Source organism: Pongo pygmaeus, chromosome 4 (assembly GCF_028885625.2).
Source record: "Pongo pygmaeus isolate AG05252 chromosome 4, NHGRI_mPonPyg2-v2.0_pri, whole genome shotgun sequence".
Taxonomy (NCBI): domain Eukaryota; kingdom Metazoa; phylum Chordata; class Mammalia; order Primates; family Hominidae; genus Pongo; species Pongo pygmaeus.
In genome coordinates this window covers 88940161-89012249 of record NC_072377.2, presented here as the reverse complement: position 1 = coordinate 89012249, position 72089 = coordinate 88940161, and the positions used below count along the sequence as shown (strand labels likewise).

At 34.8% G+C, this 72089-nt stretch overlaps 1 pseudogene; it reads left to right on the top strand.

Annotated features, from left to right (window-relative positions):
• The first annotated feature begins 15531 nt into the window (after positions 1–15531).
• Positions 15532–42575, top strand: LOC129036207 (large ribosomal subunit protein eL14-like; annotated as a pseudogene).
• The last annotated feature ends 29514 nt before the right edge of the window (positions 42576–72089 follow it).

The following is a 72089-nucleotide window of genomic DNA, read 5'->3' as shown; positions in this document are numbered from 1 at the left end:
ACATGTAGACATAAGGCAAGTACACAGTTCATGAACTGTGGCACCATGAAAATTTCATTCACATTATATACCATGTTTCAGTTAGAAGTGATTCAATTTCTGGTAATATAGCTTTGACCTATGCTGTACTTTTTCCTTACAGCTCTGCAATTTGAAGCATATTATATACAAAATGGTAGAAAAATGTTCAGTAATATCCTGCCATCTATAAATCATAAGTTTATATGTCCTTCAACTCTGTAACATTTATATTGTCCAACAGTATCTCTACATAGGTCATTATTTAGCTTTTAAATAACAGTTTGTAATCCCTCTTATAAGACTTCTTTAAGGAATTGAGGACAAAATACAAATAAAGACAAGCATGAATGTAATAAATATCACTAATTGTTTCAGGCAATATTTTAATACAAATGTTGCTTCTGATAAGTCCAAACGCCTCAACGTTAATTTTTAACTTCTGAACTCAAGAGAATGTATTTTTTTGAATGCATATTTTATGTGGTCACTGAAAAATTTCAAAAACTATAATACTTTAAAATAAATTAATCAGATATGCACGTCTTGCTTTATTTTAATACCATGGCAGAGAAATATAACAAAATTCTTTTTGATTATTGAGGTTGTTAGAATTCCCTGACAGCATATTTTAGTCATGTATTTGCTTTTGAGGGAGATAAAGCATCCCTTTAAAATTACAATGAGTAAATGAGAATTTCAGTGTAAAGTAGATGTGGTGATTCTTTATCTCATTTCACCTTGTTAGAGTTCATTAAATTATGTTGAAAGGCTGGTTTTTTGTTCAAATGCATACACAGACACATTATTTAAAGAGAGAAACTGTTTTTCTGATTTATAACCTTCACAACACATACCACAGTTCATTTCCTACAATACATCCTCCATAGATGCATGGTAAACAAGTAAATGTATGAGCAAACAAAGATATATATCACTGGTCCTACTTCTGACACAGATAATCTTGATTACTGTCGCTGCAGGAGAAACTAATTCCTCAAGAGCCATTTTCTTTCATAGCACATCCAAATGAAGAATGTTTTTAGTTGGCAAATATTATTTCTCTTATAAAATGTAAAGTAGGTTTTTAATCTAGCTATTTTTTATGTTTCAAAATACTTTCTTATTTACAGTCGCCAATTTAAATCCATAAATTCAGATATGCAAGAAATGTTTCTTTGATTTAATTTTGTATAACTAAACTCAAAAATTTTTCCTAGACTCCTCCACTGAGTGATAATTAATGTTAGCCAACACAAAGGATTTTGTCTCCTCCCTGAAGTAAACTGGAAAGAAAGATACTAGCCTCTCTGCTCTCAGGTTTAAAAAAACTTTTGGAAATTTTTACTTCCCTACAACAAACAAATATATGAAAGAGAAGCTACAAGACACAGCATTCTATCTGCCTATCTTTTTCTCAAGGACCCTGTGATGGTTAATACTGATTGTCAACTTGATTGGATTGAAAGATGCAAAGCATTGATCCCGGGTGTGTCTGTGAGGGTGTTGCCAAAGGAGATTAACATTTGAGTCAGTGGGCTGGGAAGGCAGACCCATCCTTAATCTTGGTGGGCACCATTTAATCAGCTGCCAGCATGGCTGGAATACAAAGCGGGCAGAAAAACGTGAAAAGACTAAACTGGCCTAGCCTCCCAGCCTACATCTTTCTCCCATGCTGGATACTTCCTTTCCTCAAACATTGGACTACAAGTTCTTCAGTGTTGGGACTCAGATTGTCTCCCCTTCCTCATCAGCTTGCAGATGCCCTATTGTAGGACCTTGTGATCGTGCAAGTTAATACTTAATAAACTCCCTGTCTCTCTAGCGAACCCTGACTGATATAGATTTTGGACCAAGATTGGTTCTAGAGGAACAGAATATTAAGAATGAAATTCTTTCATTGGTTTTGTGGTTTCTGGAGTTGGCTGTTTAATATGATTGACCCCAAAATGCTGAGGACTCTACTGCTAATACTATGGAGAACACTGATAGACTTTGGCATGAACTATTTAGAGAGTTATGCAAAATAAATGCATTTGACACTCCCGGTTTGCTGCTTGTGAGAGGCAAGGAGTTTAGTGACTCTATACATAATACCTTTGGCCATATGTGGAGAACCCAGGAACATAATGAAGTTGGTTGGTTGCTCTAAGTTCAGTGGATAAAATGATAAAAGAAAATGACAAACTCTGAGATTCTAACTCCTGGCTTCAGAAGCAGATACTGAGCTTCAAATCTGCTAAGATTGCCCTGAGTGAGAGTCTTATCTCCTGTAGAGAAAGAGCTGAAATTGTGGAAAAACTGACACAAGCTCTTATCATGCAAATGGCTGACCTGCAATGAAAGGTGCATGCACAGCCTCGCTAGGTGTCTACTGTTAAAGTGAGAGCATTGATTGGAAAAGAATGGGACCCTGAAACGTGGAATGGGGATGTGTGGGAGGACACTGATGGAGCTGAGGACACTGAGTTTGTAAACACCGATGAACCTTTTTTGCCAGAAGAAACATCTTCCCTATCCTCAGTAGTGGCAACATTCCCTCCCTGACCCATGTTGCCATCAGCCTTTCCGCCTTTGTCTGAGAAGATAAACCCTGCCTGAGGCAACAATGATGGCCTCCCTTGAGACAGTTGCCAGGCAAGATAATGTTGATTCTCCTCAGGTGCCGACCCCAACACCCCTATTTGCTTCTAGACCTATAACCAGACTAAAGTACTGGCGGGCCTCTTGAGGTGAGGTTGAGAATGTGATCCATGAGGAAGTATGTTACACTCAAAAAGAACTGCTTGAGTTTTCTAATTTATACAAGCAGAAATCTAGAGAAAAAGTATGAGAATGGATATTAAAGGTGTGGGATAATGGTGGAAAAAACATAGAGTTGCATCAGGCTGAATTTATTGATTTGGGCCCACTAAGTAGGGACTCTGCATTTAATGTTGCAGCTTGGGAGTTAAAAGAGGTTCTAATAGTTTATTTGCTTGGTTACCTGAGATATGGATTAAAAGATGGCTCACTGTGAGTGAGCTGGAAATGCCTGATCTCCCTTGGTTTACTGTAAAGGAAGGGATCCAAAGGCTTAGGGAGATTGGGATGGTGGAGTGGATTAGTCACTTTAGACCCACTCATCCTAGCTGGCAGTGTCCAGAAAATATACTCTTGACCAATGCCTTGTGAAATAGATTTGTGAGGGCAGCACCTCATCTTTGAAGAGCCTTGTAATTGCTCTTCGTGTATGTCAGATCTAACAGTGGGAACCACAGTCACTCAACTACAACATTTAAATACAATGAGAATAACTGGATCCTGAGGTGGCAGTGGCCAAGTGGTGCCACTCAACTGACAAAGGCAAGGTGGGCATAGCTACCATAATGGACAGCAGAAGCAAAGCAGCAATCAGAATAGTCTGAATCATGTAGAGCTCTGGCATTGGCTAATTAATCATGGTGTTCCTAGAAGTAAAATTAATAGGAAGGCTACTGCATTCCTACTTAATTTATATAAGCAGAAAACTTCTAAGTCAAATGGACAAAAAAGTGAATTTGAATTATAAATAGAGAATCAAGGCCCCTCAGTCAATTTCCAGACTTGGCCCTGTTTACAGACCCAGAACCCCTTGAATGAAGGAGAGGATGGTTCCCCGTGATGAAGGACCCCACTATACAGCTGACAATTTATGCTGTTAATGCTTCTCCCATCCTTCCCCAAGGAGATCTGGCCTTTTACCAGGGTGACTGTACCCTGGGGCAAGGGAAATAATCAGACATTTCAGGGACTACGGGATACTAGCTCTGAGCTGACATTGATTCCAGGGAACCCAAAATGTCATTGTGGTTCTCCAGTCAAAGTAGGGGCTTATGGAGGTGAGGTAATTAGTGGATTTTTAGCTACAGTTTGACTTAGTGGGTCCAGTGGGTGCCTGGTCTCATCCTGTGGTCATTTCCCCAGCGCCAGAATGCATAATTGGCATAGACATACTTGGCAGCTGGCAGAACCCCCACATTGGCTCCCTAACTGGTAATGTGAGGGCTATTATGGTGGCAAAGGCCAAATGGAAGCCATTAGAGCTGTCTCTGCTGAGGAAAACAGTAAATCCAAAACAATATCATATCCCTGGAGGGATTGTGAAGATTAGTGCCACCATCAAGGAATTGAAAGACACAAGGGTGGTGATTCCTACCATATCCACCGTCAACTCTCTCATTTGGCCTGTGCAGAAGACAGATGGATCTTAGAGAATGACAGTGGATTATCATAAGCTTAACCAAGTGGTGACTCCAATTGCAGCTGCTATACCAGATGTGCTTTCATTGATTGAGCAAATTAACACATCTTCTGGTACCTGGTAGTCAGCCACTGACTTGGCAAATGCCTTTTTCTCCATTCCTCTCCATAAGGTGCACCAGAAGCAATTTGCCTTCAACTGGCGCAGCCCAACAATATACTTTTACTGTCTTATCTCAGGGGTATATCAACCCTTCAACTTTGTGTCAAGTAATCCTATTCAGAGAGACCTTGATCACTTTTTGCTTTTGCAAGATATCACACTGGTCCATTACATTGGTAACATTATGCTGATTGGATCCATTGACTGAAAAGTAGCAAACACACTGAACTTATTGGTGAGACCTTTGCATGCCAGAAAATGATAAATAAATCCTAGTAAAATTCAGGGACTTTGTACCTCAGTAAAATTTCTAGGGATCCAGTAGTGTGGGGCCTGTCAATAAATTCCTTCTAAGGTGAAGTATAAGTTGCAGTATTTCCCCCGTCCCCCTACACCCAAGAAAGAGGCACAACACCTAGTGGGCCTATTTGGATTTTGGAGGCAACACATTCCTCATTTGGGTGTGTTACTCCTGCCCATTTATCAAGTGACCCGAAAGGCTGCCAGTTTTCAGTGGGGTCCAGAACAGGAGAAGACTCTGCGACAGGTCCAGGCTGCTGTGCAAGTTGCTTTGCCACTTGGGCCATATGATGCAGCAGATCCAAGGGTAATTGAGGTGTCAGTGGCAGATAGGGATGCTGTTTGTAGCCTTTGGCAGGCCCCCATAGGTGAATCAGAGTGAAGGCCTCTAGGATTTTGGAGAAAGATCCTGCCATCTTTTGCAGATAACTATTCTCCTTTTAAGAGACAGCTCTTGGCCTGTTACTGGGCTTCGGTGAAAACTGAACATTTGGCTATGGGTCATCAAGTCACCATGTGACCTGAACTGCGTATCGTGAACTGGGTGCTTTTCTGACCCATCTAGCCATAAAGTGGGACATGCATAGCAGCATTCCATCATCAAATGGAAGTGGTATATACCTTATCAGGCTCGAGCAGGTCCTGAAAGCATAAGTAAGTTACATGAGGAACTGGCTCAAATGCACATGGTCTCCACTCCTGCCTTCTCTCCCCTAGCCTGCATTCATGGCCTCATGGGGAGTTCCCTATAATCAGTTGACAGAGGAAGAGAAGATTAAGACCTGGCTCACAGATGGTTCTGCATGATATGCAGGCATTATCCAAAAGTGGACAGATGCGGCACTACAGCCCCTTTCTAGGTTAAAGGACAGCAGTGAAGGGAAATCTTCCCAGTGGGCAGAATTTCAAGCAGTGCACCTGGTTGTGCACTTTGCATGAAAGGAGAAATGGGCAGATGTGCGATTATATACTGACTCATGGGCTGTAGCTAATGGTTTTGCTGGATGGTGACGGACTTGGAAGAAGCATGATTCGAAAATTGGTGACAAAGAAATTTGGTGAAGAGATATGCAGATGGACTTCTCTGAGTGGTCAAAAACTGTGAAGATATTTGTATCTCCTGTGAATGCTCACCAACGAGTAACCTCGGCAGACAAGGGTTTTAATAATCAAGTGACAGGATGATCCGTTCTGTGGACACCACTCAGCCTCCTTCTGCAGCCACTTCTGCCATCGCCCAATGGGCCCATGAACAAAGTAACAGTGGTGGCAGGGATGGAGGATATGCATGGGCTAGGCACCATGGACTTCCACTCCCCAAGGCTGAACTGGCTATGGCCACTGCTGAGTGCCCAATTTGCCAGCAGCAGAGACCAACACTGAGCCCTCAGTATGGCACCATTCCTCAGGGTGATCAGCCACCTGCCACCAGGTGGGTTATATTGGACCTCTTCTATCATGGAAAGAGCAGAGGTTTGTCCTCACTGGAATAGACATTTACTCTGGAAATGGATTTGCCTATCCTGCACACAATGCTTCTGCCAAGTCTACCATCCACGGACTCGTGGAATGCCTTATCCACCATCATGGTATTCCACATAGCATTGCCTCTGACCAAGGCACTCACTTTACAGCTAAAGAAGTGCAGCAGTGGGCTCAAGCTCATGGAATTCACTGATCTTACCTTGTTCCCCATCATCCTGAAGCAGCTGGATTGACAGAATAATGGAATGGTCTTTTGAAGTCACAATTACTATGCCAACTAGGTGACAATCCTTTGCAGGGCTGGGGCAAAGCTTTCCAGAAGGCCATGTATGCTCTGAATAAGCATCTAATATATGGTACAGTTTCTCCCATAGCCAGGATTCACAGGTCCAGGAATCGAGGGGTGGAAGCAGAAGTGGTACCACTCACCATCACCCCTGGTGTTCCAATAGCAAAATTTTTGTTTCCTGTTCCTGTGACATTACATTCTGCTGGCCTAGCTAGAAGTCTTTGTTCCAGAGGGAGGAAAGCTGCCACCAGGAGACACAACAACTATTCCATTAAACTGGAAGTTAAGATTGCCACCTGGACACTTTGGGCTTCTACATTTAAGTCAATAGGCTAAGAAGGGAGTTACAGGGTTGGCTGGGGTGATTGACCCGGACTATCAAATTGAAATCGGTCTACTACTCCACAATGGAGGTAAGGAAGAGTATGCATGGAATACAGGAGATCCATGAGGGCATCTTTTAGTATTACCATGCTCTGTGATTGAGGTCAATGGGAAACTACAACAGCTCAATCCAGGCAGGACTACAAATGGCCCAGACCCTTCAGGAATTAATGTTTGGGTCACTCCATCAGAATAAAAAAAAAAAAAAAGGAAAGAAAAAGAAAGGAAGAAAGAAAGAAAAAAAAAAACAACATGACCTGCTGATGTGCTTGGTGAAGGCAAAGGGAATATAGAATGGGTAGTAGAGGTAGGTAGTCATCGATACCAGCTACAACCACATGACCAGCTGCAGAAACAAGGATTGTAATTGTCATGAGTGTTTCCTTCTTCTTTTGTTAAAAACATGTATGTATGCATTTTTTTGTGAAAAACATTCATGTATACCCTTGTACTAAAAAAAAAAAATCTTCATTTTATTTCCTTTTTCCTTTATCATGTGACATAAGACTTATTGACTTCCTATCAGCATTTAAGTATTGTTAACTTTATGTAATAGTATTTGGATTAGGGATTGTTGTATTACAGTTGTACAAAGGATAGTTGTATTATGTTAGGTGTAATTATGACCTTGTTATTGTCTTTGTTTGAAGATTATGTATGATCTCAGGAGATGTATATGCATTCAAGTTGACAAGGGGTGGACTTGTGATAGTTAATATTGTCAGCTTGATTGAATTTAAAGATGCAGAGTGTTGATTCTGGGTGTATCTGTGAGGGTGTTGCCAAAGGAGATTTACATTTGAGTCAGTGGCCTGGGAAAGGCAGACCCACCCTTAATCTGGGTAGGCACCATCTAATCAGCTGAAATATAAAGCAGGCAGAAAAAAACATGAAAAGAGAGACCGGCCTAGCATCTCAGCCTACATCTTTCTGCCATGCTGGATGCTTCCTACCCTTGAACAACAGTTTCCAAGTTCTTCAGTTTTGGGAGTGAGACTGTTTCTCCTTGCTCCTCAGCTTGCAGACGGCCTATTGTGAGACCTCGTAGTCATGTGAGTTAATACTTAATAAACTCTCCTTCTAATATATATAAACTCCCCTTCTATTATTTTTTATATATATATATTCATTAGTTCTGTCCCTCTAGAGAACCCTGACTAATACAGACCCACTAATAGTATTCTTTGCTTCTCTTCTGACATGCCCACTTCCTTAGTGCAGGAAACCTTTTCAAACCTCGGGAGACATTAGCATCACTCTTTATCATCTCCATTGATCCAAATATTTATATTTCTATCTTAACATAAGATATTTCAGTTTCTTAGTTTAAAGTTTGTAAGTTTGTAACTCAAAAATCAAGTGGAATAGGAGCAACTACTTGGCTACTGTGTTTTATTTTGCTATCTCTTACTCAAGGCAATGAGCAGAAAGTGCATTATACGCCTCTTAATAGGAATGATGAGTCGTGTGTTAAAAAGATAAATATTTATTAGCAATTCAAATACACTATCTTATCATGTTAAAACAATAACCAGTTAGTTTGGCATTCTTCATCCAATACATGAAAAGGTATTTATGCTGCTGCTTTTAAAAACTGTATATATTTGACAATTGGTGCTTAATTAGATTTCTTAATGAATTGAATTTAGTCAGTCTTACAGTAAATAATAATATACGGAGAATGGTTCGCTCCAGTTATTTGCCAGATGGATATATAAGCAGTGTCTCCACACTCACATACACTCACATGTATGCACTAGTGAAATGGGTGTGAGAGTAAGGAGCATGGCAGGATGGACCAGAACTCCCATGAGAATGGTTAAGGGTGGTAGTTGCTGCTTCTGAGGTGAGGGTATCGTCAACTCTACAACCCTTTGGTGACAAGTTCTTCTATTCTCCTGAATTGTATAACTCTCTTCATAAGGCTGTGTACTGTTTCATTAAAGAAAGTATATACTTTTACATGTGTCTGTTGGATATTTTTCACCAATCATGTAGTTGTTTTGTTTGAAATTACGGAGATTGATTTTAGATATGATATTAATGTAAACACCATAGACGTGAGTTGTAGTAAAACTTGGGGGAGTCTTGATAATACTGTATTTCCAAGATGTCTTCAGGCCACATTTATTTAGACCATAATTACTTGGTCTGAGTATTGAGAACAATTATTTCAATGGAGTAGAACCACTGGCCCTTGTCTCTGAGTTTGGCTATCAAAGCAGTAACTGCTTGTATGTTATGTGAAGATTTATGGGGGTCTTCATTGACTTGAAGACAATAATATATTCCTAAAAATTCTCAAGTTCTTCCCAACTAGAATAAGTACATTCAAAACTCAAATTCCCAAACTAAAACATATAAAGTATGTGCAAATAAGCAACAAACTACAATCATATTAGTTTATAAACCACTTTAAACATTTTCCAATCACTAAATGGTTGATATTATTATTAATGAACAAATTATTTGCATGCATAACAACATCCTCTTTTCCTCTATTACCTTTCTCTCTCTTTTGCATTCGCCACAAATCTCTTTAAAAATGTTTCACTGAAATAGGATTTATTGTAAAATTAGGCAAATACAAAAAACAAATATAAAATACTTTATGTAAAGGTGCTTGGAACAATCTGATAAATGGAGGAGAATGGTTCAAATTAACTCTAACTCTGTTAAGTTTCTCTTAGCATTGGCAGTAACCAAGATTACTTGCCATCAGTATTAACACCTATTACACATTTCAAACAACTACACATTTGATTCTGATTTTGATATTCAGCCAATTGAATTTGGAATGTAAATAGAGAACTTTCACTTCTATTTTTTAAACGTATTTAGTTTTGAAGATGTAAAATATATTAAGTTGGTGCAAAAGTAATTGCAGTTTTTGCCACTACTTTCAATGGCAAAAATCACAATTACTTTTTTGCACCAAGCTAATAAACTATTCCTTTATAAATACTGGACCCCCACACCACAATGTACAAAAGATATGTACAAGAGGTCTAAAATATAATATGAAATGAGCACTTGGCCAGACGCGGTGGCTCATCCAGCACTTTAGGAGGCCTAGGTGAGCAGATCATTTGAGGTTAGGAGTTTGAGACAAGCCTGTCCAACATGGTGAAACCCTGTCTCTACTAAAAATAGAAAAATTAGCCGGGTGTGGTGGTGGGCACCTGTAATCCCAGCTACTTGGGAGGTTGGGGCGGAAGAATCAATTAAACCTGGGAGGCTGAAGTTGCAGTGAGCCAAGATCACACCACTGCACTCCAACCTGGGTGACAAAGCGAGACTCCATTTTGAGTAAATAAATAAATAAATAGAAAATTGAGCTCTAAAATAAAAAACGATAGTCAGCTGGTTGGTATAAGAAGGACTGACTTAAAAATCACTATATATTTCTATCTTCTAGAGCTATAGTGGTATGGAAAACTGATACACGATCTGAAGTAATTCGGCACTCAATTAACAAAACTAAAACAACTTGATGACAGTAGTGGAGAAAGTGTGGAAAATTGCCACTCATCCATACAACTGAGGAGACAGTCCATGAATTGAATCAGAGTATGGGATACAATTGTCAATATCTATCTAAGTTAAGAATATGACATTCTTTATGACCTACTGTTAGAAATGAGTGTACATTTATGAACTGAGCATGTAAATGGTAACACTGTTAATACTTTCAAAACACTGATAATAATCTAAAGGCAAAATATCAAGTGACATTAGTAAATAATAGAGCATTATTAAACATAGTGTCAGTAAGCATTAAAATGTGCCAACTATATGTTTTGTTAGGAAATAATCTCCAAGATAAAATCAAGACTGTAAATTTAAAAGATGAGATTTAGAATACTGTGTATACCATATTAGCATTTGTATACAAACTATGTTGTCATTTGAATAAAAATGTATTATGTCTATGCATATCTTAGGATATAAATGGGTCATCCATGGAAATTGGTAAACAACTTATACCCAAATCTAATATCAGTGGAAAGGGCATTTCTAGTGGCTGAGATGTGGTGGAAAGGTGATTTGCATTTCACTACATGTGCATATATTTCCTCTTTAAAACTAAGTTTGAAAATATTTTAAAACACATTCTCAACACTTTCAACATAATCATGTCCAAGATTATTATTGCACAGTGTAAATAATGAAGCCAGTGTTTGCATTAAATCAATATTTATGACATTCAGAAGTTGGAATGGAAGAATACTATTGGTAAGCTTTTCAGCATGTGGCTAAATAACATTAAAATTGACTTATTCAGTAACTATACATAAAAAGTTATATCACTCTCAGCATGTGTTAATTCAGCTGAATAAATCATGCTTGTTCAGAGTGGGCAACTCTAGACTCTGTATAGCAAGGCCTTTATCTGAAGTACTGTGTACTCACAAGATTTTAAGAAAAATTGAACATAAAATTCCATGATCCTATGAGTCACTGAATTTGCCCAATCTGACTGAGTAACAAAGGAAGAGAACTACCCACTTCCTGAGTATAAATGATTGAATTGATTGAATGAATGAATGAAAGTGCTTGTGTGTGTGTGTGTAAACCTCAGATATTTTAATACAATTATATAATTTTACAGGGCTTAATGCAGCTATCTTGTCAATTGCAACTAAATGCATACGCAAACTTCTAAATAAAAGAGATAGTATGTAAAGAGTTCAAATGTCATTGTTTACTCAGTAAGTAAAAAGTCCAAGTCTACTCCCAGAGTGGTGCATATACAGTCAAAGGGTATTTGGATTGATAACTTGAGGAGCTCTATTAATTTTCTTATTCTGGCTCATTTTTACATTTACAACAGGAAAACATCCCTCCATGATTAAGAACCTGGAACTGTGCCTGCCAGTTACGAATCCTATAGTGTTAAGAACTTTATACTTCTGGTCTCAGGTAGATAGGATTTATTCCTGTGGAAAAAGCAGTAACTATTTAGTTAGCGAAGATTTTGCCCTCATAAATTCTTCATAACATCATTCATTGCCATAAAATTCATAAAGGCAGTAGGGGTGCATTCTGATTTATCATCCGATTCAGCACAAAACATTGAGCGCTGGAATTTAAACACACAGCACATGGTAGCATGCCTAATTTCAAAGAAACCAGTATAATAATTAGACTCCTCTTTAATTTTTTTAAAAATCGGAAATACCTAAAGTCACATAATTTGAATCAGCAGGCAAACTGCCATCAGAAATGAAATAATAGGCCCTGTGCTGTTTCACGGCAAATATTTATTCTTGGTTTATTTCTTTTTATTATTATTATTATTATTATTATACTTTAAGTTCTAGGGTACATGTGCACAATGTGCATGTTTGTTACATATGCATACACGTGCCATGTTGGTGTGCCGCACCCATTAACTCATCATTTACATTGGGTATATCTCCTAATGCTTTCCCTCCCCCGTCCCCCCACCCCACAACAGGCCCTGGTGTGTGATGTTCCCCTTCCTGTGTCCAAGTGTTCTCATTGTTCAATTCCCAACTATGAGTGAGAACATGCAGTGTTTGGTTTTTTGTTCTTGTGATAGTTTGCTGAGAATGATGGTTTCCAGCTTCATCCATGTCCCTACAAGGGACATGAACTCATCTTTTTTATGGCTGCATAGTATTCCATGGTGTATATGTGCCAAATTTTCTTAATCCAGTCTATCATTGATGGACATTTGGGTTGGTTCCAAGTCTCTGCTATTGTGAACAGTGCTGCAATAAACATACATGTGCATGTGCCTTTATAGCAGCATGATTTATAATCCTTTGGGTATATACCCAGTAATGGGATGGCTGGGTCAAATGGTGTTTCTACTTCTAGATCCTTGAGGAATCACCACACTGTCTTCCATAATGGTTGAACTAGTTTACAGTCCCACCAACCGTGTAAAAGTGTTCCTATTTCTCCACATCCTCTCCAGCACCTGTTGTTTCCTGACTTTTTAATCATTGCCATTCTAACTGGTGTGAGATGGTAACTCATTGTGGTTTTGATTTGCATTTCTCTGATGGCCAGTGATGATGAGCATTTTTTCATGTGTCTGTTGGCTGCATAAATGTCTTCTTGTTTTATTTCTAAAACTTAAAATGTGAGATTTATTATTAATTTTGTGGCTGTTTTCTATAACACTATTTAGATGCCACACACACAGAAATCTTATTGCTCTTTTATCATAGTGACTGTAGACTCAATGAAGACTTGGGTCTCTGTGATAACCTAGCACAGGCTACATTAACTGCTTTTGGAGAAAAGGGCTCAAGATAACTTTGAATCTTCTCACTGTATATGTCATTATGTACAAAGTTTTCTTGGATTGAGAGTATTCAATTATAAAAGCAAAAATGTGTGAACTTTCAGAAATTCCGAGAACAATGTGTTGGAAAGAAAATACCTAGAAGTAAAGAGAAATGGATGCTATTGAGTATCAATTCTTATATCTTCATTACTTTATACAGTTAAAAATCATTTAACTATTTGGAGACCAAGATATACAATGTAAAACCTGACTTTTTCTTAAGCTTTAATGATTTACAGATTAGTGAAGTGGTGTCTAAGAAGTATGTAGTGGTGCCTAGATGATGACCAAGTTAGTTATTGGGATGACAAGAGAAATCACTGTAATTTCTGTTCCAGTTTTAACTCACCCTTTTAAATCAATATTTGCATGTTTTACAGTGTACATAACGTTAGAATAGTAGAGTATGTACAATCTCTTTAGTCTTAATTTTTTTTAATTGAAAGGAGTAGATATTTTAAAAGTACGTGGAAACTGCTGAATTGAGTAATTAGATGATATAATTTTAAAGAAGAAAAGCAAACAAATATAAAACTTAGATTGGGATTTGTAGTTTTTGATTAGAAGGGAAAAACAAAGTAGGTGAAATAATAGTGACAGAAATATTCTCAAAACATAAGTATTCTCACCTCATTTCTTTTTGAAAGTTTTTGCATCCTTATGTGAGAATAGTGAATAGAATATCTTCTGTCTGTATCACCTTCTGGATTATGATTTTTTTGCTTATGTGTGGTATTAGCCAGCCAGGGCTGCCATAACAAAATATTGCAGACTTTCATACACTGGGTGGCTTAAACATCAAAAATTAATTTCACACAGCTCTAGAGGGCAAAAGTTCCAGTACAGCTTGCTAGCTCATTCAGTTCCTGACGAAGATCTACTGTCTGGCTTGCAAGTAGTCACCCTCTCACTGAAACCTTACATGATATCTTTCTAGGTGAGGGCACACAGTGACAGAGAGATGACAGAGAGAGAGAGAGAGAGAGAGTGAGAGAGAGAGAGACAGAGAGAGAGAGGGAGAGTGAGAGAGAGACAGAGAGAGAGACAGAGAGAGAGAATAAGCTCTCCGGTGTCTCTTCTTAAAAGGATGTTAATCCTATCTAATTATCTGATCAGGACTTCACCCTATGACTTCATTTGACATTATTTACGTCCTGAAGTCCCTGTCCCCAAATACAGTGACATTAGGAGTTAGGATTTTAACATATGAATTTGAGGGAACACAATTTTATTCTATAGCATGTTCCAAGAGAGAGGATTAAAAAGTGGTTGCTGAATTTTTTTACCTGATTAAATTTAAGCAACCTTCAAATGTAGCAGTGAAAACTTTCATGTATATATTTTGTTACTTATGAAAAATAGGTTAAAATGCATATGTTTATAATTATACACCATATATATATATATATGTATAGTACCTAGTATCTATAAAACATAATCTGTTTTTTCTCTTACTACTTTCATTCATATTGGTTCAGTTTTCACCTGACATCTTAGGAGACCCAGACAATTATACCCCAGTATATTGCCTTAATACACCACTCCATATTAAACTAGAGTGATATTTCCTGTTTGTTATGCAATCCTATGATCCATCCCTAACTAACTAGGAGTATTCGCCCCGGTCTTCTCTTAACCAAGGTGCCAATAATCAACTTATCCAAATTATGAAGCATAATATTCCAACCATTAAGCCAATATCTATTTTGAATTCTAGTAGCATACCTTCTTACACTTATACGGATTGAGAGACAACCCACTGAACACCCCTTTACCATTACTGGCCAGGTGTCATCCGTCTTGTACTTATTTCTCATTCTCATTTTAACTCTATTCACCAGCCTAATTGAGAACAAAATACTCAAATAAAGAGGTCCTTGTAGTATATATTATTACTTTGGTCTTTAAATCGAGAATGGAGAGTATGTCTTCCTAGGGCAACTTGAGGAAGAGGCGTTATGCTCCACCATCAGCGCACTCCCTAATATTCTTTCGGCTTTTCCTTTAAAATTTAGGTAAATTTTAAAATAATGTAAGTCAGCAAAATATTTTAATATAAAAAATGTACTTCTGTCGCTATAGAAGACAAGACTAAGTCTGTAACTTACAGTTTTGTACCTTCAATAGTGATCACTCTATTTCTTATGATTCGAGAACCTCTTGGAAGTAGAGGGAGCGGTGGCTTAAATGATGCCTTGAGCTCAAAGAAGACTTGGCTTTCCTCTCTCATTAACACAGCGACCCTCACACTCATCATCTTCCAAAATAAAAAGGACAAACAGCAGCCCAAGGGGAGTCACAGCATTTTTTTTCCAGTGCTCTACACTTGTGATTTTTAACATTGCTGAAATGTACATTTTGATATTGACATTGATGATAATACCTCCAACTTCTACTGCCACTGACACAAGAAAGGTAAGTAATATTTTGTGCTGTAAATTAAAACACACACACACACACACACACACACACACAATTGTCAGCAATAGTCTGCTTTTTGAATCCAAGAAAAGGACTTAAAAGAAAATTCTTTTCTGAAGGTGAGAAAATAAGTACAGCAATCAGCAAGGGATTTTTTAAAATGCTCATTTTGCGGCAGTTCCAGTGAAATTCCTTCTATGGAATATAACTGACCTGTGACTAAGTTCCAGAATATTTATAAAAATGTCAACTGCTATAACTTTCTATTAAACCCTATTGAAGCGACTCACAGATTTAGAAAAAAATAGAACGATTAGTATTATTGTAAATGGAGCGGATCTTGTATAATTTTGAATTTTCTGTACCACAGGCATTAAAAATATCTGATACATTGGATTCTGTTATAACTTTAGCCCATCTATTTTATTCTTACATAATAATACCTTGACATATTTAGAGATTTGTTTATGAAAGAAAGCACTAAAATATAACCATCCAAAGCAAAATAAAACCCTATTGGGCCAAAGGAATATCTTTTTTTTTTAAATTTTATTTATTTATTTATTTATTTATTATTTTTTACTTCTATTGGTTTGAAAGTGATCCACATGATTTTTATTCTTCTGGTGGTTGCTCTTACATGTGTCATGTTGGTTTGCTGCACCCATCAATTCATCATTTACATTAGGTATTTCTCTTAATGTTTTCTCTCCCCCGGTCCCCGACCCCCTGACAGACACCAGTGTGTGATGTTCCCCTCCCTGTGTCCATGTGTTCTCATTGTTCAACTCCCACTTATGAGTGAGAACACGCAGTGTTTGGTTTTCTCTTCTTATGTTACTTTGCTGAGAATGATGGTTTCCAGTTTCATCCATGTTCCTGCAAAGGACATAAACTCATCCTTATTATGGCTGCATAGTATTCCATGGTGTATATGTGCCACATTTTCTTTATCCAGTCTATCATTGATGGGCATTTGGGTTGGTTCCAAGACTTTACTATTGTGAACAGTGCTGCAGTAAACATATGTGTGTATGTGTCTTTATAGTAGAATGATTTATACTCCTTTGGGGAGCTTGGCTGGGGGAAGGAATATCTTTATAATTACATAATTATACTTATTATAAAGCAATTCCCTGCAGAATTTTTAAAGTTATACTTCTACTTTGGGGCAAATTGTTATAATACATTTCATAGAACTAAAATGGTTAAATGATAATCAGAATATAATACGTCATGTCGATAATCAGAATATAATACGTCATGTCTTTCTTCCCTTATATTATCAAACATGCAAAATGACAATGCTAGTATATGTCATATAACTCAAAATATATTCCTTTTGTAAAATTTAGAAATTATTACAGGAATATGGTGTTTCCCAATTTAAATATCACCTTTCATTTGTAAATAAGAACAATTTGCATGATTAATTGTAAGTAAGGACATTTACAGTATGTTTTTATTTTATTTTGGGTAAATAAATGGTAACAAATAATAATGTGTCTTTTCAAATGTTTTTCTCCTTTGGTAATTTGAGGTTAAACGTGAAAAGTCCCTAAAGCAGAGCAGAAAACTTTGCCCTATTTCTTAAATATGCTCTAAAGACCAAGATAAATCTGAGTAGGGAGTGATTGCTGTGTGTTTGTTTTGGTAATTGATAACAGATAGCATATCTGAGCCTTACCTTTGATCAGGTATTAGGCTTGGAAATATACATAAATTTCTGGTTTAATTCTCACAACAATGAAGAAAATAAGGGTTATGATCAACCTGAGATTTGCAAGTTAAGGGCTTTTCTGGTGGTCAGGTAGATAAGTAGTTCTTTCCACTGTGTTTCTTTGGTTACAAGTTAGAGAAGTAACACTAAGCTCACCTAATCATACAGGAAAAAATATTTATTAAGGCTCAGAGCCTTCTTAATAAATCCAGAGCCCATCCAGACTCAACCAGGCATTAAAAAGTGTTTACGACTTGCTGTTAGATGGTTTTGTGTGTCCGAAATTGATTAACACTCTCTATCTGAAAAAAAATCTGCCTTAGCTTTTATATTTTCATAATGTAATTTTGTAAAACTTTGCATATTAGTTTCAGCAACCTGAAGTTAATTATTCTTTCTGTCTCAACCTAGATAAAATGTGCATTCTTAAGCTAATCAACTTATAAGAGAAGAAAATTACATGAATTCACTCACTGTTATACCCAGGGAGAATGATAAATTAATACGGCTGTCCAAAAAGGGGCTACTATATGAGCAGAACTAGCACAATATTTAGAGTCAGTGTTAATTGTCTCAAAATATATGGTTTGAAGATGACTCAGTGTTCTTTAGAAAGCCTTTCACATTCTCTTGTACTTTGCTGTCTAACTTTTTCCCAGACAGCACTAACTAGTAACTGTATTCTATATTTGTCAATAGCAAGTTAGATTGTACAAATAACTGGGTTTCAGAAATATTACTGTGGCAGGGGAAACCGTATAATACAAGAGGTTTGAAATTTAGGTTGTAAGTTACTTTAATTAATAGAGGTTCAATTATTTTTTATTTTCTCAGGAACAGAGAGGTCGATAATTTCTGGGATCATTTTTATCATTTGCAATTTTGCAAAATCAAGAAACATGAAATTTTAAATTTTAAAATAAGACATACAAAGGTTAAGATGTAATTACAAACAAAATCCAAAGACTTCACCCAATGTGCCTACGCTGTGCTTTACCTGAGCCCAGTAAGAAACGGAGGAGTGCAAGATACTTGAATTTTAATTTCTAATGTGAAGCAAAGGGAGGGAAATTATTTTGGTGTTTTTTGTCATGGTAGAGGTAAATCATTTACACAGAAAATTGTTTCATACTGGTACTTCTTATGGTGGGATAGAAAGTCTGAAATCCTTTTGTTTCAATAACTCATTTTAAACACAGTCTCCTGAGGTGCTATATGAAATAATGTATCATGGTGCTTGATAGCATGGGTTCTCAAGAGAGATGCTAGAGGAAAATACTATCTCTTACACTTGACATCTCTATGATATCAGTCAAATTACCTATTGTTTCTAAGTCTCAGGTCTTAATCTGTCAGTTTGACTTAATAATCTAACTATTTTTAAGGACTCCACAATATTATGCAAAATAATACATCAATGTACCTGGCACGTAGTAAATCTCAATTAATATTATATGTTATCATTACAGTTTAGCAATGTGTTTTCCCAAGTAAAACATAATTGCATTTTAATCTATCCAGTGTTCATTATTTAAATAAGAAATTTTAGTAAGTCACTCAAACATTCACATATTTACATATTAAAAAGTAGATGATTTTTACCTGGTTTATTTCATATAACCTAGCCTCCTCCAGTTTTATTCATGTTGTTGCAAAAAGCAGTATTTTTATTATTTTTAAGGCTAAATAATATACCATTGTATACATAATATGACACATTTTTGTTATTTATTTATCTTCCACAGACATTTAGATTGCTTCAAATCTAGGATATTGTGAATAGTGCTGTAGTGAATTTGGAAGGCAGATATTTCTTCAAAATAGTGATTTTATTTTCCTAGAATATATATCCAGAAGTGAGATTGCTGGATCATATGGATATTAGGAGTTTTTTTGAGGAACTTCCATACTGCTTTCCATAATGGCCATACCAAGTTACATTCAAGTCAACATGTATAAAGTTTCTCTTTTCTTCATGCATGTCCTCTCCAACACCTGTTATCTTTTGCTTTTAAAAATAGCCTTCCCAACAAGTGTGATGTGGCATACCATTATGGTTGTGATTTTAATTTCTTTGATAACCAATGATATTGAAGACATTTCCTATAACTGTTGGCCATTTGTATGTCTTTTTGGATTAATGTCATGATCTCAATTATACAAAGGGTAACCAAAAACTTTATGGAAAATGTGTATTATAACAAAACTATGCATAAATTTCAAAACCAAATTTTGCACCAAAATAAACTCATATTAGCTTGTTAATATTTCTGAATAGGTCTAATTTAAGGCATTAAGAAGAATTAAATATCCATTTGCAAAGAGGCTATTAGAACAACATAAATTTTGCTAAAATTCAGCTTGAACAAACATCAAATATATGGTGAAGTTTGAGTATTAAAATGGTGAAATAATTAATGTTTTATGAAAAATTTATGGAGACAATTCCCCAAGTAAATCAGCAGTTTGCTAATGAATAATTCATTTTAAGAAGGGATGAGATGATGTTGAAGATGAAGCCTGCAGGGAAGACCATTCACCTCACTTTGAGAGGAAAAAAAAAAAAATCTTGTTTGCGCCCTAATTAAAGAGAACCAACAATGACCATCAGAAACAATAACGAACATGATAGATATCTTAACTGATTCAGATTACACAAGCTGACTGAAAAATTTGAGTTGAGCAAAACTGTCCAATCAATGGGTGCTAAAGAAATTGAACCCAGGGAAGCTGAAGACAAAAGCAGAGCTTACAATGAAAATTTTAAGCAAGTGGGATCAAAACCTGAAGGATTTTTTTAAGAATTGTAACAGGTGATAAAACATGGCCTTGCCACTATAATCCTGAAGACAAAGCACAATCAAAACAATGGCTACCAAGAGGTAAAAGTGGTCCAGTCAAAGCAAAAGCAGACTACTCAGGAGTAAAAGTCATCACAATATTTTTTGGCAATGCTCAAAACATTTTGCTGGTTGACTTTCTGGAAGGGCGTATAACAATATCATCTGCTTATTATATGAGTGTTTTGAGAAAATTAGCCAAAATTTTAGCAGAGAAAAGCTGTACCAGATAGTCCTTCTCCACCACAATAGGAATGCTCCTATTCATTCCTCTCATCAAATAAGAGCAATTTTGTAAGAGTTTCAATGGGAAATCATTATACGTCTGGCTTACACTCCTCAGTGGTCTCTATTTGACTTTTTCGTTGCCTAATCTTAACAACTATTTAAAGAGCACTTATTTTTCTTCGTTAACAATGTAAAATGATTGCATTAACATAGTTAAATTCCCAGGACTCTCGGTCCTTTAAGCATGAACTAAATGGTAATAATAATCACTTAACAAAACTTTCATAAATTTAATGGAACTTAGATTGAGAAATAAAGCTTACATTATCATTTTTATCTATTCATTCTACTTTCCATGAAGTTTTTGAAGGCTCCTCATAGGTGAAATCTAAAAATGTCAAAATCATATAAACAGAGAGTACAAGGGTAATAATTGGGGGTTAAAGGCCAGGGAGATGGGTAGGTAGGAGATGTTGGTGAAAGGGTAAATATTTGTAGTTACAATGTGCCTGAGTTCTAGAGATTTAAGTTAAAGCATAGTTACTAAAGTTAAAATAATATATTGTATGCTTGAAATTTTATAGGAGAGTGGCTCTTGAGTAATCTAAGCACACACACACAAAAGGTAACTGGAGTGATATCAGCAAGATAGTAAACTAAAATATTCCCCAGCATCATCACACCTACCCCCACAACGAAAGTACCACTAACAACTAATCAAAGACAAGAATATTACTCTATATTTACCAGAACTTCAGGGAGAAGAAACCACCCCCTTGACCTAAAGAAATAAGAAAATCTGTTACCACAAAAAGATAACTGTTTTAGACTATGCTAGCCCCTTTCCCAAGGAGGTGCAATGCTGCTCACGGATAATTTTTCTGGACCCACTTTTTCCAAAGTTTAATTTGAAGGTGTACTTTAATCCCTTCAGTAGTTTGGGATTTCTGTGGGAAGCCCTCTTTGGTCCTATTCCACAAGAAGCATTGGGAGTCCCACGGGGGCTGAAACACATGGGGTATATCGGAGACAAAGAGTAGGAACACTGAATGCAGTAACTGACACACAAATTGTGGTAGTTTATCTGGGTTCTGATCAGCAGAGACACCATGATGAAGAGACTGAACAGATTTCCAACACCACAGCAACACCAGGTGCTGGTATGGAGCCTTTCCCTGACCTAGAAATAACTAAAAGTTTAGTGGTTAATTTCCGATGTCACTTAAGTTTGCCTCAAACCCAGAAATCATTGTATATCTGTGATTACATTTCAGTGGAGTCTTCAATTCTGGTTCTTTCAATAAGTCTTCACCAAGCCGAGAAACAAAGGTGGGGCAACAATTTAGTTTCAAAGTACTATGTAAGTTCCAATGCTAATAGTAAATCCTCCCCACAATTAGAAATAATTGCAGGTCAGTGATTGAGTTCTAATATTAAATAATAAATACATAACGCCACCAAAGAACACCTGCAAAAGCTGGAAGTGGTGGCCCTCTCCGCAAATGCATGGAAATCAGCATAAAGATACAAGAAGTGTTTAAAAAAAAAAAAAAAAAAAAGAAAGAAAGGAAAATGTCATCACCAACACCAAAAGAAACCTGTAAATCTCCAATAATGGACCCATACTAAGATTTTTCTTTTTCTGGTAGCACCTCAAAAGAACAGGCAAGACCAAGAAAAAAATAGGCAAATATGACTACATCAAAATAAAATGCTTCTTCACAGCAAATAAAACAACTAATTGAGCAACAACACACCCTCCAGAATGGGTAACAGTATTTGCAAACTATGCATCCAACATGGGGTTAACATGCAAACTATATAAGTAACCAGAACAACTCAGTAGGCAAACAGACAAAAAAACTCAAATTATCCAATTAAAAATGAGCAAAGATCTGAACAGGTCTCAAAAGAAGTGTTCTCAAAAGAAGACATATAAAGGGCCAGCAGTTATTTGACAAAAGCATATTACTAGACATCAGAAAGATACAAATAAAAAGAACCAAGAGATATTACCTAGGCCCAGTTAAAAGGCTTTTATCAAGAGACAAAAACAATAACAAAAATGACAAAAACAAATGCTAGTGAGAATTAAAAGAAGAGGATACTTTTTATACACTGTTGGTGGAAATTTAAATTAGTACAGCTGTTATGGAAGGCAGTATGGGGTTTCCTCAACAAATTAAAAATAAAACTATCACATAATCCAGTAATTCCACTATTGGGTATATATTCACAGGAAATGAAATCAGTATGTTGAAGAGAGAGCTGAACTTCCATATTTATTGCAGCACTATTCACAATGGCCAAGTGATGAAATCAACCTAAATGTTCATCAACGAACAAACGGAGCTAACAGAAGACAAGAAATAACCAAGATCAGAGCTGAATGGAAGGAGATAAAGACATGAAAAACCCTTCAAAAAATCAATGACTCAAGGAACTGCTTTTTGAAAAAATTAATAAAATAGACTGCTAGCTGGATTAATAAAGAAAAAAGAGAGAAGAATCAAATAATCACAATCAGAAAGGATAAAAGGAATAGGGGAATATAACAATGGATCCCACAGAAATACAAACAACCATCAGAGAATACTATAAAAACCTATATGCACATAAACTAGAAAGTCTATAAGAAATGGATAAATTTCTGGACACATTCACCCTCCCAAGACTGAACCAGAAAGAAATTGAATCTGAGTAGACCAACAATGAGTTCTGAAACTGAGGCAGTAATAAATAGGCTACCAACTGAAAAAAGCCAAGAAACAGTTGGATTCATAGCTGAATTCTACAAAAGGTACAACAAAGGGCTGGTATCACTTTATTGAAACAATCCCAAAAAATTGAAAAGGAGGGACTCCTCCCTAACTCATTCTATGAGGCCATCACCATCCTGATACCAAAACCTGGCAGGTATACAACAAAAAAAGAAAATCAGACTGATATCACTGATGAACACTGATGCAAAAATCCTCAATAAAATACTGGAAAACTGAATCCAGCAGTACATCAAGAAGGTTATCCACCACAATTAAGTTGGCTTCATCCTTGGGATGTAAGTGTGGTTCACCATATGCAAATCAAATGTGATTCATCACATCAACAAAACTAAACACAAAAACTACATGATTATCTAAATAGATGCTGAAAAGGCCTTCAATAAAATTGATCATCCCTTTATGATTAAAACTCTCATTAACTAGGTATTGAAGGAATACACCTAAAAATAATAATAGGCATATATGACAAACTCACAGTCAATATCATACTGAGTGGGTAAAATCTGGAAGTATTCCCCTTAAAAAATGGCACAAGACAAAGATTCTCTCACCACTCCTATTCAACATAGTATTGAAAGTTCTGGCCATGGCAATCAGGCAAGAGGAAAAAACAAAGGATATTCAAATAGGAAGAGAGGAAGTCAAACTCTCCCTCTTTGCAGATGACATGATCCTATATTTAGAAAACCCCATCGTCTCAGCCTCAAAACTTTTTTGGCTGATAAGCAACTTCAGCAAAGTCTAAGGATATAAAATCAATGTGCAAAAATCACTAGCATTTATATACACCAACAACATACAAGGAGAGAGGCAAATCATGAATGAACTCCCATTCACAATTGCTACCAAAAGTATAAAGTACCCAAGAATACAGCTAACAAGGGAAGTGAAGGACTTCTTCAAGAGGAACTACAAACCACTGCTGAAAGAAATCAGAGAAGACACAAACAAATGGAGAAACATTCTTTGCTCATGGATAGGAAGAATTAATATTGTGAAAATGGTCATACTGCCCAAAGTAATTTATATATTCAATACTATTCCCATTAGACAACCATTCACATTCCTCACAGAATTAGAAAAAACTATTTTAGAATTCATAGGGAACTTTAAAAAAGACCCCAAATAGCCAAAACAATCCTAAGCAAAAAAAAAAAAAAAAAAAAATGCTGGAGGCATCACACTGTCTGACTTCAAACTACACTACAAGGATACAGTAACCAAAACAGCATGGTGCTGGCACAAAAACAGACACATAGACCAATGGAACAGAACAGAAAACTCAGAAACAAGGCTGTACACTAACAACCATCTGATCTTCAACAAACTTGGTAAAAACAAGCAATGGAGAAATGATTCCCTATTTAATAAGTGGTGCTGGGAGTGCTGGCTAATTATATGCAGAAAATGGAAACTGGACCCCTTTTTTACATCATATACAACAATTATCTGAAGATGGGTTAAATACTTAAACGTAAAACACAAAACTATAAAAACTCTCAAATAAAATCTAGGCAATACCATTCAGGACATAGGCATGGGCCAAGATTTCATGACAAAAACACTAAAAGCAAGTGCAACAAAAGCCAAAATTGACAAATGGGTCTAATTAAACTAAATAGATTCTGCACAGCAAAACAAACAATCATCATAGTGAACAGACAGCCTACAGAATGGAAGAAATTTTTTCAGGGAAAAATTTTTCAATCTATTCATTTGACAAAGGACTCATATCCAGAATCTATAAGGAACTTAAACAAATTTACAAGAGAAAAACAAACAACCCCATTAAAAGTGGGCAAAGGACATAAATAGACACTTCTCAAAAGAAAACATTCATGTGGCGAACAAACATATGAAAAAAAAATCAACATCAGTGATCATTAAAGAAATGCAAATCAAAAGCACAATGAGGACACCATCTCACGCCAGTCAGAATTATGAGTATTAAAAAATCAAGAAACAACAGATGCTGGTGAGGTTGCAAAAAAAAAATGGAACGCTTTTGCACTGTTGGTGAGAGGTAGATTAGTTCAACCATTGTGGAAAACAGTGTAGCGATTCCTCAAAGACGTAGCAACAGAAATACTGTTTGACCCAGCTATCCCATCATTGGTTATATACCCAAAGGAATATAAATCATTCTCTTATAAAGATACATACACACATATATTCATTGCAGCACTTACTATTCACAATAGCAAAGACATGGAAACAACCCAAATGCCCATCAGTGATAGACTGGATTAAATAAAAGAATGTGGTACATATACACCATGAAATAAAAAGGAATGAGGTCAACCACAAAAAGGAATGAGGTCATGTCGTTTGCAGGAACATGGATGGAGTTGGAAGCCATTGTTTTCAGGAAACTAATGCAGGAACATAAAACCGAACACATCATGTTCTCACCTATAAGTGAGAGCTGAATGACAAGAATGGGGAGGGGAACAACACACACTGGGGCCTGGGGTCTGTAAGAAGGGATTGGAAAATGGAGATAATCAGGAAGAATAGCTAATGGTTGCTGGCCTTAATACCTAGGTGATGGGATGATCTGTGTAGCAAACCACCATGGCACACATTTACCTGTGTAATAAAGCTGCACATCCTGTACACGTACTCCTGAACTTAAAAGTTGAAGAAAAAAAAAGAAAGTATAGTAGGGTCAGAGATGGTGCATTATGGCCAAATAGAACCCTCCGGTGATGAGCTTTCTGTAGAAACACCACATTGAACAACTAGGACAACTAGCCATGCAAGAAGCATCTTCATAAAAACACAAAAAAATCAAATGAATGATCCTAGTACTTGGTTTTAATATAATAACAATAAAAGAGACATTGAAGAAGACAGAAAAAGAACAGAACTCTTGGACTTTTTACAACACCACCCCTCAGCCCCAGACAGAATATCTGTGCTTGTGAAAGGGAGAGTGAAGTGAATGTAGGATTTGGTGCCATCCTAATACAATGGAAAACAAGACTGGGCAGAATTTTTTGGTACTCAAGGAAGAAGTATTTCAACTAGCCCTGGAGCAGAGGGGAATCCCCAGGTTGGCTTCAGTACAGGCTGATTAAAGTGGAACCCTGAATATATTTGAGTTGTAATCAGGTCATCGTGATGGCAGTCTTTGGGCAAGACCTAGTGATGTGCTGGTCTCATGGGCAGTGGAATTGTGATGGAGCCCAGTACGCCACCAGCTGCAGTGGCCACATACATGCCTTTGCGGCTCTTCCTCCAACTCTAGGCAGTGCAGCATCAGGAGAGGCTCTTTAACCTTGGGGGAAACAGAGGGAAGGAGCACAGTAAACTTTTTCTTGCAACTTGGGTACTAGCTCAGCCACAATAAAAGACAGCATCAAGCAAAATACTGAAGCCCTGATTTCAGACTTTTGCTCTTAGATAGCATTTCCAGACCCACCCCTAGCCAGAAGGAAATCCTCTGTCCTGGTGGAACAGACTCAGTCCAGCAGGATTCACCACCTGCTGACTAAAGCGGCCTTAGACCTTGAATAAACATCAGCAACAGCCAGACAGTAAAGGCCACAATCCTTGGGCAAGCCCCAGAAACGAGCTGGTCTGGGAGGCTATAGGCTTTACATGTAACCCGATATGGTGCCAGATGTGGTGGCCACAGGAGTGCCCTTGTCACTCCTTCCTCAACTCAAAGCACCACAATGCTGAAAGAGACTCCTTCAGCTTGAGGGAAAGAGAGTGAGATACTTTGCCTGAATACTCAAGAAATTCTCCCTTATCTTTCCCAAGTCCCCCAACACTGTGTGTCTAGGAGTTTCAAGAATTGCAGTGTTCCTGGACTTAGGGTGTCCACTAATGCCAAAGCAGCTGCAGTGACCGTAGGCTTAGCCAACAAAACTCAATTCCCTTTGGATTTTTGAAAAGCCCTTTCTATGTATTTATTTATTATACTTTAAGTTCTATGTGAAAAGCCCTTTCAAGAAGGATGTACACAAACAAGCCCATACTGGGAAGATTGGAATAATTGCTTGTCTCTTCAATGCCCAGACATCAGTGAACATAAGCAAGATCAAGAACATCCAGGAAATCACGACCTTTCCAAATAGATTAAGTAAGAATCCAGTGACCTGTCCTGGAGTGATGGAGATATGTGACTTCTCAGGCAGAAAATTTAGAATAGCTGTCTTAGGGAAGCTCAGTGAAATTCAAGGTAACAGAAAAAGAGAAGTCAAAATTCTGTCTGAGATTTTTAACAAAAGTTTGAAATAATTTTAAAAATTAAGTGGAAATTTTGGAGCTGAAAATTCAATTGACAAACTGAAAAAATGACCACAGTCTCCCAGCAGGAGAATTGGTCAAGCAAAAGAAAGAATTAGTGAACTCAAATATAGCTTCTATGAAAATACATAATTAGAGGAGAAATAATTATTATAACAAGGAAATGAATATAAGATCTAGAAGATAGGGTCAAAAGGCAAATATGACTTATTGAAGAATGATTGGCCTTAAAGATGATGTAGAGAAATATATTAGGGTAGATCTTTTATTCAAAAAAGTAATAATGGAACTTTACAAACACAGGTAAAGAGGAAAGTGTCTGGTTCAAGAAGGCAAAAGAACACCAAGTAGGCTGAACCCAAATAAAACTACCGCAAGGCATATAAATAATCCAGCTCTCAAAAGCTGAGAATTATAAAAGGATCCCAAAAGCAGCAAGAGGGGATGAAAAAGCAAATAACATGTAAACAAGCTCTGAAACTTCTGACAGGAGGCTTCTCAGTAGATACCTCATAAACCAGGAGGGATTGGGATGACACATGCAAAGTAGAGAAGGGCGCAGGGGGCGGGGGGAGCAACCTTCTAACCCAGAATATTACAGTCAGCAAAGTTATGCTTCAAAGGTTAAGGAGAAATAAATAATAAATATTTCCTCAGACAAACAAAAGCTGAGGGATTTCCTTAACACCATACCTGTGTTACAATAAATGCTAACGGAAATTCTTCAGTCTGAAAGAAAAGAATGTTGGCAAGCAACAGGAAATCATCTCTAGGTCTAAAACTTACTGATTAAAGTAAGCACACAAAGAAATACAAAATAATCTAAGTCTGTGACTGTGGTGTGTAAAATACTCAAATCTTTGGTATGAAAACTAAAAGACAAACCTACCAAAAATAAGAAGTACAACAATTTTCTAAGAGATAGACAATATCAAAAACAAATATTTGTTCATTGTAAACAAAAATTGAGTTGAAATGACTATTAAAAGTTTTTCTTATTGAAGTTTCAATTTCATCAACTGTATTTTGAAACTCTTCTCATAACAATAGTGTAATTTTTAAATGTGAGGAATTACTTCCAATGAAGTAGCAGTGTGTAGGTGTACTGGATTTCTATCAATTGAGTTTAAATAGTTTCTCACAATGTAATGTAATTTTGTGTAATTGCCTCATTTTATTTCTATTACCTCCTTCATATTTAATTAACATAACTTCTAGAAGAAAAAAAAGTAGCTTTGTAATGTAATGGATATGTTATTTAGCTTGAATGTGGTAATCATTTCACAATCTGCATGTATTGATCAGATTGTACAGTTTGAATTTTTATTTGTCAGTTATACCTCAATAAAGCTAAAAAAGAAGAAAACAAAAATATTTTAAAATTACATTGTGGTGGTTGAATAACATGGTATAGCTGTTAAAATACATTGAGTTGTATACTTTAAATTGGTGCACATTCTGTGAATTATAGCTCAATAGAGGAAATAGTAGATGAGCAGTATATGCTAACCCTTGCGAACTGAAGGTGAGATGTATTCAAATTGATTCAAATGCCACACTTTAAAAATTGAAATACTATTTTATTTTATTTATTTTGGTAGGGGCATTTACCTACCAAAAGAGGATAATGCTTTCTCTACAAACCTGTTTTAAAATTTGTGTTTCTTTTTTAATTATTGAAGAATGGTTTAGAGAAAAGAATAATTAAAGCACCATAAGAAAATGGGTCTATTCTCAGCTCTAACCTTATAGATCTGAGTTATTTTAGGTGAGTATCAACTGATTTCAAATATCTTCATCTATAAATTAGGGTTGAAGTAGATAATTTTTAGTTGAAATAGATAAATTTTAATTTCTCACTAATTGAAAACACACTTTCATTTTTTTACTTCCGTGAGATTATGGAAGCTCAGCTACATGTGCTTGTAAAGTAATGAAAAGACTTTGTTGTAAAAGCAAATAACATCAAGAGGAAAGGAAAATTACATAGAGTAGGAGACCATCTCTACTGATAGCATGTGATTATCAAGTATGTTACGGACCCTTAAAGTGCTTATATGTACAGTTTTATCATAAAAATCTGAACATTTAGGCTAAATCACTCTTCTGACAACTGAACACAAGATGTCAAAACTTTATTCCATGGGATCAGTACTCTGAGCTAAAATACAATTTTGCAGCTCATGAGTATTGTAGACCCAGGCATGTAAAACTTGGCAAGTGAACATGCTCTATAACCGTCACATTAAACACACAACAGTATTCTAGAAATGTAACATTGTTATCCATATTTTGTAGGTGCCCAAATTGTACAATCTCAAAAAATATTGGTTCACCATATATAAGCATGGTTTTATCACAGACAATTTCATGTTGCCAACACATTTTCCCTCCTGATCCAATGTATGTTTCTATGAATGTGATAGTCCTAAAAGTATAGTATCTCTAAAACATTTCAGTGTAATATTAAGAAAGAAGTAGAAGTTTTATAATAACTAAGAACATGAAGATTTTTAAGTGGCAAATTTATTCTGCAAATTAATGGAAATTATTAAACACATATTTATCATACATATGTTTAATATTAATAAAATCCCAAATTGCTAGGTTCTGCTTTGCATAAGCACCAAAAGTACTAAAAATTTTGATAGACGTTGATGATACTAGGAACAGATTCTGTTTCTACTGAATGTAAAAACTCATTTCCTACTTTTTTTTCACTTTCCAAACTTAGGTTTAAACAAGTAAAATCAAAATTCAATTTTATTGGAATGTTGAATTTAGTAGTAATGTACACCATAAGTGTCCAAGATGCCACGAGCAATATCGTAATGCTAGGAGTTTCTCAAATAGTGTCACATAGAGGCATTAGAAGTCAGGTGTGCAGAAGTCAGGTATACAGAACACACGTATGTGAACAGAAATTCCAGCACCTAAAGAACATCTGCTTTAATTATTACTTGCTCTTAATGGTATGTGTACACAACATTTTTTAGCATCTTTTTAGGTTATAATTTTTAAATTGTTTGATGATATATCAATTCCTAGGCTATTTGTTCTTATATAAAATAAATTCAAATTTAAGCTGCTATTTCACTTTAAAGTCTTGATAACCATCATTCTCAGCAAACTATCACAAGGACAAAAAAACAAACATCGCATGTTGTCACTCATAGGTGGGAATTGAACAATGAGAACACACGGACACAAAAAGGAGAACATCACACACTGGGGCCTGTATATTAGGTATATTAGGAGATATACCTAATGTTAAATGACGAGTTAATGGGTGCAGCACACCAACATGGCACATGCATACATATGTAACTGACCTGCACATTGTGCATGTGTACCCTAAAACTTAAAGTATAATAAAAAAATGAAAAAATAAAGTCTTGATAAATACAATTAATAACTTCTGGATGAATTACACCTATGATCTATTAAAAGTATGATGCGTAGATTATTGGAAACAGACATGTATATTACGACAGAAGATACCTATGAATCTGTGTTCTATCTGTACCACTTACTTGTTATAGCAACACTGAATAAAACATATAATTTCTTAGCTTCAATTATTTTTGCTATATATAAAAATATCAATAAATATATCAGGGGTTTTTAAACATTAACTCAGATAATATAAGGTGAAAATGATTCACTATAGTTTTTAAATGCTTTATTAGCATTATTATATATAAGTATATATGTACTAACTGCAATCTTTAACATCCCATAATATTTCTATATCCTGGATTTCAAAATCCCCAAATTATCCTTTTCTTCAGTATTTAGAGTGATTCAGGAACAATATGATGAATTCACCCTTGGAATAAAAAGAAAATGGATAGTGGAGTCAGGGGCAAATAAATGCTAAAATTTAATAATGATACAGTCTCTTCTCATTATTCATTAATTCTAAATTTGTGGATTCGCGTACTCACTAAAATTTATTTGTTATCTCTAATTCAATACTCATAATACTTGAAAGTTGATTTACGTGTCAGAATGTTTAGGCAGTATAAAAGATGAACTAGGGTGGGGGAATACTGGAGAAAATTAAACTAAGGTAGAAAACTGGGCCAGGAGCAGCGGCTCACGCCTGTTAATCCCAGCATTTTGGGAGGCCAAGCTGGGCAGATCTCCTGAGGTCAGGAGTTCAAGACCAGCCTGGCCAACATGGTGAAACTCCATCTCTACTAAAACATAAAACAAAAAATTAGTTAGGTGTGGTTCTGTGCGCCTGTGATCCCAGCTACTCAGGAGGCTGAGACTGGAGAATCACTTGGACCTGGGAGGCAGAGGTTGCAGCGAGCCAAGATGGCACCACTGCACTCCAGCCTGGGTGACAAGAGCAAAACTCCATCTAAAAAAAAAGAAAACTGTTGAAGTAGTCTATGCTAAAATAAAATAAGTGCAGATGGTATGTCACTAGATATTTAGAAGGTAGTATTAAAAACAAAAACAACAAATTTGGAGATTTGGAAAGTGAACCGTAAGAATGGTAAAGGAGAAGTTCAAAGCATATGTGGTCATTTCCAATCTTATAGCTGGGAAAAGTGAAGGGATGCTTTTGATAATGTGCATGGATAATAATGGCTATGAAACAGGGACTCACCACTGGATTGTATGATAAAGAAAAAAAAACTGACATTTAAAATTGTTTCCATAGTCTAATTATACTTCATATCAAAGTTAAATGTGTCTTTGTTACCTCAAATCTAAGTGAAGTTGATCAAATAAAAATAATAACTGTAAATTGGCTTTCCAATTTTAAGAAATATGCTGAATTCAGAAATATTTTTATTTATTAACACTTTTATTAAATAGCACTAAACCAAGGTGTAACTTATGTATGTATTCCTATTTTAATGAAAACATCAAAACATTTTTAAATAGTTCTGTATAATGTAGTTTGCATGCACTGCTACTGACACAAAGGTGATAGGGACATAGTTTATATATAAAAAAAATTGTTTGTGCCTTCAAATAATTTAAAGCTAATAAAATTTCCCTGTTTTATTTTTTCTTCTATCAGAAACCAGTCTGAACGTGGTAAAGCAAGATGTTTGTCACCTGTATAAGCAGATTTCTTATAAGGTTTTTATAGATCACCTTATTACTCCTCTTATCTTAAAATTTTGAGGAATTTTTCTGAAAACTTTCTTCAAACAATATTATTTTTTGAAGTTTAACATGTTAGTTCAATTAAAATTTCGGCAAAAATAATAATAAAAGAACAACGAAGTGGTTATTTCTAATTCTATACAAATAATGACTTGTGAAAACCTGTTATCTTTCCTGAAGTTTGAATATTGGATAGTATTCAAGCCAAAGCAACCAACAATGTCTGTCAGCTCCATTTGACAGAAAATAGATAAAACCTCACCAACGTATCATAAATAATGTTTAAATAAATCTTCGCAATGAAATTATACTTGTAGATTATTTATTTGAAATATAAAACAAGAGAATTTCACAAAGTTACTAATGGTTGTTTGTTGTTTAGGAGAGTTGTCACTATTCATGCCTGAATTGTAACTTTTAAATACCACCAACTTAGGGAAAACAATAACTAGATAACAGTTTTGCTTTGATTTTATTATGTTCATGCTACCATATTCCCAGGTTCTAGAGTAATCATATAAAATGTTGTGTCCCATTTGTGAAACACTTGGGAGAGAAAAGGTTGGGACAAATGCTAAGACAGATAGGACACTGGAAATACTGACATAAACTATGCCTGTTCCAAATACACCAAAATATATGGTTACCATGTATACTATTTCTGTAAATTTTCATATTTCTAGTTCTTTCTCCCAGTCCCTTAGGGACTTCATTTGTTTTTATTTATATCAGCTAATCTGATGAGGTGGAATAAAGTAATTATGAGAAAATGTAAATTTTAGAATAAAAACATGTATTTTTTGGTCTCATAAGAATACCTTAGAATAAGCTTTTTCCCAAACAATTCCTATAGAATTTGAAATTATTGTAAGACATATTTAAAATTAATTTTTATAGGATTTTTAATTATCTTGAATTTTTTCAATGCATTGGTATTCAGTTAGTTTTACTATGCAGTAAGGTGTCCTAAACCCAGTGGATTAAAATGCTAGTGCTTTATTTCACTTACGTTCTATGGGTTGGCAATTTGGGTTGCTCTAAGATAGGTGGTTTTGCTGGGCTGGACCAGGCTTAGCTGGTGGCAGGGCTCACCAGTGCTTCTGTAGTCACCTGCCAATCTTGCCGAGTGCTGACTGGACTAAATTGTCTCATCTGGCATGGGTGTCCAGGCTCCAAGTGTTCTTTTATTCTTCAGCAAGCCAGTCTGGATTTGTCCACATAGCATGCAGCAAAGCAAAATGTGTGAAAGGGCATGAAAATAAAGACAAGATTTTATATATCTCTATGTATGCACACACACATATACAAACATACAATTTTCTATAATAGATTTCAGAGTTCATTAGTTTGATCTCACATGTAAATATATCATTTTCTTTTTCCATTTCAATACTTCTCATCTGAATACCTTAATTTTACTTTCCTAGTCTATTGTTTATCTTAGTTTCATTACATACATCTTCTCACTGATTTTATACTATTCTATAAGGATAATTAAAACAAATATTGAATCCTGGTTTTTTGTTTGCAGTCTGCATCTCTGTATATTTTGATATGGTTGCTAGACTTAGCAAGAATTTCTCTGCTTCTTTGGTTTCCACGATACCATTTTTTCCTAGGTATAATTCAATATCTAGTAATTCTTCCTTCTAATTGCTTTCTTACCTCTTTCTCTTTTTTATGTCATGCCTCAAATCTATTCTTTAGCCTCTTTTCTTCTTTTCTTTTAGGCTTCCTTCTATATAAATTATATCCAATTCACATAAATTGGTTAACTGCTCTGTCAAATGTTTCCACGTATAGTTATTTAACATTGGAATTCATGGAACTTTGCCAATTTCAACAGCCTCTTTGACAACTTTGCACTGATGAATCACATAAAACAGTTTTAAATCATAGGTCAGAAGTTAAAAGCCCTTTAATATAGGTGTAGGTAAGTTTTCCTATTTTACTTCCCATATGCTTAAGCTACTCTATAAAAATTTTTCCCCATATATATATTTCTTAGTTTTTACTGGTACACTTTGGCTCTTTTTCCTCAAAATAGAGGAACATGTCCAAATTCTACACCCTTTTCTAGGCTACATGCAAAATCACCTACACGACACCTTCACTAATGTTTTAATGTCAAAGAAATCTCTCCCATTTGTATTAATTTTACTCTGTACATCCCTTGCCAAAGTTATTTAACCATAATAATAGAATAAAATGTTTGTTTAAAATAACTATTATTTTATAAACATGTATTCTGATATTTTTATATTCTGTCTATAGCATCCCACATTGATTTCATTACATAGTTGCAATTTTTAGCACTTTTGAGCACAAATAAGTTAGTGGAATGGCAAGAGAATGCTGTCTTTGCTTATGCCAGATGGATGTCAGATAATTAGGAGGGGCAGTGGATTCTCTGTTTGTTGAGCAATCACAGACATACCTTCCAAGTCCTAATTTTTCATTACATCTACACATGGCCCAGAAAAGTAACTGAACTCATTTAACAAAATTGTTGGAGTAATCATTATATAAGCAAAAATGAAGAAAGAGAAGATTATTTCTTAAAATCCAAATTTCTTGTTACCAAAAAAGTATGCTCCTACCTACAGACATTATTGTACATGTAAACAGTAAATAGCTGTACAGATATAAAAATATCATTTTATGTAATTATAAGCATGCATCTGCATTTTATTCTTGTTTACTTCTCTCAGACTCAGGAGACTGGCAAAGAAATTGTGTTTGCCTAGCTGTATCATGATGTCCTACATGAAAATAATTAACTTGAAAATACAAACTCAAGAAAAAGAAGTCCATTTGTTTTTCTTATTTAGAAGCATATTCTGACTATTGTTTCAAGCTCTAACAGGAGGGTCTTTTTGCCTCAGAATATTTAATAACCCCGAGCTTGTTTTTTTTTTTTTCACAAGACAATTTTTTGCTTAAACAACTTCTCAAGTGAACCTTAATAACATCTCACATGGTTTGGGTAGCACAACCTACATTATTTATTTAGTGACAAGACATATACATGAAGATCTTTGTGGCCTAAAACCTTCGAGCAGGTCTTGGTTTGAAGAGTTTTAGAAAATTAGATGTTTTTCGAATAGAATACTCATAGTAGTAGCATTAGGTGGCTCACTGATCATGGAGTGTTCATTTGAGTCAAGCAAATAACTTCTTAATCTTTAAAATTATAATTGAAGTGGAAAATATCACTATCCATGTACATCTAAGTGACAATAATGTAATAGAGTTGATGTAAGTAATGCGATTAGACATGAACAACGATTGCTACATCAGAGTAGCCAAGATATGTAACTCTCTTCTGTCCTCCTCCTGACAATTCCTTTAGCCACACTTCTACCTAAAAGGTTAATTAATTGCCTATTACTGTAATCATACTGATTAATACTGAGAATTATAAAGCTGTATGGTAACTTTCTGAAATCCTTCAAAATTTAACTCAGTGATAAGAAACATAGATCTTGACAACTTTTATAACAATTTATTTTCAGATATCAAAGACAAAATATTTCAAAATGCATGTTAAAATCTCTCACTTTTAAAAAGCATTTAAAATTTTCCATTTTGACATGTCAGCTGAAAGTGCACAAAATGCCTAGCAGCAATGTTTTACATTAGGAAGTCATTTTATTGAGTTAAAATGAAAGGAAATGAATTTTATAGACTTACTTTCAAGTATTGTTCTATATGGCACACCTTTGTGTGAAGGAGTTCTAGTTATATGAAATTTGGTGAAAACAAACAGCTTAATTTGTATGTTATTCCTTTACATTTTGTGATATTTATAGCACTTATTTTGTAATATATTATACCATAGGCTCATATAATCATATTATATATATTTACATAGATTTATATAAATATTATATAACATAAATGATATATGTTATATATATTAGCTATATTTACATATTTTGTATTATATATACTTATGTATCTATATATTTATATTTTATATGTAAATAAGTTTATATATACACATGTAATATCTATTATATATAAACATATACTACATTACATATATAATATATAAGTACATGTTTACACATAATATATTATATATAAATATATATTTATAAACACAACCAATAGAATATGAGTATATACTATTGAATATGAATGTATGAGTACATTCTTTTACATACATAATTATTTTCATCTAAAGACATTTCTCTAGGGTTTAAAATTTGTGTTATATATTGGTATATTTCTACCATCCAGCATCTATCACAATGGTAAGGACACAATAAAGTGTTTAGTATATATCTTACTAAATGTTTTTCTGAAATATTGTATTTAATTGTGGAAAATATATTTGGAAACATTTCTATCACATTCAAACTTCAGGAACCATGTAGAATGACTGTAAAGTAACAAAACTTGGCATTAAAAATGAGCTAATAAGAATAATATCAGAAAACTCTATATTCTTCAGTAGTCATGATATGTAGCAACCACTTTCATTTCAGCAAAATAAAAACAAAGAAACCCAAGTATCACTTCTGTAATATAGTCTCAAAATCTACAGCTTGTATGAAAACTAAATCTTATTCAGCACTCATAGTTAAGATCCTGATGCATTTTTCCTGAGGAGACATTCTACAGGAAACTTTGTTGCTGGCAAAGCTTATTCTATCTTAAACTAAATAAACAGTTCAAAAACTGTCTACTAGAAGTCAGCAGTAAACAGTCAGTCTCTGAAACATTCACTAGACTGGAAAAAAAACTTCCTGAGGTACCAAATAATTTATTCAAAGCTTACACCCAACTCATGTGTCAAGCAGAAATTTATTTGAAATTCCCGGTTTAAAGAGTATATGATCTCTTACTAGAGCTAGTAAGAATCATTTCAGCAACATTTAACCTGTGGGATAATGTTGTAGTCTACAGCTGCGTAACCAGTTAAAAAGAAGTCAATCAAAGTTAACTTTACTGTTTTTTTTTTTTTGAGACAGAGTCTCACTCTGTCGCCCAGGCTAGAGTGCAGTGGCGCTATCTCCGCTCACTGCAAACTCCACCTCCCGGGTTCAGGGCATTCTCTTGCCTCAGCCTCCCGAGTAGCTGTGACTACAAGTGCCTGCCACCATGCCTGGCTAATTTTTCTGTATTTTTAGTAGAGATGGGGTTTCACCATGTTAGCCAGGATAGTCTCGATCTCCTGACCTCGTGATCCGCTCGCCTTGGCCTCCCAAAGTGCTGGGATTACAGGCGTGAGCCACCGCGCCCGGCCAACTTTACTCTTAACAGTGATTTTGCAACTGTGTGCTCTGAAATCTTGAACTTCGTCCAACTTAGTCTAACTCTTTCTCATTTTAATGACCCTAACTATTGCTATTCAATAGAAAATAATGAAAAACAGCAAAATCCAAGAACTGTTTGAGTATGTATGTTTATAAGTAAAATTGGAAAAAAAAGCCAAGTAATGTTATTATCCTTCTTTTCATAGTTGTATATGTAAATTATATATGCATCCTGTTAAGATTTCTGAATTATTTTCAGTAAAAACATAGATTACATCTGGGGATATTCACACTTCCAATACACACTTGTCCTTTGAAATTAGATATATTCACATTGGCTTAGCTTTTGTTTAAATGTTTATTTTCTTAGTTAAATAATGAATCCACATTCTGGTGGCAGATATGACACAACTGGGTTAGTAAATATAGAATCAACAACACTCTAGGTCATTATTATTAAAAGTTCTTTATCAGTTGACTTTGTGGTATGTTTTATAATATTAATATATAGGGTCATAGCAAACCTATAGTATTTTTTCATTTTACATATTTTATTGTTGCACAATAAGCAAACAGTAGTTTCTAAAGTGTATGTGTTCAGCTCAATAATACTTCACAAAGTGAATAAATACACTTATGTAATCAGCACCTATGTCAAAACAAGTTGAATATATACCAGCCATCCTCCTGTAGCTGTTACACTACATGACAAGGGTAATCATTATTCTGACTTCTAGGAACATATATATATATATATATATATATATATATACAGCCAGTTTTAAAACAGTATACCAATAAATTATGCAGAATAAACAATTTTGTGTTTTTGGCTTCTTTGGCTTAATATTAGGTATGGAAGATTCACTCATGTTTTTGAATATAGTTTTAGTTCAATCATTCTTTTTGCTGTACATGTATGAATAGTAGCCCATTGAATGAATATACCACAGTATATTTATCCATAATTCTGTTCATATGTATTTGGGATTTTACTGAACCAAGGCTTGTAAGAAAATAAAAAAGCTGCTATAAACATTATTTTACTTGTCCATTAGTGAATACATGTAGAAATTTATTTTGGGCATATTACTAGAACTATGTATATGTCTATAAGTAATATGGGATATGTGTATCAGGGAGTTACTAGGTGTCAAATAGTTTTCTAAAGTGTTAAGTTTATGAGATTTGTTTTACTTCATCTTCTCACTAAAATTTGAAATTATCTGCTTTTTCTTTCCTATTTTTGTTTCACTCATAAAGCTCTTTGATCTATTGTATAGCTTTGGGACATAAGTTGCTTTTCTTAGGTAACATCAAACATGTTTTAAAGTTATTTAAAGTTATTCATTGTCTAGTTAGCTTGCTTTTAGAGTAACTGTCTACACCTGTGTTTATTTTCCTTTTTGGTTGTCTAATTGTTTAGATTTTTTAAAATTATTATTATACTTTAAGTTCTAGGGTACATGTGCACAACATGCAGGTTTGTTACATATGTATACATGTGCCATGTTGGTATGCTGCACCCGTTAACTTGTCATTTGCATTAGGGACATGGATGAAGCTGGAAACTATCATTCTAATTTTTTTGATTCTTAAATTATTTTTAATCTTCTGAGTATAACATTATTGATTTTTTGTATCTTGTGTAATAAATATTTGCTTACACTGATATAATAAAATATTTTTCTTTTTTTTTTTCTAAATGCTCACTTGTTTAACCTTTCAGATTTAGGACTATAATACATAAAGGAAATTTTTTGTATATGTTGTCAATAGTATATTAAAATCACTTTTCCTATATTTGTATCCAATTGACATAGAACCATTTAATTTAATAAAACATTTTAACACCCTGGTATAGTGCTTTAAGCTTAAGTCAGATCAATGTGTATGAGTGACTCCATTGCTGGACTCCTTCTCCACCCCTTCTTCTCCTTCTTTTTTTTTTTTAATTTCCTTGGTCAGTTTGTCTATTTTTGATAGAAAAAATCAAACTAATAAAACTTACACACACACACACACACACACACACACACATACATATATAAAGGTTGAAAGTGAAAGAAAAGAAAAGAATTATCATGCAAACACCAACAAAAAGATAACTGGTATAGCTGAATTATTATAAGACTATCACATACTTTTAATAATAAGCTTTTTGAAAAGTAAAAGAGACATTTCATAATAATAAAAGGTTCAGTCCAAAAGAAAGAAGTTGTAATTCTAATTATGTGTATATCGAAAAACATCATTCTACAACATATTTTACAAAAAATATACAGAATTAAAAAGAGAAGTGTACAAATCCACAGTCATGGTAGAAGACTTTAGAAGACATCTTTGTATTAGAGCAAGTAGTTATAAAACTAAAGAACGATAACAGCTAAAAAATTCATTTAGCCAACTTGACATACTGATATGTAGAACAATGGAACAAATAATGGCTGGGGGTTTAATTTTTTCAAGTGCACAAGGAAATGTCACAAAAATAACTGTATTAGTCAGGGTTCTCCAGAGGGACAGCGCTAATAGGATAGATGTATATATAGAGGAGACTTTATTAAGGTGTATTGACTCACATGATCACAAGGTGAGGTCCCACAATAGGCTGTCTGCAAGCTGAGGAGCGAAGAAGCCAGTCCTACTCCCAAAGCTGAAGAACTTGGAGTCAGATGTTTAAGGGCAGGAAGCATCCAGCACGGGAGAAAGATGTAGGCCTGAAGACTAAACCAGTCTAGTCTCTCCACGTTCTTCTGCCTGCTTTTATTCTGACTGCGCTGGCAGCTGATTAGATTGTGCCCACCCAGACTGAGGGTGGGTCGGTCTTGGTCAATTGACACAAATATTAATCTCCTTTGGCAACACCCTCACAGACACACCCAGGAACAATACTTTGTATCCTTCAATCCAGTCAAGTTGACATTCAATATTAACCATGACAATAACCATAAGCTAATTCATCTAGAGAGCCTCATCACATTTCAAAGGATGAAAATCATTCTTAAAAAAAATTAAGGCTGGGTGCAGTGGCTCTTGCCTGCAATCCCAGCATTTTGAGAGGCTGAGTCGGTTGGATCACCTGATGTCAGGAGTTCGAGGCCAGCCTGGCCAACATGGCAAAACACCATCTCTACTAAAAATACAAACATTAGCCGGGCATGCCACACGTGCCTGTGGTCCCAGCTACTCAAGAGGCTGAGGCAAGAGAATCGCTTGAACCCGGGAGGTGGAGGTTGCAGTGAGCCGAGATTGTGGCAACGCACTCCAGCCTGGGTGACAGAGCAAGACTCAGTTTCCAAAAAAAAAAAAAAAAAAATTAAAATACATTGGTATTACGCTAAACATAAGAAGTAAGTATGTAAGTTTAAAGAAAACAAAATAACAGCTTGTATATGAGGCAATGCACTTCTAGAGGATTAACAAAAATAGTTAGGAAATATATTTACATGCATAATATTGAAGATATGGCACAAGAAATCATGGGAGATGAATATTGATTTGAGAGAAATGTATTGTTTGTTTTGTTTTTTAAAAAATAACTCATTTAAATTGTTAAATCTCAAGGATAGAGAAATAAATTTTCAGGCATTAGACAAGCAAAGCAAATCGTCCCTTAGGGTAAAAATAAAAATAATCAAGCTGGTGTTTGTTCTTTTAATTCTAAGAAGTGATGCCAGAAAACAATGAAAAATTCGACCTCCAGTGTCTGGTCACAGACTCCTTAAAGCAAAATGATCATATCTGTCAGCATACTTACATTATGTGTAGCATTATAGAACTAATGTAGAAATAGTACCAACACTAATATGCCTAACATTTGAAGAAGCAGTGTAGAGTAGGGATCGATCAACATAAGGTGTTCAGGTGTGTCAGAGCTTGGCCAGGTGGCCTAAGTCTGCTTTGGACCTCCTGCAAGAAAGCGGGTCCCGATTGTAAATGTTATTGATCAAAACAGGGCTTTGGTTAATGGACATTGCACTAGGGTAAGGAGACAGGCCGCTCCTTTCAACTGCATGCGGCTCACTGACTTCATCCTCAAGTTCCTACACAGCACCCTACAGAAGTATGTCCGACAAGCCTGGCAGAAGTCCAATGTCAGTACAAAACGGGCAGCCACAAGGCGGGACAAAAAGATTGAAGTCATAGAAAGGGAAGCCATAGAAAGGAAAGCCAAGATGACAGATTTTGATAATTTTATAGTTATGAATGCAAAGAAAATGAGGAGCAGAATAATGAAGAATGAAATTAAGAAGCTTCAAGAGGCAGCTGTCATGAAAACGTCTCCCAGAAAAAACACCTGCTGCTAAAGGTGCTGCTGCAGCTTCTGCAGTTCTCACTCATATGTGGGAATTGAACAATGAGAACACTTGGACACAGGGTGGGGAACATCACACACTGGGGCCTGTTGTGGGCAGAGGAGAGTGGGGAGGGATAGCATTAGGAGATATACCTAATGTGAATGATGAGTTAATGGGTGCAGCACACCAACATGGCACATGTATACATATGTAACAAACCTGCACATTGTGCACATGTACCCTAGAACTTAAAGTATAATAAAAAATAAATAATAAATAAATAAATAAAAATAAAGAGGACCACTGCAGGAAAGAAGGCTCCAGCCTAGAAGCCTCCTTCCCAGGAAGCCACAGGCCAGAAGGCAGGGCCTCTTCCAAAAGCTGAGAAGGGTCAGAAAACTCCAGTTCCAAGAGCACCTGCTCCAAAGGCATTTGACAATAATGCATAAGAGGCTGTTATGAAAGTAAATAAACGTTCTTTTTGACATGTTGAAGACATTTTTTTTTACCTAATTTGCCCAGGAAAGCCACCATATAGATTTTCATAGTCTTGTATTAATTTAACTTTTCTGTTTCCCCCTTGATCCACTGCTGTTTGCATAGTTTAATAAGCTTGTGCATAACCCTAACACAGAAAACAGCTGATGGCTAGCTAGATCCAGTTCTTCCTCAGACCAGATATTTTCAATAAAATGAAAATAGTAATACATAATTATCATGTCCTGAGGAGACATTAGTCCAATCTCTCAATACATTTGATTACAAATATCAATATAAGAAGATAATAATTGTTTTAACAAGGTCTGTACAGAATTCTCTTGGTCATGACTGTTCAGCCAAGAATATTTCTTTTCTTCTGGTACAGGGACTACATCTTGCACAAGGGAATTTTTATCTCCTCTTTTCAGGTTGAAAAGAGATTAGAATGACATTTTTACATTTGCTGCTTTGGAAGTGCCTTTAGCTCAAAATAATTCTTATAACCACATGGCATATTTGGGGTACATATTCTGCCATCCATCAATATCTGTCATTTTATCATTTGCTTCTCAGTTGATGTATCAGTTTTTAATTTGTTTTACCCCATCCTGCCTTCTTTTAGATGAATAAAATACTCTCAGTCCATTTTTCCTCAATTTACTTATTTATTTATGTATGTTTTGTTGTGCTTTAAATAGTGATTCAAGATTTACAACATAGATTATTCACTTAGTTGATAAAAATTATTACTTTCAAACATTCCCCACAGTCCTAAAATCTTATACACAAATTCAATTTAATTTTTATAACTCGCATCATTGTATTCATACATTTTAGTTAGTATTCAGAATTCCCTAAATGTTTTTTATTTGCCTGGTACTGTCAATGTTTCGTAAATTTCATTTATTTTTATTTTTATTTATTTTATTTATTTTATTTATTTATTTTTTTTGAGACGGAGTCTCGCTCTGTCGCCAGGCTGGAATGCAGTGGTACGATTTCGGCTCACTGCAACCTCTGCCTCCCGGGTTCAAGTGATTCTCCTGCCTCAGCCTCCCGAGTAGCTGGGACTATAGGTGCACGCCACCATGCCCTGCTAAATTTTGTATTTTTAGTAGAGACAGGGTTTCTCTGTGTTGGCCAGGATAGTCTCAATCTCTTGACCTCGTAATCCATCTGCATCGGCCTCCCAAAATGCTGGGATTACAGGTGTAAGCCACGGCGCCTGGACATAAATTTCAATTTTAAACTCATACTTCAGTCTTTGTTTCCCTTCATCTATTCTTATAAGTCTGTGTTTCCTTCTTAATAAAAATTTGCCTTAATAATTTTTATTTCTTTAGAGCAGGTTTTCTGGAGATAAATCCCCCAGTTGTGTTGTTGTTATTGTTGTGGATGTTATCTGGAAGAATTTGTACTTCTAAGATTTAAAGGATATTGAGTATAGTTGTTCTTTCTTTGTTGTTATCAAGGAGCCTCTAGACATCACAATTCTAGCATAAAAATTTTATTATTTTTTTTTATTGAACAAGTCTTTTCATTTTTATTGTGGGTTTTTGATTTACATATATGTAAAATGTCTGTTTAGAGACTTCCTTATCTTTTGGATATCCACTACTAAACTAATTGCAACATTAATATAAATTATTCAATCAATATGTAAATATGAAGCAGAATAATAAAAAGAATAAGAATATTTCAGGGTTCTTGCAGCCTAGACCTAATTTTTATTACTATGTCTTACTTTCTCAAAGCAAGACATATCTATGTATCTATAACTTTGTATCCATGATTTACTTGCATTTAAAATATATGTTTTTTCAAACATCTAGTTTTCCTAAAAAATATATTTTGTGTGTTTCTTGGTCTAAAGCTTTTAAAACTGGCATCATGTAACACTCTGCAATTATTTATTTCACTCAACACTATGTTTCTACAACTCATTCAAGTTACTGTTGTAGTAGTTTGCTCATTAATTTCCAATGCTTTAAGTATTCCATTATGTGCAAATATTAAATTCACTAACTCACCTCAAGTAAGTGAATGTTTGCCTTATTTCCAGGTTGGTGTACTTTTTAGCCATTGTGAAAAGTGCAATCAGATATTTTGTACATATCTCTTGGTGAGTAGAGAAAATTTTTCTAAGTCATATACTTAAGAATATAATATCTGTTTTAAAAGTTTGTAAATGCTCACCTTTTCAAGATAACTCCAAATTATTTCTAAAGAGTTTATACCAATCTATACTATCATTTTTAATGAATAAGAATTACCCATTTTTAAATATTTTGCCTACACTCAATGTCTTAGACATTTTATTGCTGCTAATAATGGTGGATATAGATATGTATATCTTTGTAGTCTTAATTTGCATGTCCTTCTTTTGGAATAAGACTTAATTCATTTATTTTGCTAGCCACAAGAAACCCTGAGTTAAAGTAGGAGGAAGAACTACATCATTGAATTATGTCTGTATTTCAGGAAGTAAGTGGCTAACTCTATCCCTGCACCCTTTCTTAGTCAACTTACTTGTCTGGCTTGTACAATCAGACAGAAATTAGCATTCTTTTTCTCATTCAGTCACACTTTTACTTTTCTACAGGATCCTGGTCAATCATCTACAGTGAGATGTTTTAAACCATTAAATACTGTGCATCTCCCTATTTTTAAGTATATTATACTCTAGTGTAAGCTCTGAGTGTGTGTGTGTGTATGACAGCATTGTGTACCTCTTATAGTCAGGAACTGTGTCAAAGTAGCAATAAATTACTCATGCATAACAGAGCACCTCCCTCATTGCACGTATTCATCAAATTAGGCTATAGAATTTTTTAAAAATTTGCTCCCTTTAATAGAAATCCATTTGCATAGCATTCATTGACTCAAGGAGTGGCCCTCAACTATATTGCACTTCATTTGGCATAGTGGGAAACAATATTCAAATAGCTAATTCTACTAGAAGTGAATGAAATATATGAAGAAATGTCAAGCCATGAGTTATGAACTGTAATGGAAAAAGTAAAACATAGGTAAAAGAAATAATAAAACGGAGATGACTTTCAAGTCTTTCTTTAAATTATTGGTATGGATATAAAGTGGGAATAAAACTAAGGTTATCTCATACTGATGAAACTAAGAAACAGTATGGCTTACTCAAAAATTTTAAATCCAACTTTACCTGGAGGATATGTTCAAACAGTGATGAGTCATTAGGCTAGAAAGTAGAGTGGAATGGTTCATGACATTACAAAGAATTGAAATTGTATTCCAGGTTTTTAATTGAATGATATAAATGTAATTATTTAGAGAAATCTAGTATTGAAGAAAGGTAATTCTGTTATGTCAGAGTAAAAATGTTAAAGAATAATTGGACTAGAGATCCTCTCTCAGTTCTGTAATATATTCATGTTAATATTTATCTTTTTCTCTTTGATTTTATGGTAAATGTAGTCTTTAATTATATCAAAATTAATCACACACTATTCATCTGCCTTATATCCTCCAGAGTTATTTCTTTATGCAAAGATGGAATGACAAGAAAATTCTTGTGTTGTAGATAATTTCCTATTTAATTTGATTTCCCTGGCATATTTACTGATGCAAGCAGCAAAATCTGTTCCGTTGAAACACTACTATCCCAAGAGGGAAAGCACTCTACCATATCTTCTTAGAAAAAGAGAAAAATATATACACTTGAAATCTCAAACAAGAATTAAACAAACATATATGTAAAATTAGAACTATCTGCCTATATGAAAGAACAAATTAAATCACCAGGTGAATTAAAGTTTTGTTTTCTATATCCAATTACTGTTTCTATATTCAATTTTATAAATAAATTAATTCCTGGCTATGTTAAGCATGCCAACACAGCCTTTAGAGATATAATTAATGAACTAAGGAAACCATTTAACAAATGACTTGACTATGTTCTTAGGTATGTGACTGTTCACTGGTGGCCAGCTTTTACTGTGTGTCTAAAAGAAAAGAGGAATATGTTATAGTACACTTTAAGAAGGAGGCATGTGAAAAAAATTATGTCTATCTTTTTCAGTATAGAAATTACCATGACCCAAATAAACTCCACTTCATGAGAAGAATCTCCCATGCTACCAATTAATTAGTTAATTAGTTTAAAAACATATGTGCCATAAGAATTAGTAGATCTATATTAATTTATAAAATATGTCTTATTTACTCTGTTTAGGATTTTAATCATACCAAGATGGTTTTTAAGAACTTAAAGGTAGTTTTCTACTAAACAAAGCAAAGAAGAGTTTAAACAGATAAACTTGATGTATAATGACTAAGCAGGACAATCACATTTTCGGTTCCTGATTTACACAGAAGTAAAATGTCCTTAAGAGGCCTTAATGACAGATCAAATAGCCAGAGTGGACTTTTGTTTCTGTCATTCTGAGACAAAGTTGGTTCCTTAATAGATGCTACCTCTGAAACCAACTAAAGTTATTGAAAAAAAATAGCTTAAATTATAATTTTAAGTGAAACGATAAGTTGACAAGTTGGTGAGGACTACTTACAGGCTGAAAACTAAATGGAGGTCAGAAGCAGATATAAGCAGAAAATGGAAAAAGGCTTTTGCTTTGAGCATAACTGCTCAACATAAGTTTTGATTTCTGTTGAGAACAAACTAGGAGATAAAACTCAGAGCTAGATAGCTGACTGGATGCAGCCAGGAAGAACATCTCCCATCAAGAGACTAGGACATAGGGAAGAACGTCACACCAAGCAGATCTTTGGAGGGAAGGCATTGAGAGTGGATGGAGGGAGGACGCAGATACTAGGCTGAAGGAGGAAGCAGGGAACCCTGCACATGGCTACCAAACACTGGGGCTTGTTCCTGGCCCCCAGTGGCTTCTGGGGTAGAGGTGAGTGAACACAGGAGGGGTGGCCTGCTCTCACCACGAACCTCTGGAATCTTAACAGCAGGAGACGCCATGACCTCCACAGATACTTGCGCTGGCAGGGAGAGCTGCTTGGAGTGGTGGTAGGGGCAGGACTCCAGCCTGTGTGGAGCACAGAGGGTGTGAGGCCGGAACATCTGCAGTGGATCAGGGCCAGGGACTCCCATCCCCCAAGGCTGGACATGCTCCCTAGGAGACTTTAGTCTTAGGGTGACTGTCAGATCTATGCAGACCAGGGCTCTCTTGCCCATGAGATGGAGTTGGTCTGATCTGAGCACTGTTTTTCCTGCTGGCCTCTTCCAGGGCCCCAGCCTGGCTGCACCTACTTGCAGCACAGTCTTGAATTCCCACCAAGATGCTTCCCAGGGGCCCTCATCATAACTTCTTGGCTGGCAGAGGCAGACCACACCTGACCCTTGGAGAGCATCAACAGAGTGGACCCTGATGACATGCACCAGCCCACCTGCACCATCTTGCCACCATAGCCTGTCCCCACTGCTTTGTTGGCACGACATGCTCACGGCCACCAACCCACTGCTTTCCCAGTGTGTGCGCACAGGCCGACTTTACCTCACCTGCCTCACCAGCGCTTGTGCCCGCACACACCCCATTGTGCCAGTACTGCTGGCACAAGTGCACCATGCTGCACCCCCAACCCCCCTCTGATGCATAGGTATCCTGCCATGCCACCATCCCGGTGTGAACACCTGGACCGATACCAGCAATCCTGCCCCTGCCAGCCCCCACCCTCGCTGTACCGCCGCTGATGCTGTTAGTGTGAGCACTCAGAGGAATGCCACAGCCCTACTCCTGCTGGTGCCTTGCCCCAACCAATGTCCATGGCTCTGGCTGCACTGCCATGGCTATTGGCACTCACTAGTGAGCACAGATTCCACTGCCATCATCCTGACTTAGCACTTTGGCCAGCACCACCCATAGGAGTATTGTGGCCAGAAACAAGGAACACCTTTGCTCCTCCAGCACAGTAGGTTCCAGAGAACAAAGGGGCCAGAGAAGAGAGCGGGGGTCCTGATACCAGTCCCCCAGAGTTAAAGCAGGCAGCCCAGGACTGATGAGCTGAGCCTTGGGCTTCTAAAATCTTCCAGAAATGAAGCCAGCCACCTGAAACTACCTTATACCACAGTCAAATACCCGAGGGCATCAAAGAAGATGAAAGCAAAAAACCCCATCCAAAGGACAGCAACCTTGAAGACTGAAGGAACATCAGTCACACAGATGGAAAAGAACCAGTGCAAGAACTCTGGCAACTCAAGAAGTCAGAGTATCCTCTTACATCCAAACAACTGCACTGGTTCTCTAGCAATGGTTCTTCACCAGGCTGAAATGGCTGATATGACAGAAACAGAATACAGAAAATAGATAGGAATAAAGATCGAGATTCTGGAGGAAGTCAAAACCCAATCCAAGGAATCTAAGGAATAAAGTGAAGTGATACAGCAGCTGAAAGATCAAATGGCCATTTTAAGAAATAACTAAACTGATCTAATACAGCTCAAAAACTCACTTCAGGAATTTCACAATACAATCTCAAGTATTATCAGCAGGATCGACCAAACTGAGGAAAAATTATCAGAACTCAATGACCGATTCTCTGAAGTAACTCAGTCAGACAAAAATAAAGAAAAAACAATAAAAAAGAATGAACAAAAACCTCTGAGAACTATGAGATTATGTAAAGAGACCAAATCTATGACACATTGGTGCCTCTGAAAAAGAGAAGAAGAAAGCACCAATTTGGAAAACATATTTGAGGATATTATCTAAGAAAATTTCCCCAGCCTCACTAGAGAGACCAACATTTAAATTCAAAAAATGCAGAAAAACCTTGTGAGATAATATACAAGACAGCCATATCTGAGACACATAGCCATCAGATTGTCTAAGGTCAAAATGACAGAATAAAACATGTTACAGGCAGATAGAGAGGAGGGGCAGATCACCTACAAAGATTACCCCATCAGGCTAACAGTGGACCTTTCAGGAAAAACCCTACAAGGCAGAAAAGATAGGGGGCCTAAATTCAACATTCTTAGAGAAAAGAAATTTCATCTAAAATTTCATATCCAGGCAAAACTAAGCTTCCTAAGTGAAGGAGAAATAGGACAAGCAAATGCTAAGGGAATTTGTTACCACCAGACCTGCCTTACAAAGGTCTTTAAGGGAGGCCTTTATAAATATAGAAAGGAAAGGCCATTACTAGTCACCACAAAACACATTTAAGTACATAAACCACTGACACTATAAAGCAACCATACAAACATGTCTGCATAATAACCAGATACCAACATGATAACGGAATCAAGTCTGCATATATTAATATTAACCTTGAATATAAATGGACTAAATGCCCTAAATAAAAGGCACAAAGTGGCAAGTTGGATAAAGAAGCAAGATGCAACTATATGCTGTCTTTAAGAGACTCATCTCACATACAATGACACCCATAGGCTCAAAGTAAAAAGATGGAGAAACATCTACCAAGAAAACATTAAACAGAAAATAGCAGGTGTTGCAATTCTAATTTCAGACAAAAGAGACTTTAAACCAACAACGTTCAAAAAAGATAGGTAATTACACAATGGCAAAGAGTGCAATTCAACAAGAAAACTTAACTCTGTTAAATATATTTGCATGCAACCCAGGAGCACCCAGATTCATAAAACAAATTCTAAGAGACCTGCAAATAGACGTAAATAATTACACAATAATAGTGGGAGACTTTAACAGCCCACTGACCGTGTTAGATAGATCATTGAGGCATAAAACTAATGAAGGGTTTAGGACCTGAACTTGACACTTGACCAAATTGACCTTACAGGCATCTACAGAACTCTCAACCCAGCAACAATAGAATATGCATTCTTTTCATTTGCAGGTGGCACATACTCTAAAATTGACTACACAATCAGCCATAAAACAACACTCAGAAAATTCAAGAAAAAGGTGAAATCATACCTACCACACTTTTGGACCATGAGGCAATAAAAACAGAAATCAAAACTAAGAAAATCTATCAAAACCATACAATCACATGGAAATTAATCAGCCTATTCCTAAATGACTGATTAATGCAGAAAAAAATTTAAAACAGTCAGCATTTTTTTCATGTTCAAAACCTCAACAATCTAGGCATTGAAGGAAAATACCTCAAAATAATAAAAGTAATCTACAACAAACCCAAGGGGAAAGCTGGAAGCATTCCCCTTGAAAACTGGCAAAAGACAAGGATGTCCTCTCTCACCACACCTATTTAACATAATACTAAGCCATCTAAGTAGGAAGAGAGAAGGTCAAACTATCTGTGTTTGCAGATTATATGATTCCACACTTACAACATCCCATAGTCTCTACCCCAAAGCTCCAAAATCTGATAAACAACTTCAGTAAAGTTTCAGGATACAAAATCAGTGTACAAAAATCAGTAGCATTTCTATACACCAACAACATCCAAGCTGAGTGCCAAATCAAGAACACAATCCCATTCACAGTAGCCACAAAAATAACAAAATACCCAGGAATACAGATAAGCAGGGAAGCAAAATATCTCTACAATGAGAATTATAAAACGATGCTGTAAGAAATCAGAGACAACACAAACAAATCACAAATCATTCCATGATCATGAATAGGAAGAATCAATATTGTTAAAACGGCCATGTTGCCCAAAGGGATTTACAAATTCGAAGCTGCTATTCCTACCAAACTACCAATGACATTCTTCACAGAATTAGAAGTAACCATATTAAAATTTGTATAAAACCAAAAAGAGCCCACATAGCCAAAGCAATCCTGAGCAAAATGATCAAAGCTGGAGGCATCATACTAGCTGACCTCAAACTATATTACAAGGTTAGAGTAACCAAAATAGCATGGCACTTGTACAAAAACATGCACATAGACCAATAGAACGCATTAGGGAATCCCAAAATAAAGCTGCACCCCATAACCACATGATCTTCGACAAAGGTGACAAAAACAAGCAATGGGAAAAGAACTCCCTATTCAACAAATGATGCTGAGAGAACTGGCTAGCCATATGCAGAAGACTGAAACTGTACCCCTTCCTTACACCACAGACAAGAAACAACTCAAGATGGATTAAATACTTAAATGTAAAACCTAAAACTATAAAAACCCTGGAAGATAGTCTATGAAATACCATTCTGGACATAGGATCTGGAAAAGATTTTATGTTGAAAATGCCAAAAACAATTTCACCAAAATCAAAAATTGAGGCCTAATTAAATGAAAGAGCTTCTGCACCACAAAAGAAGCTATCAATGGCATAAACAGACAACCTACAGAATGGGAGAAAATATTTGCAAACTATGCATCTGACAAAGGTCTAATATTTAGAATCTATAAGTAACTTAAGCAAATTTACAAGGAAAAAAACAAAAAGACAACTCCATTCAAACTTGTAAAAAGGATTTGAACACTTTTGAAAAGGCATACCTGCGGCCAACAAGCATATAAAAAATGCTCATTACTAATCATTAAAAATGTTCAAATCAAAACTACAATGAGATACCATCTCACACCAGTCAGAATAACTATTATTAAAAACTCAGTAAATAACAAATGCTGAGAAGGTTGCAGAGAAAAGGGAATGCTTATATACTGCTAGTGGGAATGTAAATTAGTTCAGTCATTGTGGAAGGCAGTTTGTGGATTTCTCAAAGACCTAAAAACAGAAGTACCATTTGACCCAATAATCCCATAGTTGGTTATATAATCAAAGGAACATAAATCATTCTACCATAAGGAGACATGCGCATGTATAGTCATCACAGCACTATTCCCAATAGCAAAGACATGGAGTCAACCTAAATGCCCATCAATGGTAATACACGGATATATAAAACAAAATGAGATTATGTCTTTTGCAACAACACAGATGCAGATGGAGGCCATTATCCTAAGCAAACTAATGCAGCAACAGAAAAGCAAATACCGCATTTGCTCACTTACATGTAGGAGTTAAACATTGAGTACACATGGACACAAAATAGGAAACAACAGACACCAGAGCCTACTTGAGAGTGTGGGATGGGAGGAGGGTGAAGATAAACAACAACAACAACAACAACAACAACAACAAAAACTACCTATTGTGTAGTATATACATATATACATTATCCAGGTGATGAAATAATCTGTATACCAACCCCCATGACATGCAATTTACCTATATAACAAACCTGCACATGTGCCCCTAAACCTAAAATAAAAGTTAAAAAAAAAACTCAGATCTTACTTAGCATGGAGAGTTTGAAAATTATATCCTTACTTAAACCAAAAGACTTATACCATCACAGTAAACATGAGCTAGAAACAAACATAGGAGACATCAAGGAAAATCGTCCATTTTTTAACAATAGATTAAGTTAAATAATAAAATGTGAAGCACTTCTCTGAGAATGTGAAAGAATAATTTGGCCTTCAAAAAGTTACCTAAAATTAATTCATATGCCTGGGATGCCTAAACAGTTTCAATCCTAGAACTTAGTTTGAACTACTTAAAGAGAGTCAGTCATTCAGATGGCTAACAGAAGCAAATCGAAAACCCCTCTAGAAGGACCCAATCACAACTGAACTTCAAACCTGGAATATATTATTAGACACATAAGCTCATAGTCAAAAAATATTTTTTTATTATTATTATACTTTAAGTTTTAGGGTACATGTGCACAATGTGCAGGTTAGTTACATATGTATACATGTGCCATGCTGGTGCGCTGCACCCACTAACTCGTCATCTAGCATTAGGTATATCTCCCAATGCTATCCCTCCCCCCTCCCCCCACAAAAAATATTTTTTAAGTAAAAGCATAGTGTAAGAAAGCCAGGGTAAAGTAATTTATAGAAGAAACAGAAAGATAGCAACTAAAGATATTAAAATTTCCAAAGACAGAATGAATGCCCGATTGAAATTTGAGAGGAAAGAGAGACATAATGACAGAGAGGCGAGTGGCTGCAGGGAAAGTAGCCAAAATTTTTAGAAATGAAGAAAGATACTACGGAAGGTACCAATTAAGGAACTCAACAAATCTCATAATCAAATGTAAAAATAATGCATACATGAAACTGCAGATAAAGAAAGATCAAAATAAGATTTTTAGGGAGTTCAACATAAATGGCCTGATTTACTCTGTATCAATGTTAGAAAGAATAATGGCAAAAATGTGAAAAATACATAATTCCAAATATCTTAGCACTAAAAGAAAAAACATAAAGATTTAAAATAATAGGACATTCAATACTTGCTCTCCATAATAGATCTAACACATAAACAAACCAACAAAAATCAAAAAGTATATAGACGACTTGAACAATATGACAGCCAACTTAACTGCCTTATAGAATATAAGAGGAATATATATTCTATTCAGGCAACATAGCCAATATGTGCCATAAATCCAAACTCAAAAAGTCAAAAAGTTTAAAAGAATTAAAATCCTACAAAGAATGTTATTTGACCTTAACAAAAAATGTTCTTGTCCTTAACAGATTGAAACTGGAAATAGATAACAGGATGATACCTGAAAAATCTCTAAATATTTGGAAATTAAGCAACACACTTCCAAATAATCCATGAATTAAAGAACTAGCAGAAGAAAATAGAAAGTATTTGAATTGAGGAAAATGTAAAACACAACATAGCAGCACCAGAGGGATGCAAATAAAATAATGCTTAACAGGAAATATATAATATTAAATGTTTGCATTTCAACTGAAAAAAAATAATAATTTAAGCCCTTCCCTAAAGAGAGTAGAAAAGAGCAAATTAAACCAAAAGATAAGTAAATAAAATTGCCTATATTTCTACATACTATCAATGAACAATTATAGATTGAGGTTAAAAACAGAACTGTACACAAGAGCAACAACAAATATTAAATAAGCAAGGGTAAATTTAATAAAATTTAATAAAATATGTGTCGTATTTGGATAATGAAAAGTACAAAATAATCATTAAAAATCATTACAGACCTAAGTAATTGGAGAGATAATCCATAATCAATAAGAAGACCCAATATTGTTCATGTATCAATTCTCCCTAATTGAAAAATTAATCAGTGAATTCACTCACACACAAAATTTGAAGCCAGATATTTTGTAAAATTAACAACCTAGTTAAAATAAAAATATATGGAAAAGCAAAAGATGTAGATTTTCTAAAGTAATTTTAAAAATTAGGAGAATTCTTACTACTTTATTTCAAAGTTTACAATAAAAGAATACTCATAAAGACAGTGTGCTACTGACATAAGAAGACCAATAAATTTCATTTCTGGGTTCTCTATTGCATTTCATTGGTCTACATAAGTTTTTTATGCCAATGCCATGCTACTTTGGTCACTATAATTTTGTAGTATAATTTGAAGTCAGGTATGTGATGCCACCAGCTTTGTTCATTTTTCTTGGGATTGCTTTGGCTATTGTGGGTCTTTTTTGCTCCTATATACCTTTTATTTCTTTAAAGAATGGCACTCATGTTTTGATAGGGATTGCATTGAATCTGTAGATTGCTGGCAAAAATAAATAGACATATAGACCAATGGAACCGAACAGAGAACCCAGAAACAAATCCACACATTTACAGTTAACTCATTTTCAACAAAGGCACCAAGAAAATATATTGAGGGAGAGCAGTCTTTTCAATATATAGTACTGGGAAAACTGGATATTCATATGTAGAAGAATGAAACTAGACCCTTGTCTATCATCAAATACAAAAATCAAATCAAAATAGATCAAATACTTAAATCTAAAATCTGAAATTCTGAAACTACTAGAAGAAAACTTTGGGGAAATGCTCCAGGGCATTGATCTGGACAGAGATTTTTAAATTAAGACTTCAAAAGCACAGGTGCCCAAAGTAAAAATGAATAAATGGGATCATATTAAGCTAAACAGCTGTGCAGCAAAGGAAATACTCAAAGAAGTTGAAAGACATCCCACAGAATGGGAGAAAAATGTTTGCAGACTACCCACCTGACAAGGGATTAATGGCTAGAATGTATGGCTACATATTAATATGTTATTAGTATCTCAGTAATTTAATAGAACGAACAATCTGATTTAAAAATGGAGAAAAGACCTGAACAGACATTTCTCAAAAGACCTAAACAGACATTTCTCAAAAAACGACAAATGACCAACAGGTATATGTGAAAACTGTCAACATCACTAATCATCAGAGAAGTAAGGGTCAAAATCACAATGAGATATCATCTTACCTCAGTTAAAATGACTTTTATTTAAAAAAATGGATGCTGACAAGGGATGTGAAGAAAGGGAAATGCTCATACACAGTCAGTGGGAATGTAAATTAGTACAGCCCCTCTCGAAAATATAGAGGTTCCTAAAGAAACCAAAATAAAAGTACCATATGATCCAGCAACCCTATTGCTGTGTATATTAAAACAAAAAAACAAATCAGTATATTGAAGAGCTGTCTGGATTCCCATGTTTATTGCAACATGAGTCACAGAAGCCAAGATATAGAATCAGCCTAAAGGTCCATCAAGGAATGAAGAAAGAAAATGTGATATGTGTACAAAATGGAATGTTATTCAGCCATAAGAAAGAATGAAATGCTGTCATTTGCAACAACATGGATTGAACTGAAGGAAACTGTGTTAAGTGAAATAAGCCAGGCACAGAAATACAAATATCACATATTCTCACTCATATGTGGGAGCTTATAAAAATTGATCTCATGGAGGTAGAGAGTAGAATGATGGCTACCAGAGGCTGGAAAGATAAGGAAGGAGGGGCAAATAAATAGGCATTGTTTAATGCAGACAAAAATACAGTCAGATAGAAGAAATAAAATCTAATGTTTCATAGCACAATAGGATAACTATAAATAAAAATAATTTAGTTATATATTTCAAAATAACTAGAGGGGTATACTTGGAATGTTTCTAACATAAATAAATGATAAATGTTTAAGGTGCTGGATATCCCAATTATCCTGTTTTGATCACTACACATTGTTTCCTTGTATCAGAATATTACATATACTCCATAAATATATGAAAACATTATGTATTCATAAAATATAAAAATAAAAAGGTGAATCAAAACAAAAACAATAAAAAATAAAACCATGAGCCCTAGAGACAATTGGATCAGAACAGAGATTACAAAAGCTGACCGACCTTTATGTAATTTTGAACATATATGTCAAGATAATGAAATGGAAAAAGATGTATCTTTTAAATAAATGATGTTGAAGCAACTAGATATCCATATTTCAGTAAAAAAAGAAAATATCGACCTTTAATTGACAATATACAAAAAATTATCTTGATATGGTTCATAGCTGTAAATGTAAGAGTTAAGAAAATAAAACATCTAAAAGTAAACAGAACATTCTTACAATCTTGAGTTTGACAAAGGTGTCTTATACAGTACATAAAAAGACACAAACTACAAAAGAAAAAAAACTGGACTTTAAAAGGTTCAACTCTTTAAAAGACTAAGAAATTGAAACAATAACCACAGACCACAAAGGTATTTCAAAACACATGTCTGGTAAAGGATCTTTATGAGGATCATATAAAGAACCCTAACAATTTAATTATAAGAGGACACAAAATCCAAATTTTAAACTGGGCAACTTATTTAAATGAACAATTCACCAAAGGTGAGAAATAACGGCAAAAAAAAAAAAAAAAAAACTTAGGAAAAAACTATTCGGCATTATTAGTCCTTATGAAAATGCAAATTAAAATCACAATAAATGCCAACTACATACCTGCTAGTGTAGACAACAACTGCATAAACCCTATTAATGCTTTTAGGGTTGCAGAGCAATTGGAACTCTCATACACTGATGGTGATAAGTAAAGAGAGTATTCTCACTTTGGAAAACAGTTTGAGAATTTCTTTCAAAATTAAACATATTCTCACTAGCAATTCTACTCTTAAATAAATAGCATATGTTCTCAAAAGGACCTCTGCATTGATGTATACAGCAGAATTATCCATAATCACCAAAACTAGAGAGCACTCAAATATCCATCAACTGGTGACTGAATTACACAAACTGCAATGTATCTATGCAATAGGATACTACTAAGTGGCAGAAGGAACACGCTTCTGTTAAATGAAACAACGGGAATGAATCTCAAAGTATTAAGTAATTTGAACAAAACCAGGTTGAAAAGGCAAAAAATAAAATTCTATATAAATGACATTACGTAAAAGGAAAAACTGTAAAGAAAGACACAATTACTGATTTACAGGATCTGCGCATAAGGAGAGAAGATTACCTACAGAGGGACTTTAGGCAACTTTTTGAGGTTTTGAAAATATTCAGTATCTTGATTGTAGTAGTTTTTATATTACTGAATACTTTTGTACATCTAAAAATAGCATTTTACTGAATTTAAAAATCTCAAACCTGTCTACGTAACAAACATAAATGACAACAGCAAAAAACTACATGTCATAAACAAATGAACAAGGAAAGTCATACATTCAAAAATAAAAATTTTATGGAATATTTTCCTAGTATTTATAACAAGAACAATCACATGTGGAATCAACTATACTAATACAATTTATTATAACATATATTACACAGAATTGCTCTGTGTACTTTCATGAAATAAAACCAAGTTTAAAAATTAAACTTCATTTCAGATATTTAAATAAGTGATTTCCTTATGTCTTGTATTTATCAAAGCTTTGGTGTAATTAAATAAATAACCAGGATCCTTGTATCAGGGATTGTTAATTTTGTTTAAAAGTAATTTTTTTTCTTTGCTTTAAAGTAAAGGCCTTTATGATTTTACTAAAGTTTCTGAATTATTTCCCAAATAAAAATAACTTTTATTTTTAAAAGTTATTTTAAAAGTCAGTTTCTTCAGTTCACTATACAATCACTTTGGCAAAGTTTAAAATGTTTTACACTAAGTTACTTCAATTTTTAATCCTTCGCTCAACATTAGTAACCCTTTATTGATTTCAGCTATATTTAAAGTGAAGCTCGCAGAAAAAGCTAGAAAATGTTGAAAATTGACCCAAATGTGCTTTATATTAGCTTCGAATTAAATGTTTTGGAACAATGTTACTGTATTTTGGTCACTCAATAGTTCAGTTATATATCTTTGATAACAAATATGTGACAGGTGTACGATAGTCACTGACCTAGATTTAACCTAGGCACACACAATGATGACCTGAACCTCTCATGCAGGTTACAATCTAGTAGAAGGGGATAAAAAGGATTTAGAATGTACTATTTAGCAAACAGGACACTTTCAAATAAAAGAGTAGCATATTATAAATAATCAGGATAATTTGATAGAGAGGACCAGAGAAGAGAGGTTTGCATAGGGGAAGGGATCATAGCACTCACCTCGAAGAGTCAGGGCATGAGCTAAAGAACAGTAAGGAGCAGTCAAGTGAAGAACTATAAAAAACGTATTTTAGGGCCGGGCGCGGTGGCTCACGCCTGTAATCCCAGCACTTTGGAAGGCCGAGGCGGGTGGATCACGAGGTCAGGAGATCGAGACCATCCTGGCTAAAATGGTGAAACCCCATCTCTACTAAAAATACAAAAAAAATTGGCCAGGCATGGTGGCGGGCGCCTGTAGTCCCAGCTACTCTGGAGGGGCAGGAGAATGGCGTGAACTCGGGAGGCAGAGCTTGCAGTGAGCCCAGATGGTGCCACTGCACTCCAGCCTGGGCGACAGAGCAAGACTCCGTCTTGAAAAAAAAAAAAAAAAAAAGGTATTTTAGATGGAGGGAAAGCAAATGCAAAGATTTTGAAGCAGAAAAAAAGAAAAAAAAACACAAACACACAGGAATATTTTCAATTTTCAAGAAACAAAAGGGAAATACTCTTTCTTGAAACTTTACTATGGCATGGAGAATAGCTAGGATGTGTTGATGTAGAACCTCTTAACTGATGACTAGAAGTCTGAATTTTATTCTAAGCATAATGAAAAACAACAAAGGTACCTAAATATGGTAGAAATGTGATTTCTATTGTTTCTAAATAACTACGTTTTCTGCTGTCCGGAAAACAGTTGGTGATATCAAAGTGGGAATTGGAAAATCAGTTTTGAGGCCGTTGTAGCAGTTGGTTCACGTGAGGAAAGAAGATTGCTTGCACAAAGGCGCTGGCCTTGGAGACTGTGGAACGAATCTGGAAAGTCTTTAGACAGAGGTAGAACTTGGTAAACTTTAGTGTTAGCTAAAGTGTTGGATTTGCTACTTAAGATTTCTGTGAGAGCAGAGACGTAGCTTCTTAAATTGGGGTCATTGATTTCTAGATGTTATATAAATCAGGCATATAATTAAGATAATTGTTAATGATAACAGATTGTGACTGAAATTGAAAGACTTTTGAATTGTATAAAACAAGGCTTAGGTTTCCCAGGAGGTTTAAATGGATCAAGATTAGTTAATTGCTCATATTAGTGCCTGTTACAGAGTACTAGGATGGGGCAGGGAGAATGTGATGTATAATTTGGCTATATATATATTGCTTATACAAAGGTGCTGGCCTAAGAAATATATATATATACACACATATATACATATATATACACACATACATATATATGTATATATACACATATATACACATACATATATACATACATATATGTATATATACACATACATATATACATACATATATGTATATATACACATACATATATGTATATATACACATACATATATGTATATATACATACATGTATGTCTATACATATATACATATATATGTATATATATAATATATATTTCTTAGACTGATAATTCTTAGACTAATAAATAATAATAATGATTTATTATTATTATTATTATTATATAATATATTGTAGGCTGGGTGTGGTGGCTCACACCTGAAATCCCAGCACTTTGGGAGGCTGAGGCAGGCAGATCACCTGAAGTCAGGAGTTCAAGACCAGCCTAGCCAACATGGTGAAACTTAAAAAAATACAAAAATTAGCCAGGTGCAGTGGCTCCCACCTGTAATCCCTGCATTTACTGTAAGCTGATGATCAACTAATTGGGTCTGCTTCTGAGAGTCTGCTTGGTATTGTCTGCTTTGATTTTCTTCTATGTTTTAGCTCATTTTTAGAAAACTGGCCTAGTCTTGTTCACATGATTGCATTGCCAGGTTTTAAAAAGAAAGTGAAAGCATAACACAACTTCACTTATGCCACCTTTTATTAGCCAAAGCTATCACTAGGCCAATGCACATTTGAGGGGTGGAGAAATAAATTTTACCTGTTAATGAGAGAAGCTAAAAAACATCACATTGTAAATGGACCTGGATAGAAGGGGAGAAGTAATTCTGTCCATTTGACAGTCTACCACATCCACTTCTGTGGAACTAACCCCTTAGGGTTTGAATTTCAAAAACTGTTTCCATCTGATCTTGTCCACTAGATTTATTATGGCAGGACACATGCAATGGGTACATTGTTATGTATCCACTACAGAGTCTTATAGGACATTGCATTTCTTTGTAAATTAGTAGTTCAGTAAGTGTTAAATCCAAGTGTCTTCAAATTTAAAATTGCAGGATTTAGGTGTATTTTTCTAATTCCCTCAAATTAAAAATATCAAACACTTTCAATAATAATAGAAGCTTAGACTAAAGCTGCTGTACTATGATCCCTTTATCACTTCATAGAGAGACAAAATCCTAGTCCCTTTGAGGTCTTAGTTTGTTATCTTCAGCATGGTAACAGTTGTTATTGTAATGAACTCACATTATATTATCTAAGTGGGGAAAGTCTTATATATAAATTTAATCCTTTGAATTAAAAAATAAACAAGGATTAGATAAACTATTTAGACATAGTTTCATACAAGAAATAAATATCTGAATGGTTTTTCAGCTTCTCAATTCTACTGACCAGCTTGCTACAGATTTGATGACCTTAGACCAGTAGTCAAGTCCCAGAACCATAACTAGGCATATTAGGAAATTCACCTAGAATCAGTTTGATCATTTTACTGTCAGTCATCGCAACTAACATGCCAAATTGTTGTATATTACTTTACAAATAAATTAAGTAGAAATTTGCTAGTCAGAACTGTATGATAAATTAAATTACTCAAAAATTATATTTTTAAAGAAATATCAGAAAGATATTTCTATATCTACACTAGATTTCTAATTTTGTTCCAAGTAATAATTAAACAGATTGCTAAATATTCCCACTGTGTTAAGTTTATAGTTCTTCTATATCAGGTGAAGAAACTGTTAGTTAAATATCTAAAGTGCTTATGCAGTCAGTAAAAATGAAGGAATAACCTAGTGTCATATCTTTTCCTACGTTGCTAAATGATTATACAAAATGTCTTTTGCTGACCAAGCTGAGAAACCATCATTCATATTAAATCAAAATGGAATGTTAGAATCCAAGAACATTGAATTGGCTGATGAATAACATCCTGAATGTCTCTTCAAGCGTTATGGATAATTACAATGAGAACATTCTCTGGCACATGGCAGCTTCTTGCAAAAATTAGGAATGATTAATTTTGCTTTGTCACATAGAAAGATAAAAATAACATCACTTAGCTTAAAAAGGTACAGATGACCCTTACTTCTATTTAAAAATATATTGTTTGTCATGATCACAAGAAGAAATGAAAAGAAATTGAGAAACTTTTTTTTTTAAGTTTAAAGGATAAGTAAAATTGTTTCAGTATTTTCATTTCTATATAACTTATTTTAAAAATATCCTCTGTATCAGAAGTTCTAATGCACAGAATATACCATTTGTAGGTTAAATTCTCATTTTATACTCATTTTTGGCTTATTTTTCAAGATAGACAATATGTTGGAATAAAGTGGATAATGTTGGAATAAATATTTGCCAGCATGAATGTTGGAGACCTACAGGCTAGTCTCAATTTTCTCTTTTGAGGAATGGTATTGATTTGGTGACCCTAAAGCATGATAAAGGCAGTTTTGTTTAATAAAAAAGGCAAGTTTTGAGATGAGTACTTAAGTTTAAATCCTGGTACACTGCTTATGACTTTAGCATAGTCATTTAATCTCTGATCCTCAGTATAATTCAGTAAGATGTGAATATTTAAAACATTTTCTCATCAAATGTGTTTTGATGAGATACAAACTTAAGAAGTTTGCTGTGAAGAAACAGGAGGGTGGTGTATGTTTAAACGCCATGCAAAACCAAAAGCTTTTAATACATATTAGTTCATCATTAACTATATCATTGCTGTTTATAATCTTTCTAAGCCCCATATTTTCTCTCTTCATTTTCTACAAAGTCAGTAAATCTCTGAGCTGAGGGATACTATATAGACTTTCTTAAGACAACCACTTTTACTTCAAAAAAATAAAATAAAATCATTTCTTAACTTGGCAATAGTTGATTGATCCCTAAGATTCAACTCCTCATCTTCCTTTTAATCATGTGCTAAATATGTATATCGATATATCTGAGGCTGTGCTCAGAGTTTGAAAATTATTTCAATGTTGCTATTAAAATTCGAACCCCTGCTGAATTCTAAAGTGTATATCATGGCAAACACTGAAGTGTCTAAATATTCTTAAATCATATTTTTTTCTTCATTTTCCTTACAATGAAATGGCATGTAAATTGAGAAACTTAAGTTGCATTCCTTTGAATCAACATAAGGATAAGCTATTCCAGGTTCAGTGGTCACCTCAGAATAAGATGTTTTTGGCTTCCGGTGGTACTGATTACAGACTGAATGTCTGAGACTTAAGTATAATTGGAGAGGAATAATCCTCATAAGATTCAGAAAACAGGCAACCAGAGTTGTTGCTTATTCATGGTCATCTCATTGCCAAGATACTGATTTCTCATGGAATCCCAATGAACTTGAGTGATTTGTCCTGTATTTACAAGACAATGTCCTGCGAGTAGTGTGGCAAATACTAGAGATCATTTATAGTGATGAAGACCTTGAAGGAAGCATAGAGATTCAGAAGAATAAGGGCCCTAGATATGTCTGTACTTCTAGTGATTGTAGACTTCTCTTTATTTTTTGCTCAGCCCTGAGATTGATTTAACAGTGGTTTAAAAACACACTATCCCTGTATAACAGGTATGCCAAAAAGGCTATTAGCCCACATAATGAGTATGTTCTAAATATTAACTGGGAAACACTTGATGCACCAAAGCCACAGACTTACATTTTAATTTTCTTCAGTAATTTTCTAGTAACAAACCCATAAAATTTCCCTTTCTAAAAAGTTACAGAAAGGGAAACTTAGCTTAAAAAGGTACAGATGATCCTTGGGACTATTTTAAAATATATTCTGTTTCTCATGATCACAAGAAGAAAATAAAAGGAACTCAGAAACTTTTTTTAGGTCTAAAGGATAAGAAACACTGTTAAGGATAAGGGAAACCGAAGAAACTACTTCAGTTACAGAAAGGAAAATGTTATGTGTGGTTATTTTTCTTCTTATGCTGTGTCTCCAAGTTTTTCAGAGTGATTTAAGTAAAGACTCGAGTGAGTGAGGAATAGAGACAAAGGAGATAGGTCTCTGAGCCATGAAATATAAATACTGCAAGCCATCGTTTCTAATAAGGAAATAGGGAGATCCAAGACAAATAGATTCCTGCTCTGAAATCTTTTATTATTATTATTATTATTATTACTATTATTATTATTATACTTTAGGCTCTATGGTACATGTGCACAATGTGCAGGTAAGTTACATATGTATACATGTGCCATGCTGGTGCACTGCACCCACCAACTCGTCATCTAGCATTAGGTATATCTCCCAATGCTATCCCTCCCCCCTCCCCCCACCCCACAACAGTCCCTGAAATCTGATGTTCCCCTTCCTGTGTCCATGTGTTTTCATTGTCACAATAGCAAAGACTTGGAACCAACCCAAATGTCCAACAATGATAGACTGGATTAAGAAAATGTGGCACATATACACCATGGAATACTATGCAGCCATAAAAAATGATGAGTTCGTGTCCTTTGTAGGGACATGGATGAAATTGGAAATCATCATTCTCAGTAAACTATCGCAAGAACAAAAAACCAAACACCGCATATTCTCACTCATAGGTGGGAACTGAACAATGAAAACACATGCTCTGAAATCTTCACACCTGACTTTCCAGGACATACATTTTCGTATGCAGACCAGTTTCCTCCTGTTTTCTTCAGTTAATTCAAAACTACACGTTTCTCTTTCCCCATATATTTTTGCTTGTTAGTGTATTTCTTGAACTGTTTTTGTATTTTTTTCCTTTCTATGAAATGATGTTTGTTTGTTTATTTTAAAAACAACCTAGGAACACGAATTTGTAGGGATGTATGATTTTACCTGACAGTTATACCACAGGTAGACTGTCAGGTTGAGAAGAGTAAATCAATAACTGGTATTTGTTTTTAAATTAATCCTTGATAAAAACTACTTTTTGTTAGGAGCTAGTCCTTAGCTACTAGTTCGATGCCATCTCCATTTTGGGCGTGACCTGTTTCACCAGCAAGCCTGGTACTCTCCATGACTAACTGTGTAAGTGCTCAACAAAATGGAATAAATTGCTTTTCTACATACAAAAAGTAAAAATAAATAAATGAAATTTAAAAATTGAGAATTACTTTTTAAAATGTTTTAAGTACATTTAACTCATTGGTAACTAGTAGCTAAATTTACACACTTCCCTTAAATTAATAAATAAAAATAAAATTTTATATTTAAAATAGATACTATTTAGAAGAAAAAAATAAAACTTCTGTTTAAATTAGCCTTTGTAGCCATTTGATGAAATTTCCGTAGCTTGAAAGGAAACAAATTGCACTTATTTATTTAATAATTATTAAATTAGGACAAATAGTAACACAAACTATTTGTTATGTGCTTAATATTTTGTTTGTCTGCAGTATGGATTTTTAAAAATGTGATGCTTTTGCTTATTTAAGGACAAAAATTGTCCTTAGAGGAAATGACTTATCTCTTAACTGCTGATACAGAACACTCATGCAAAGTTTATCGTTTTTTTCTCCTCTATGACACATCAAATAGGTTGCATCAATACCAACAGCATCTCCATTCTGGACTAATAAAGACATTCTGATATACTCACCTGTGAGCTGACTTATATAAATGAAAACTGGCAGTTACAAGGCTATTTACATTTTATTATAAGAGACTTTGACAAATAAAACATATTTTAATATTTTTTCTATTTGGAAAGAAAATTTAAAAGCACTTTGTTTGCATGAGGATAGTTCTCATTATTTTCTTTTTTAAATATGTTTTTCCATGAGACTAAAAGGCAACACTATTTTTACCTACATTAAACGAGCAATAGCAGGCATTACACCTGAAATCTGTAACAAATACCACAGCTTTTGAATTTTCAAAAGAGATATCCAAGTTTGCTTTTAATCATCCTTATTTTTGTAAAATTTTCTAGAAGTCAATTTTGTTTTTCCAATTCCACAGTCCTTGAACAATTGAGCAATGTACTGTGAAGTTGTAACCACATTTCTTCATTTTCCAATACACCAATATACACAAGTTAGACAAGGTCCTTAACATTCCTTCTCCAGTGAAATCTAAGCTGAACCACTGTCTACAAAATGCTACTGTTATAAGGAGCACTGCACTATGGAAGGCAGACAAGCATGAAACTAGATTTTTTCCGCTCTCATTTATTAGTAAGAAAAATGTCTAGAGAGGTAAAAAACTTTCCCATGATATTCAAATTTCTACCTAGCTCTCAACAACTTAGATTATGTTCTAGGTTGATAATTAAAAGTTTATATAATACACACATATATTATATGTAATATAAAATTTTAATTTGCTTTATATATAATTTGAATTATATACATTTATATAAAAATAATTTGTGTTACAATTAATGTCTTGAATGTTAATCTTCTTTTTATAAATTGCATGAAGTATTCTACAGCTGAATTTACAAAGCTTTTTTCTTTTTTTTTTTTTTTTTTGGAGACAGGGTCTCTCTCTGTCACTCAGGCTGGAATGCAGTGGTAGGGTCATAGCTCATTGCAACCTCGATTTCCTGGACTTAAACAGTCCTCTTGCTTCAGCCTGCAAAACTGCTGGGATTACAGTTGAGAGCCACTGCACCGAGCTTGCAATACTTTTCTAAACAATCAGATACTAGAAAAGAGTAGAGCAATGAATGGTATTATTGAATGTTTCTTCTGCATAAGACACTAAGGCTGTGCAGGAAAACTTACTAAAAAGATTAACTTGCCCCAAATATATTTGAGCTTTGCTTTCAATTCCTGGGAGTTGACCTGTAAGTCTTCGGAGCATCCTTCACGGTAAGAGCTTGTTTACTCGGGGATTTGGGCCAAGCCAGAGGGGTTTCCAAGTGAGAGAATAGTTTCTTAGTTTTTGTTTCTGGTAAAGCCCCTTCCTCATCTCTCCTTTCTGCTTATTACTAGAGACAGAAACTAAAAACCATGGCTTCAGTCTGCTAAAAGCCTAAAATAAAACAAAATAGAACAAAAATAACAGTAACAACAAATAAGGTGCGTTGAACAAGCTTATAAGTTGGGCAATATGGTATTAGCTCAACCTTCCTGGTGCTGGAGTCTATCACATCAGTTATTACTTTAGTGAGACAAGTAAACTCAATACTTAGAAATTGTGTTGATTATAATTAATGAAATAAATGAGTGAAACAAAAACAAAGAGGATGAAGCTAGATAGAGCAAACTATATTATCAGGTTAGTATATTCTTTTGATGATAGTATGCTGAAATAATTACAGGAAATGTTATTTAGTAAAGTTGAAGTAAAATTCATTATATAAAATAACAATTGTAAATTGAACAATTCAGTGACATTTAGATGACTGCTCCTGTCTAGTTTCAAAGCACATACATCACTCCAAAGTAAAGCCCCTTACCCATTAAGCAATTTCACCCACGTCTCACTTCCTACTTCCCCCAGTTTATAGCAACTTCCAATCTGTGTTCTGTCGCTATGCATTTATATTTTGGATATTTTATATAGATAAAATTATATAATATGTAGCCTTTTGTGTCTGTTTTTTTTTTTCCTCTTAACGTAATGTGTTGGGGAGTCATTCAAATTGTAGCATGTATAAGTATCTTAATCATTTTTATAGTTGAATAATTCATTGCAAGAATATTCACCTTTGTTTATTCATCTACTGGTAGATATTTGGTCTGTTTCATCTTTTGGCTGTTGTGAATAATGCTGCTATGCACATGTATCTTTTCTCAAATTTTGTGAGATATGTGGAATTGGGAGAATTCTGGAGTCACATGGTAATTCTTTGTTTATCTTTTCAAAGAACCACCAAATTGTTTTTCCCAATGGCTGTGACTGTACCATTTTCCATTCTCTCAAATGATGTGTGTTTTTGTTACAGCCATCCTAGTGGGTATGATGTGGCATCTTACTGTGGTTTTGAATTGTGTTTTCCTAATGACTAATAATGTCCAGCATCTTTTCAAGTGCTTCTTGTCCACTTGTCTGTCTTCTTTGGAGAAATGTCTAATCAGTCCTTTGGCAATTTTTTAACTGGGTCATTAGTCTTTTTGTTACTGAGGTATAAAAGTTCCTTATATGCTGGATAATAAATATTTATCAGATATATAATTTGCAAATATCTTCGCCCGTTCTGAAGATTTCTTTCTTATTTTCATGACAATATCCTTTGATATGCAAATGTTTTAATTTTGATGAAGTCCAATTTATATAGTTTCATTGTTGTTGCTTTTTCTTTTGGTATTGTACTTAAGGCCCTAGTACCTAATCTAAGGTAATGAAGATTTACTCATATGCTGACTTCAAAGAGTTGTATGATTTAAACTTCCCATTTAGGTCACAAAACTATTTTGAGTAAATTTTTGCATGTGCTCTAAGGTGGGAGTCAACTTCATTCTTTTTTATGTGATATACATTTGTCCCAGCATCATTTGTTGAAGAGACTACTATTTCCCATTGACTAGTTTGGCACTGTATTTGAAAATCAAATGGCCATATATACATATAGGTTTATTTCAGGACCCTCAGTTCTATTCCATTGGTCTGTATGCCTATCCTCATTCCATTACTATATTGTTTTAATCACTGAGCTTTGTAGTAAGTTTGGAAATTGAAAAGTGGGAGTACTCTAACTTCATTCTTTTTTCCAAGATTGTTTGGCTATTCAAGGCTCCTTGCAATTCCATAAGATTCTGAAGATTAACATGTCAATTTCTACAAAAAGGTCATAGGAGTTTTTATAGAAATTGCATGGAATTTGTAAATCATTTTGGATACTATTGATATCTTAAAAATATTACATCTTCCATTTCATAAACATAGAATATATTTCTATTTATTTCTTTCAGCAATATTTTGTAATTTATATTGTACAAGTTTTTCATCATTTTGGTTATATTTATCCCTAGTTATTTTATTCTTTTGAATAAAAATTCTTTTGATTATTGTCAATGATATTGTTTATTTTATTCTTTTGAATAAAAATTCTTTTGATTATTGTCAATAATGATATTGTTTTCTTATTTTCCTATTCACATAGTTCATTGCTGATGATACAAACACAACTGATTTTGGTTTCTTGATCACATACTCAGTAACTTTGCTGAATTAATTTACTAAATCTAGTAGTTTTGTGAATTGTTCAGGATTTTCTATATATAGCATATTATTTTCCTAAGGCTGTCATAACAAAGCACCACAAACTGAATGGCTTAAAGCAACAAAATTATTCTATCAGAGTTCTTGAGACTAGAAGCCTAAAACCAGTCTCCACAAAGTCATGCATTCTCAAGACATTGGAAAGGATCTCCCCGTGCCTCTTGCTAGCCTCTGGTAGTTGCTAGAAATTATTGGTATGTCTTGGTTTTTGGTAGCATAATTCCAATCCCTGCTTCCAACTTTGAATGCCTGTATTCCCTTCTGTATTCCTTTCTTCTTATAAGGATAATGGCCATGGGATTAAGACCATGCTAATTCAGGATGGCCTTATGTTAACAAATTACATCTACAAATACTATATTTCCAAATAAGGTCACACTCTAATGTTCTGAGTAAACACAAACTTGAGGGGAAGACACTACTCACTTTAGTAGAGTCTGTCCTTTGGACCCCCAAGATTCACATCCAGCCCATAAACAAAATGCATTCACTCCATCCCAACATGACAAAAATGTATAAGCCACTCCAGGGCCAACTCTAAAACCCAAATATCTAAATATCAAGTTAGGAAAACCCCCATATTTCATCATTTAAATCATCTACATCAAGTGTGGCTGAGACTCTGAATATGGTACATCCTGGGACAAAATTCCTCTCTATTGACAGACTTGTGAAGCTAGAAAACAAGTTATGTGCTTCTAAAGTACAACAGTGGGGCAGGCACAGGACAGACATTTCCATTCTGAAGGGGAGAAAAGTGGAAGGAATAAAGGTGTTACTGCTCTAAAGCAAGTTTACAGCCCAGCTGGGCCACATCTATTAGCCTCTAAAATTTGAAGGGAATGCCCTGTAGCTCAGTGTTCTGTCCTCTTATCCTCCCAGGACAGTGGCCTTAATCTCTCAGTGTTCCAGGGTGGTGGCTCTGCTGTTTGGGTTCTCCTGGATGACAGCCCTGGTATCTTGCCTGCATAGGCTTTATCAGCCCTTGCCTCTCACAGAATTCTTCAGCCCTGACTTCTGGAATCCTTGCTTTGCCCTCTGGCCTTTGCATCCATGTCTCTATCCTCAGAGTCATTATAACTTCATTTTGTCCTATTTCGGTTCCTGTCACCCCAAGTTGGCAGTGTTTCTGCTTGTACAAAATTCTCAAAACCTTTTCAGGTTTCCATGGATGTCATCTAAATCCTCATTATTCAGACTACATGGGTGCACAGGCTCTAAACCAAATGGTTATAGATATTAACCACATTTGATTGCATATACTTTGTTTATATTATCTTTTGGAGGATCATTAAAATGCAATAAAAATTTTACACTATTATTTAAAAATATACCTTTACAGCAAAACCTAGTGTTTGATTAAATAATTGGGTACTATTGCCTAGCCAAGTTGATAGAGTAAAACTCACCATCCCAAACAGCATCATATCGTCTTCAAAGAGAGGTGGTTTTATATCCTCCTATCCAATTTGGATGTCTTTAAATTTCTCTTTATTGTCTAATTTCTCTGGCTAGAACTTCCAGTAAAATGTTGACTAGTAGGCATCCTTGTCCTTTTTCTGATCTTAAAAAGAAAGCTTTCAGTATTCACTAGTGAGCAAGATGTTAGCTGGGGGATTTTAATGAAAGGACTTCATATTTAGAAAGCCTCCTTCTATTCCTTGTTGTCTGAGCCTTTTTTACATGATAAGATGTTAGGTTCTGCCAAATAATTTTTCACTTCAATTGATATGATCATGTATTTTTCCCCTTATGTCCTCTTAGTGCACTGTATTACACAGTTTGATTCTCTTAGGTTGAAACACCCTTGCATTCCTGGGATTACCCACTTGGCCATATTGTTTAATTTTTTTTAATACGTTCTTTGATTTTATTTGTTAGTATTTTGTTAAGGACATTTGAATTTATGTTTATAAAAGATATGGATCTGTAATTTTATTTTCTTTTGCTATTGTTAGCTTAGATATCTAGCCTCAAAGAATTAGTTAGAAAATGTTCCCTCCTCTTTTTGGAAATTATTTTAAAATTTTGGTTAATCTTTCTTTAGATATTTGTTAGAAATCACCAGTTAAGCCTGCTGGTCCATGCTGGACTTTCCTTTCTATTTTTTTAATTGATTTAATCTATTTACATGTTATAGATTTGTTCAGATATTGTATTTCTTCTTGAGTCACTTTTGATAGTTTGTGTGTTCCTAGAAAATTGTTAATTTCATCTAGGATATCTATTTTATGGCACAGTTTTATTTCGTGGTGTTCCTTTATAGTCTTTTTTATTCCTGTAAGGTCAGTAGTAATATATCCACCTTTATTTCAGATTTTAATTCTTTTTCTTTATTTTCTTTGTCAGTTTAGCTAAAGGCTTATAAATTTTGTGGATCTTTTCAAGGAAACAACTTTTGTTTTTCTTGATTCTATTTTTTTTTTCTGTTCTCTATTTTGTCAGCTTTCTCTAAACTTTATTACCTTCTGCTACCTTTAGGTTTAGTTTGTTCCTTTTGCCCACTAGATCCTTAAATTGTACAGTTAGGTTATTCATTTGAGATCTTTCTTCTTTTTTAAGGCAGGAATTTAAGATTCCTTCCGAGCACTGCTTTCAAAGCATCTCATAATTTTGTGGCTTTTGTAGTTTGGTATGCAGGAGGGAATGGCGCTCAAGCATCTTTTTTTCTCCCCCTTTGTTCAGTGAGTAAGAGTGAGGGTTACAGTATTACAGGATTTCTTTGGTGCTGCTTCGCTAGCTGGAAATCTTTGCGGCCACCATGACCTCTTTCTGGGCCTCACTCGGGACTGCTGGGCTCACTCCACTGCTTTGTCCAGTAGGTTGTGCTCAGTTTGTGCCCTGGCCTGGCTCCCACGCCTGCA